Source organism: Lepidochelys kempii, chromosome 1, assembly GCF_965140265.1.
Source record: "Lepidochelys kempii isolate rLepKem1 chromosome 1, rLepKem1.hap2, whole genome shotgun sequence".
Taxonomy (NCBI): Eukaryota; Metazoa; Chordata; order Testudines; family Cheloniidae; genus Lepidochelys; species Lepidochelys kempii.
This window is the reverse complement of record NC_133256.1, coordinates 286,879,164-286,951,252: the sequence shown is the minus strand read 5'-3', so window position 1 is coordinate 286,951,252 and position 72,089 is coordinate 286,879,164. Positions and strand designations below refer to the sequence as shown.

Below are 72,089 nucleotides of genomic sequence, written 5' to 3'. Positions count from 1 at the left end.
GTGGTGGATCACAACCTGAACATGAGTCAGCAATGCAGTGCTGTTTCAAAGAAAGCAAATGCAATTTTAAGTTGCATTAACAGAGGCATTGCATGCAAGTCACAGGTGGTGATAGTACTGCTCTACTTGGCACTGGCTGGCCTCAGCTGGAGTACGGTGTCCAGCTTTGGTCACCAATGTATTGAAAGGATGTAGAGAAACTGGAAATGATCCAGAGGTGAATGACAAAGATGATCAAAGGGACAAAATGCAAGCCATATAAGCAAAGGCTGAAAGAACTGATCATGTTTAGTTTGGAAAAGAGGAGATTAAGGAGGGATATGATAGTCGTATTCAAATATTTGAAAGGCTGCCATAAAAAGATGGATAAAGGTTGTTCTCTGTTGCCACAGAGGACAGGACAAGAGCAATGGGTTCAGACTACAGCATAGCAGATTTAGATTAAATCTCAGGAAAATCTTCCTAACTGTAAGAACAGTAGGACAATGGAACAGACTGCCTTCACTGGAGATTTTCAAAAGGCCATCTGTCTTGGATGGTTTAGACACAACAAATCCTGCATCTTGGCAGGGGGTTAGATTAGATGACCCTTGCAGTCCCTTGTAACCCTCTGATTGTATCTGGTACAGAAGCTGATTTAAGTAGTAATTTCACAGTTCACAATTTCACATTTGAGTTCCTTCAGAACTCTTGGGTGAATACCATATGGTCCTGGTGACTTATTACTGTTTAATTTATCTATTTGTTCCAAAGCTGCCTCTATTGATACCTCAATCTTCCCTCAGAGCTGTCAGCTAAAAAGAATGGCTCAGAGGTGGGAATTTCCTTCATATCCTCTACATTGAAGACTGATGCAAAGAATTCATTGATGAACTCTGCAAAGACCTTTTCTTCCTTGAGTGCTCCTTCAGCATCTCGATCATCCAGTAGAACCATGTAATGTTGTTTGTGCGATACTTCTTGTGAACAGTCACTTCACTTATGCTGCTGATACAACCTGGTCTCTCACTGACTTTGGGAAGTTTCCTGCTTCTGATGTACTTAAAAAAAGTTTGTTCTTAGTTTGTGTCTTTTGCTAGTTGCTCTTCAAATTCTTTTTTGGCCTGCCTAATTATATTTTTACACTTGACTTGCAAGAGTGTGACAGTGTGTACCAACCCGCACAGGACCAACGGGGTGGACCAATCACTGTGGTCACACAGCGGCCACACCCACTTCCCCTACTGTGCATGCTCCAGGTGGAAGAGCCAGATAAAAGGAGATAGCCCAGCTCAGTCGGGGTTGTCGGCGCAGGGAGCAGGACGTGTGCTGTGGATTCCTGCAGAAGTACGTGTGATGCTCCCGGAAGTAGAGCAGGTAGACCCAGACTACGCTGCAGACAACTTGCTGACTGCAGAGACTGACAGGAAAGCCAAGCCACCGCCAGCTGAGGAGATGCTCAGGACACTCTTGGTGGTAGGAAGTGACCCAGGGGAGGTAGGAGAAATGGATACCTGAGTCCCTGATGGGGAGTTCTCTGGCTTCACAAGGCCCTGGGTCAGACCTGGTGGAGAGGGAGGGACCAGGTTCTCCTACTATACCCCAAGTGCTACGGTTTGCCCCAGCCAGGAGGCTGCAGGGCTCTGGACTGTTTGTTTTGCCCACCCAGGGCAAAATGGATTATTCATTTATGTGACCCCTTCAGGTGACCAGAACCCACTTGGCCGTAATCACCCACTTAACAGGGAATCTGGACGACTGGGTGATGGGTTATATCAACCCCAAATGGGGCCAATGGAGGCGACCCAGCTCGGCACATGGGGCCTCTGTCACAAAGAGTTTATGCTCTTTTCTGTTTTCCTACGTAGGATACTACTTCCAATTTTTAAAGGATGCCTTTTTGCCTCTATCCACCTCTATTACTCTGCTGGTTATCCATGGTGGCATTTATTTGGTCCTCTTACTTTTTTTTAAAACATTGGGATATACATTTAGTTTGAGCCTCTATTATGGATTTTTAAAGTAGTTTCCATGCAGCTTGCAGACATTTCACTTTTGTGACTGTTCCTTTTAATTTCCATTTAACTTGCTTCCTCATTTTTGTGTAGTCCCCTTTTTAGAAGTTAAATGCTACTGTGGTGGGTTTCTTTGGTTCTTGCCTCTCTCCTTGTGGATTCCAGGACTAGCTGCTCCAAGAAGCAGTCATTAATGGTGTCTGGAAACTTAATCTCTGCCTCCCGTCCTGTGGTGACGTGTATCCAGTCAATATGGGGATAGTTGAAATCCCCCATTATTATTGGCTTTTCTGTTTTTGTAACCTCTCTAGTCTCCCTGGGCATTTCACAGTCACTGTCACCATGGTCGGGTGGTCAGTAGTAAATACAGGGACTGATCCCTCACTATTTCTATGGGGGCAGATGGCTTCCTCAAAGGCCACAGAGAAGGGAGGAGGTGAGGTGAGGGCTTTTTCCTCTCTGCACACAGTGGCCAGCTGCATGGGAAATAAAGCATTGTTTCAGTGGGTTTGCAGCATCTGTGTGCTCGGGAGCTCTGGGAAGCATTCTCTGCATGGGACAGTACAACATATCTCTTTGTTACACTCTGACCCTAATGGCATAACCTAGTTCTCAGTTAAACTAGAAAATTCCAGTGAATCTCCAGTGCAAACCTAGTTTTGTAATCATACATTTGTGTGGAAAGAAAACTAGCTAATTCTCTATCAGCTGTATGTTATCTTTTTTAATCTGCATCATAGTAAAAGTAAGAACACAATGAAGGAAGAGTGGCAAACATACTGTTTTCCCAAATGTTTTTGATTTGTTTCTTCTAAAACTTTAAAAGTGGTCATGAATGGTACCAGCATGATGTACAGGGAGGGAGGATGGAGAATATCACTGGAGAGTGAAATCCTCTTTTTCTCCCCCCAATCAATTATTTCAGTTCTGACCTAAAGAACCATGTAATGTTGTTTGTGCGATACTTCTTGTGAACAGTCACTTCACTTATGCTGCTGATACAACCTGGTCTCTTTACTGAAACCACCTGAAAAGGTGTCAGTTGTTGTGTTATGGACATAGACCCACTAGGGAATAAACTGTGAGGAACTCATTTCACATGGATTGTCAAAGAGCCAGCACCCTCATGATGACTTTTGGCAACTGCCAATCTGGATTGAATTAAATTGCAGGTTTCCTGAAGGTGAAAAGTTAAAATGGGTCAGATAAAATCTGGAATCTGGCTGGCTGTGCAAATGTGCTACACTGGAGAGTGGCTGGGCAATCTGCCAAAATCCTTACCCTCTCCCTCTTCCACATGAATTCAAGTGGGGGTAGGAGGGTTCAGAAAAAAAAAAAACCCCACCAGCTCCACTCTGCTCAGCTGAGCATCAGTAGCAGAGGTTCAAAGGAGAATCTGTCAAGTCCCAGTCTGCTTAGTGGTGGCAGAGGCTACCTCTTTGGCACCCTACTCCCATTGTTTACTTGATTTTGGCAGATCTAGTGCCTTAGCTATGGAAGGACCCTCACACTCCACCCAGATCCTTATGATCCTTTTGGGGAAAAGAAGGGGAATTTTCAGTGAACCATCTCAGTATTTGCAAAACTGCAACAGATTTTGAAAGATCCAGTTCAACGAAAATGGAATTACTTTATATGATGGATGAATATTTAAGAAAGAACTTTCAATATTTAACATTTTAGAGAATAAAATGGTTTGTTGAAATTATAAGTATCGTGAAACACTGCAGTGTGTGCATTATTTGGTTAATACACACAGACACATGCACTTTCAGGCTTTGACTTCTCTATGGTGTCTCAGGACAGCCAAGGTATGCCTATATTGGGGAAATGTACACTATAGACTGTAGAATCACTACACAACACATCCCATTATCAAATCCTTAGCCCTTCCATTCCTTCATTAGTTTTCTTTTTTTAATGTAATTTAACAAGCTCAAAATTCGTAAAATACTCCCCTGGGTACCCTGTGAGCGGCAGTCCCAGCAACACCTCAGCATCAGGTGGGTCTGGCCATTTGGGTAGCTTGGGGCCCTCTTTGGGACAGCAGAAGTCTCCTGTGGGCTCCTGGGTCCACAGTGGGGAGAACGCGTCCATCTCCTTTAGCAGCTGCTTCTCAACTGAGCTAAAGGGCCTGCCTTTTATACTTCCAGTTCCTTTCCTGCCCCTCTGCTTCGAGCGTGGAGAGTGTGAGCTTCCTGATTCCACCCACCTGGGGGCATCTGGCCGTCCCTCATTGTCAGTATCTGAGGCCAGCCATGCCTCTTTGCTACACACCCCATCAAAGCAGCATCACAAAGTCTCTCACTATTTTTAGTATGTTATTCGCTTTAGTCTCTTAAATGCAGAGGGAGAAAAGCATCGTTGTTTATAAAGTGATTCCAGTTAGGAATTGTGGGATGAATACATACCCCATCATGTATTCTCCCCCTCAAGTCTGCAACCCTCAGGGGTGTGGATGTCTCCTGCCCTGCATTTGCCTGAGCTGTGCCTGCAGGTCATCCCACTGTTGTTCCACTTCATCCACCAGGAGCCACAGATTATGATATTCCTCCATGGCATCCCTAAACTTTTCCCTTTGGAACTCCAGGCCTTCTCCAGCTGTTCACAGGCCTTGCTCTGCTGCTACTAGCTTCCCCTGGAGCCCCTTCAGTTGCCCCACAGGATCCCCAAGCATCCTTTCACTCAAGGTATGAGTTTCCACCATAGCTTGCTCTGCTTCAGTGTTAGTTCCTATGTCTGTCTGGGCCCTCTCTGTCCCAATCATCTTATCTGTTACTTTCTTACTACCCCTACAGGGTGTGTGGGTTGACCACTTGCCAGGTCCGTGGTCATTACCACCACGTCTACCCTGAAAGTCTCTGGCATACTTTGGTCCCCAGACACCTTCTTTTTTTCCTATTTCACTGGGGTGTGTGTCTTCACCTTTGCTGCCCTGCCCTTTAAGAGGGCAGTGCCTTATTATATGGCTGGCCTCATGGCCCCCAGAACAGACTCTTTCCCTTGCCTTTTCAGTAGGCTGTGCTTTGACCTTCTCTTGTCTAGCCACTTCTCCTGGATTAGCCTTCATCTTGCAGCTCATATATGGGCATTTCCTTCTTAGGTACCCCATCTGACCACTGGCAAAACACGCCACTCCCTCTCCTGTTCTCTCCACATGATGGACTATTTGGGCTTCCTTTCCCCAATCCTAGAAGGAGCACTCTTTTTTCAGGTGTCCTCGTTGCCCACAGGCATACCATTGCTTTGACTGGGCCTCCTGGCCCTGGTACCTATTTTCCAGTCTTGCTCCCTGAAGCCTCTACTAACTTGTTCTCGCAGGAGCTTAAATAAATAGAACTGCTCTTCTGCCAAATAGTTGTGCCAAATAGTCTTGCAGGTACACCTAGGTTTCCCCCTGTCTCTGCTGTTTCTCCAGCAGGGCCTGGATCCGTCCCTGCTTTTGTCAGTCCTCCTCTGCAGGGGTTGCGACTCTGGAGTCCAGCCTGGGAAGGTATAAGTGCCCTCTGCAAAAAAGCTTCCACATACTGCTGCTCCATTGTCTTTTATTTTTTTCTTTCCTGCTGTGGCCTTTTGCACTCCCCTTGTATCAGGGGTAACTGTCTTGTACAGGTTTCAGAGTAGCAGCCATGTTAATCTGTATTCGCAAAAAGAAAAGGAGTACTTGTGGCACCTTAGAAACTAACTAATTTATTTGAGCATAAGTTTTTGTGAGCTACAGCTCACTTCATCGGATGCATACTGTGGAAAATACAGTGGGGAGATTTATATACACAGAGAACATGAAAAAATGGGTGTTATCATACACACTGTAAGGAGAGTGATCACTTAAGATGAGCTATTACCAGCAGGAGAGCGACGGGGGGGAGGAGGGGGCAACCTTTTGTAGTGATAATCAAGGTGGGCCAATTCCAGCAGTTGAAAAGAACGTCTGAGGAACAGTGGGGGGTGGGGGGGGAATAAACATGGGAAAATAGTTTTAATTTGTGTAATGACCCATCCACTCCCAGTCTCTATTCAAGCCTAAGTTAATTGTATCCAGTTTGCAAATTAATTCCAATTCAGCAGTCTCTCGTTGGAGTCTGTTTTTGAAGTCTTTTTGTTGTAATATTGCAACTTTTAGGTCTGTAATCGAGTGACCAGAGAGATTGAAGTGTTCTCTGACTGGTTTATGAATGTTATAATTCTTGACATCTGATTTGTGTCCATTTATTCTTTTACGTAGAGACTGTCCAGTCTGGCCAATGTACATGGCAGAGGGGCATTGCTGGCACATGATGGCATATATCACATTGGTGGATGTGCAGGTGAACGAGCCTCTGATAGTGTGGCTGATATGATTAGGCCCTATGATGGTGTCCCCTGAATAGATATGTGGGCACAGTTGGCAAGGGGCTTTGTTGCAAGGATAGGTTCCTGGGTTAGTGGTTCTGTTGTGTGGTGTGTGGTTGCTTGTGAGTATTTGCTTCAGGTTGGGCGGGTGTCTGTAAGCAAGGACTGGCCTGTCTCCCAAGATCTGTGAGAGTGATGGGTCGTCCTTCAGGATAGGTTGTAAATCCTTGATGATGCGTTGGAGAGGTTTTAGTTGGGGGCTGAAGGTGATGGCTAGTCTACCAGTGTCTCTCAACCTCCCCTGTAGGGGGACGATGTGTCCACAATCGCCACCAAATGTCACGAGGTGCACTCACCACTGGTGGCACCTCCTACTGGCTACTTTGGTGATTAGCTCCAGCCTGACGTAGTGCCCTCCTCTGGTAGTGTCTCTCTTGTCATCCACTCGCCCTGTGGACCTCTCTCACTCCAGGAACCAAAGCTTCCTCTTCATGACTCAGCACTCTGGCTGGGTCACCATACGTGTTCCCCACTTCCAGGGTATCAAAGTCCCTCTTGACAACTGGGATCAGGCAGTTTTCCTGCTCTCTGTCCCACTGGTGCCATTCTGTCAGTGGCTGGTAGTGGGACCCAGGCTCACCATCTACTCTGGGTCCTGGCTCGGGGCCCTCTCATGAGCAGCCAAGGTTTGACCTACCCCATACCTCGGTGCTTTTCCCCTGAGCCTTGCCTGCCTCTTTGGCTCTCCCCCTTCTCTAGGTTTGTCAAGCCACACTCCTTCCTCCCAGAAATAACCATAGGCTACTTGCCTTTAGCCCTATACACGCCTCCCTTGTCCCAGGGAGTGACTGCAGACTCCTTCCCTGCAGCCCCTTCTGTTGCCAGCTTCCTGGCTTCCGCAGAGTAGAACAATTCTAACCAAATCATGTTCCAGTTAGCTCCTCAATCATAACCGTATCGGAGCCCATTCTCCCGCAAGTTCCTGTTGCAGGGGGGTAACTAATGGCAGTCCTACTAGCATTAACCTTCTATGGATTTGGGCTGTGGAGGTTTTTTTTTCCCCCAGGAGGCTTATGGAAGCTGCTCTCTTGCTCTACCCCCTGAAAATGCCCTCTGATCCACTATAGGCAGGGTGTAGGGAATCTGGGGGTTCTGGGACCAGGTAATAAGCAGCTATTTCCCTCCTAATACAACCCCCCTCCTAGTTCCATCCATTTGTCACCCTTTTATGAGTGGGTGTGGAAAACACAAAAGGCCTAAAGAAATGAACAATTAGTTGTCCATTGGTTACAATGACAAGTTTGTTTTTTTATTAAAGAAGCTTCGATAAACGTATGAGAATTCTTCTAAGAGTGCTATATTTTCATTACCTTATTATTTTTTGGTAAGATTTTTAAGCAGTACTATCCTCCCTCTGAAATACTAGTAACGTCTGGGATTTCACTTTTAGGAAATAAAAGAGTAATGGCTAGTTAAAGCAGTTAACATCTGAGCAAGTTCTAAATTAGTATGAGCAGTGCCAAGCATATCAGAACTATGCCAAAAATAGAACACTTTGGAGAACAAACCATTCACTGTGCTGATGTGTGTTCATTAATTGGTGTGGTAATAGGGGGAAATACTGCACAAATTAAATGTTTGTTTTTTTATTCATATATATAAATATTGAACTATGACTGGTTTTATTTAGTTATTTAATCCCTCTTTAAAAAGTCACTCTTATCCCCAACAAAGAGTTGGAGAAACAATTGCTGATTTCATTTTTCATTTTTGTACATGCACAGCCATGAGTGGGAATGAAAGATCTGGCATGAACGACCTGGTGGAATGAGCATTTTTTAAAATAATACTCAGTTACTGATCTTTGTATTAATAAAGTCCAAACTCCTTTTAAAGTTGGAAAACTTCAGTTTGCAGCTCACAAATTTCCCAGAGCTGGAGGTAAAGTCCTTATGTATAGTCCTGCCTACTCCTGCCAGGGTCTTACACAACTTAATAGCAGGTTTAAATTACCATGTGTAGAACTGGTTACAAATGGTATATTACAATGAAAATTCTGTCTCAAAAAAGCTTTCTCTAATTTTCTTAAGCTCCTTATTTAATATTGACTCAAACTTGTTATCTGACATTGCTTGTTCATTTTTTTAAAGCCAGGTTGCCCTCGGAGTCTCTTGGAGACAATGAGGGACAGCCAGACGAGGGCAGCTACAACTCTTGCTCATTGATTAGCCAGGATGGGCAGGGATGGTGTCCCTAGCCTTTGTTTGCCAGAAGCTGGGAATGAGCGAAAGGGAAAGGATCATCTGATCCTTCCCCCTGGGGCATCTGGCATTGGCCACTGTCAGAAGACAGGATACTGGGCTACTTGGACCTTTGTTCTGACCCAGTGTGGCCGTTCTTATGTTCTTATGTACCATTTAAAAAAACCTGTCTGGTGTAATATCATAATACTTATTATTCTTTCAATGAATGGGTAAAGGATCAACATGTGGTTCATCACGCTTTGAAGGAATGAAGTATGCTTCCTATAGCACTTGTCACGCTGCTGTCTCCAAGCTCTTTAGTGATCACTGAATCAACGTGAAACCAGTGACGTGCATCTACTGTGCCTCAGGAGTGGAATGCGCCTGCCGTGTGCCAGCTTGTCATATAAACGCTTCCAGTTGTTGCAACCTGTTTCTTTCCTGTTTGTCCCTTAAGGAAAGTATAAGGGGTGGAAATTTAGTGACTGGGAAGATTTGAGATCAGCAAAAATTGGTGTGATTGCCTGGGCTACTAGAAGCTTTACCTGAGATGTATATAAGGAACTCTCTCTTAATCAGAGTGCTGTCCATTAGCACAACATGGCGATACTATTTCACCATCTTGATCTTCAACGTTTAAACATACTGTGTGTTTAAATAACTTACAGATGAGGGCCCAGAATGGGCATGATTTCAGATGCTTCCTTGCCCTCTTCTTCCACTGATTCTGCCCTATGGACAAACCATTGTTAAGTGGTAGGTTGTAGTATCAGATGCAAGTCACTATTCTCTCTATTTGTATCTTGAAATCCTATTGGATTAAATTAAATAAATCCTTCAAGGAATGAAGCGGCGCATGCCCACACCATTTCAGACCTGGTGCCAGTGGTGCAGTTAAATCCATTGTCTCTATTACCTAGGTCACAGCCCCACCACTCACTAACTAGGAAGTCATACACTCTGTAGCTTCTGTAGGCCAAGCTTACTGTACACAACGTGAGCTCCTTGCATTCCTCCATTTCCCCACCCTGAGCTCCCTGTGTGGCACCCTCCCCATCCCTCTCTATTTCAAGGATTCCTGGCAACACCCCCAATCTCAACTTTCTAGGGGTTTTGCATGCCCCCCGATTTCCCCTCCACCCATACTAGGTTCTCCATTCTCCCCGCTCCATAGCAGGGGATCTGTGTGTGACCCCTTCTCCCCATACTAGGGCCCCCCAATCTTCCCACATGTCTGTGTGTGCCCCAATTGCCCTCTTCTCCCTTCCACACACCTGAGTCTTCCAATATCCCCCTCATACCAGGAGATCTGTGTGTGTCCTCATGCCAGGGCTCTATATTCCCCCCTTTCCCACCTTCATAGGTGCTGGAACTAGGGGTGCAGGGGCGTTAAGTAGTAATAACTGTCTTTAAGTAGTAATAACAACCCAAATATATGGTTTCCATCTTCAGCAACCTGACTATAAAAATTGTTGCAGCACCACTGCCCACCTTCTCTTCATGCTAGGGACTCTGTGTGTCCCTTTCCCACATAGCAGGTCCCCCAATTTCTCCCTACCAGGGGTACTTTGTGCCCCCTTCTCTCCACAGTAGAGCCTGAGCTTCAAGTTCCTCTGCAAAATAGATGGCAGGGGTTCCATGTGTTCCCCATTTCCTCCTTCTGGTTTTCTCCCAGATCAGGAGGGGGTCTGGCCATTAATTCCTAGGCCATTTTGGAATGGATTAGAGGTGGTGTTCAAAGGTATCATGTTATAGACAGACAAACACAGAACTGCCATCACACTGAGTGTAAGGCCTTGGCGAGCTCAGCCAGCAAGATGTTCATGAAGCATCAGAAGAAGATGAAAGAAATTGAAGAGTAGGGAAAACATAGGGGTCTGAGAAGGAATAACCTTCGCTGTGCACCTCTCCAGAAGAAGATGTTAACAGAACAACTGCGAGAGAGAGAAAAATGGGAAGAGGAAGACAGGGTAGGTACGAGTGACATCATAAAGTCAACATTCAGCCTTGCTGCATGAACCAGCTTCCTTGCACTTTCTTCCCTAAGCCAGTTTCCCTGCATGAGGTAGGTGGATTTCCCTTGTGCTCTAAGGCATGAATCAGGAAGCTTTCCATCCCCCTTTGCCCCCCCTCCCCTCCCCAGTGGACTCCAGATTGCATCATAGAGGCCTGGTCCTTCTCCCACTGAACCTAGTGCTAATTCTGTATGTGTGGAAAGCGTCCAGTAACAGGCCTCTGAGTACAGTTCACCTCACCCGCCACACACGTTCAGTGATGTATATGCTGAGAAATTTTTTCCCTCAGCATTTGGCCTAATATAGCTTATCACAAATCATTTATTTTTAAAAGACTCTTCAGAGACAGGATTTAAAAACTAATCTATCAAAAACTGTCACATTTCTCTTATATTTCAGGGTCAGATTATTATTTATACTGCAGTAGCTCCTAGGCTCCCCAGTTAGGGCCCCTCTGTGCTGGTACTGTGCAAACAAGAAAAACAAAGAGGATACCAGCCCCAGAAAACTCAGTCTGGGATAATGACAAAATGCTGCAGGTATATAAACAGACGAATGGAGCTGGCTTGGAGTACCAGGAAACAGATCCTGCTCCAACCAAAGTCAGTGGGGGCTAGGTTAGGATATAATATATCAATTGGCAAACTCATTACAAGCTTCTGATGCTCTTGCACTGAAGTGTATGATCTATGTATGTATGGCTGACAGGCACGATTCATGTGTGGGTTTTTTCCGTCTTCCTTGAAGACTATCAACAGCATTGATCTAACTTTAAAAAAATGCTAATACTGTTTCAACTCTATGTTGGCTAGAGAGAACTGTCCTAAGCAAAACTGAACAGATTGGCCAGCAGCTGTGTGGAGGACATCGCTAGCAATTCCACGAGGAGGATGTGTGGCTTGATAAACAACGCTAGAAACCCATTTGCCCACAATGGAAGGCAAAATGAATTGTCATCTAGAAATATGAACAATAAGCAATTCTCAGCTGTTGCTGTGCCTGGTACTATGACACGCCAGTGAAGACTCATCTGTTGAACTTTTGCCACAGGGAATATCTGCTGGAGTGTGATCACTGCTGGGGCTATTCTGGCACTGCTGCATAATATGAAGATACTTCTCATCCTCCTGAAATTTATCAGCAGAGATATGCTCAAGTGTTTAGAACTATTGGCCTCGAAAAAATTGGCAGTGCCCAGAGAATCATCTGGCTAAATGCTGGCTAATTTTTAAAGTTATTATTTAAACCAGGGGTTCTCAAACTTCATTGCACTGTGACCCTTTCTGACAACAAAAATTACTACATGACCCCAGGAAGAGGGACTGAACCCTGAGGCCGCCCGAGGCCCCCCACCCTGGGTGCGGGAGTTCAAAGCTGAAGCCCGAGCTCCACCACGACAGCCCGGGAGGAGGAGGGGGGCAAAACCGAAGTCCAAGGGCTTCAGCCTTGGGCAGGGGGCCTGTAGCCTGAGTCTCGCTACCCAGGGCTGAAGCCCCAGGCAGTGGGGGCTTGGGCTTTGGCCCCAGGCCCCAGTAAGTCTAATGCCAGTCCAGGCAGCCCCATTAAAATGGGGTTGCAGCCCACTTTGGGGTCCCAAGCCACAGTTTGAGAACCGCTGATTTAAACCCAAAAATCAATGAGCAGGAGGAGTAGGTGTCTGGGTTGAGCAGACTGAAGAGTTAACCTTACATGTGTGGGTGGCTTAAGTTGAGAGTTCTTTACTTTACAGACCAATCCCCATCGGGAAAATTATTAAGACAAGAACAACAAGAAGTAATTATGTTGTACAGGCAAATAGCCTTCTGAAAATGAAAAGAGGGGCTGGGGAAGGGAAGACTTTCAAACCCTTGTTTGTCACAGAAGAGCCCTTTGAAAGACCAGGCTTGATATTGACTGCTGCATTACCTGTCCCCCCTCCCAGTCTTCCAGAAAGTTTTTCTACTAAAAATTATATTGTAGGGAGAGGATCCCAGAACTATGTTCAAAAACACCACAGGAGAATATCAACACAGCCATTTAAGAAAAAAAACACTAGCCCTTATAAGAACCAACTTTAAAAAAAATTGATTTACTAACCTTCTCAGCTGTGATGAAAGAACACAGTCATACATAGCCAGTCACTGCATTCCAACCTAATTAGTGACAGCATGATGAGGAAAGGTTGGAAATGGGACACTGTATATGAGTAGAGTATATCAACCATTGGCAGTAGGGTGCAATTTTTCTTTCTGAAATAAAAAAATAAAAGGATATAGCTATTGGAGTTACAGAGGAAGTAACAAAAACCTGAGCACACAGTGCATGCTGTATGTACAATTAGGTATGACTTCATTGCTGAGTTAGACTGGGAGAACAGCACTTGGATGAGACTAGCCCAGTGTGAGCCACCACACTGCAAAGCTCTGCCTCCATACAGTGTCCTCAGTAGTGCTTCACTCACCCATATGTGTCACTAGGACTTCTGCGGTCTTATCCCATGGTTCTTAGTGCTGCAGTAATCTGAGCTGCTCTATGATTTTTCCCCAGTAACTTTTGGGAGAACTTGTCTGTCCTTCTTAGCACATGGGAGAAATTCTGAGAAGGCACTGGAGGACTATCAGTCCTTGGCTTCTATGCTCATTGCAAAGCAGGTAGGTTACCAATCCAAAGTGGAACCCAGGCTCTAGCCCTGGCTGAAGGCATGACAACTTGGGTGAGAGGTTTTTATGTGTGGATGGGAGAGGAGTGATTAAGAGCAACACCCAAGTAAGAGACCAGGTTAACTCTGCAGTGAAGAGATTTCCTTAGTCTGTTTGTAGGTATTCAATAGCACTTCCTTAATGTTTCCCCTTCTTCTTTGTGTTTTTTGTTTTCCTGTCATATAGCATTCAATATTTGTTTTAATACATTAATACTCAGTTACCCAAACAAGGGATGGCACCTGTGTGCTGGGCACTGCACATTAAGGTTGTTGGGAAAATGGCAATGTCCCCACAAACATTTTCATGGGGAAAAAAATTCCCTTTTCATATTTTCATGTTGGAAAATTCATTTTCCTACCAAAACTTAAAAAAAGTCGGTATTTCACCACTTTCTCACACTTTCTGACTGTGTCCCATATTTTGCTAACTGGAAAATAATCAAAGATTTATTCTTCTCTCTGCAAGTGCTACTATCAAAACTTAATAGTATTTCTCCCCCTTTCTCATTGTGTCCAAGTTGGGAAATAACAAGAAAGTGTGTGTGGGAAAACCCACAATTAAACAAAAAAAATCAAGTTTGGTTTTATTGTTTTACCAAAAGATTTTCACTTGAACATTTCACTCCCCCTCCTCCCCCACCCAAGGTTTTTGGTTTGGTTTGGTTTGGTTTTTTTAATCTAAAAAATGTCATCAAATGACATTTTCCCATGAAAATTTTGGTTCTAATCAAAACTAATTTCTGATGAGAATTTTTAACCAGCTCTACTGAACATATACATAATTAGAGAAGGTCCCTGCCTTGAACCATTTGTAATCTAAATAGATAAGACATGCAAAAGGTGAGAGAAAGGGAAGTAGGATTATTTCAGTTTTACAGATAAAGAACTGAGATGGAGAGAAATTAAGAACCCAGTCCAGCAATATACTGAAGCACATGCATAACTTTAAGCAGCTGAGTAATCCCTTTGATTTCAATGTACTTAAGTGTTTTGCTCAATTGGAGCCGAAGTGACTTGCCCATGGTAACACAGAAAAAGTATGGCAGAGCCAGCAGCTGACCACAGATCTCCTAAATCCTAGTGCAGCATCCGAGCCAGTAAAGAATTCTTTTTCTCTCTCTGTGATGCTAGATCTCTGGGTGACAGTCTTATATGTTTTTTGTTGTTCTTTATTTTGAATTATCCAAAGGCTCTTTACTACTGAACTGGAGTGTGATGACTAGTTTCGTAGTACCATTAAGCATCAGACTTGTGTGTGTGTGTCACATTTGGACTTTGTAATGTTTTTTGAGATAAACTTTTAAATGTTCTTCTTTTGGCTCCATTTATTGGGTTGCTTCACATGTCTTGTCTGTCTTTCTATTCCCCAACTATTTACAATTATGGCCCCGCTCCTATCATTCAGTACTTGTTTTCTGACCTTTAATCTCTCTTGACTTCCTGTTCCATGTAATATGAACCTGTTATCACCTATGTTCCACTTTTATCCTTAATTCTATTTACTGGTTAACTGGGACTTACCTTCATTTAAGCTTTATCCTAGTACAGTCTAGGAAATGCATCATGGCTAAAATATATCCTGTAGTCCTACTGGCAGACAGTATGAACAGTGAAAAAGATGATAATGGGGTTATACTGACCTTTGAAATATGAGGTGATTGTACTTTTAGATAAGTTTGAGTCTATTCTCATAAATTTCTGCTTAAAGTAATATTTCCGTCTACATCCTTGTGATCCATGCACAAGAGAAATTGGCTAAAAGGTGTGCAGGTGCATTAGGTGCTATTTTGGTATTGACACCCTGGTAATGCTATCTACTTTTGCATATAATGACAGCAAAATATTAGCTACTTTATATGTGTGATTACTGGGCCTGGATATGGAGACCTAATATTCATGCTATTTTGTTTTTTGGGAAGCAAACTTGAATACACAAAATTGGGTATTGAGGAACTGTCCCAGATTGAAGTGTCAGTAGAGGAGGTTTTGGAACAAATTGATAAATTAAACAGTAATAAGTCACCAGGACTAGATGGGATTCACCCAAAAGTTCTGAAGGAACTCAAATATGAAATTGCAGAACTACTAACCGTGATATGTAACCTATCACTTAAATCAGCTTCTGTACCAGATGACTGAAGCTAATGTGATGCCAATTTTTAAAAAAGGCTCCAGAAGTGATCCTGGCAATTACAGGCTGGTAAGCCTAACTTCAGTACTGGGCAAATTGATTGAAATTATAGTAAAGAACAGAATGATCAGACACTGAGATGAACACGATTTGTTGGGGAAGAGTCAACATGGCTTTTGTAAAGGGAAATCATCCCTCATCAATTTATTAGACTTCTCTGAGGGTGTCAACATCCACATAGACAAGAGTGATCCTGTGGATATAGTGTACTTGAACTTTCAGAAAGCCTTTGACAAGGTTCCTCACCAAATGCTCTTAAGCAAACTAAGCAGTCATGGAATAAGAGGGAAGGTCCTCTCATGGATCAGTAACTGTTTGCAGAATGGATGGAGGTAAATAGAGATGTCCCACAGGGATCTGTACTGGGACCAGTGCTGTTCAACATATTCATAAATGATCTAAAAAAGGGGATAAACAGTGAGGTATCAAAGTTTGTTGATGATACAAAATAATTAAGATAATTAAGTCCAAAGCTGACTGTGAAGAGTTCAAAAGGGATCTCACAAACCTGCGGGACTAGGCAACAAGATGGGAGATGAAATTCAGTGTCGATAAGTGCAAAGTAATGACCATTAAAAACATAATTCCAAGTATACATACAAAACAACGTCTAAATTAGTAGTTACCACTCAAGAAAGAAATCTTGGAGTCATTGTGGATAGTTCTAAGGAAAACATCTGCTCAAACATCCGCAGCAGCCATCTAAAAAGCGAATAGAATGTTAGGAACCATTAGGAAAGGGATAGATAAGAAGACCGAAAATATCATAATGCTGCTATATAAATTCATGGTATGGCCATATCTTGAATACTGTATGCAGTTCTAGTCACCCCATCTCAAACAATATATATTGGAATTGGAAAAGGTACAGAGAAATACAACAAAAATTATTACAGGGATGGAACAGCTTCTCTATGAGAAGAGATTAAAAAGACTGGGACTATTCATCTTGGAAAAGAGACGACTGAGGAGGGATACAATAGGAGGTCTATAAAATCATGAACGGTGTGGAGAAAGTGAGCGGGAGGTGTTATTTGCCCCTTCATATAAAACAAGAACCAGGGGTCACCCAATGAAATTAATAGGCCGCAGATTTAAAACAAACAAAAGGAAGTATTTCTTCACACAAGGCACAATCAGCCTGTGGAACTCATTGTCTGGGGATAGTGTGAAGACCAAAAGTATAACTGGCTTCAAAAGAGAATTAGATAAGTTTATGGAGTACAAGTCCACCAATGACTATTAACCAAAATTGTTAGGGATGCAACCTCATGCTCTGGGTGTCCCTAAGCCTCTGACTGCCAGCCGCTGGGACTGGATGACATTGGATGGATCACTCGATAATTGCCCTGTTCTGTTCATTCCCTCTGAAGCATCTGGCACCTGGCGACAGTTGGAAGACAGGATACTGGGCTAGATGGACCACTGGTGTGACCCAATATGGCCATGCTTTTGTTTGTATGTTATGTTCTAATTCTCAGCTCTGCCCTGGCCTACTGGGCAAGTGACCATGGGTAAGTCATATTGCCACCCCGTGCCTCAGTTTCCCCAACTGTAAAATGGGAGTGATGCAAGGTAAAGCACTTTGACTATCTGTGGATGAAAAGTTATAAAAGATCTATTATTATAATTCCTTTTTAAAAAGGAAAGCTGAGATTCTTGTGTAATCACATCATTCCGGGAACATGAGACTTAAAGAAAAGCATCAAGTATCACGAGACTCATGGTAAAAATCACTACAGCTAGATATAGATATAACATTGCTGAAATCTGATGTTTTTGCCTAGCCTGTTCATCAGAGTTCATAGAATACCAGGGTTAGAAGGGACCTCAGAAGGTCATCTAGTCCAACCCCCTGCTCAAAGCAGGACCAATCCCCAATTTTTGCCCTGATCCCAAATGGCCCCCTCAAGGATTGAACTCACAACCCTGGGTTTAGCAGGCCAATGCTCAAACCACTGAGCTATCCCTCCCCCCATCTATTGAGACTGATGGACGCCCTCTCCTACACACCCTTACTCACATAAGCAGTCATTAATCATGTAAGTAACCCTGCTGAAATAAAAGGGATTAGTTGTTTAAGAGTTTGTATGACTGGGCCTCATATTTGCTCTGGGAAAAAACATTTTGTTTTTGAAAATATTAAATATGGAGTAGTCTTGTTCATGCTCACAGGTTCAAAAATTGGTCTCCATAGTGACTCACATGTTCTAGTACTTCAAGTGGACTTCATCCAATGTTGAGTATTCTTTATTCTGTGAATGCTAGGTTCTAGAAAGTTTTAAACGTTATCTCACCAAATGGTTTAATGTCCTGCTGGGAGCATTGCATTTTGTTAGCTTGATCATTCTAATGAAGCTAAACAACAGAGAGAAAAGTATTGTTTGTTAAAATTTGTCTGAGGGCAGCTCTTTAGATCTGCATAAAGTGGCAAGGGGATATTTTTTCAATGGGATTTAATTTAAATCATATATGTACACAACTCCAAATCATTGTGGGGTGGTACCATTATCTTTTCTGATGGTGAAGGTGGTGATCCAGATTATATAAACCAGGAGGCTAGGAGAACAGTTAGAACTGACTAATCTTACATACCTGCAAATTGATGAAAACAAAATAATTCTCTGGGGAACGCTGGATTCCTACACAAGTAATAGTTAATATCCACCATGCAACTGTCATCCATGTTCTTTCTTTACCTACCTCTCCCCAAAGAGAAAATATAAACTGGATTTAGGGCATTCAAAATCTATTTGGATGAAATTGAGGTCCTGATCTAGAGCCTATTGAGGTCAATGTGAATTCTTCTGTTGACTTTAATGGGTGTTTAGAGAAGGCCTTTAATCTTTTAAAATAACTACTGCCCTGTATGTGCTGTTACCTGGGAAACACACTCTCTTATTCAAAATGAATACTTAGTGTTAGGATATAGATATTCAGGCCTGTCTGCAAAGGCCTGTACTTTAAGAATTTAGGTGTATTCTTATCACTTGACTAGTTAGAGGTATAAAAGAAAGAATCAAAATCACTGTCTGCCAGTTTAAGATACTTCTCTTACTGTGACAGTCTGAGGCCCTGTTCTTAGGCTAAGGCCTTTGGCTAAGCAGCAGAGGCAGCCATAAGCTGGGAAGCGAACGGTCACATCCACACATTCCAAAATAGTCACATTGAAAGAAGGTGCTATTGGGCTGTTAGGAATACAGTCCTGTCGTCATAATGCCTGTCACCTCCAGAGAAAGGGAAGTGCCTAGAAGATGTAAAAGGAAACTTAGTTTGATAGCATCCTGTCTGGCAAGAACTCACTTATCAATAGCTGGGATGTGAAATCCTCACTTCTTTACTCAGAGTAACAGCCGTGTTAGTCTGTATTCGCAAAAAGAAAAGGAGTACTTGTGGCACCTTAGAGACTAACCAATTTATTTGAGCATAAGCTTTCATGAGCTACAGCTCACTTCATCGGATGCATACTGTGGAAAATACAGAAGATCTTTTTATACACACAAATCATGAAAAAATGGGTGTTTATCACTACAAAAGGTTTTCTCTCCCCCCACCCCACTCTCCTGCTGCTAATAGCTTATGTAAAGTGATCACTCTCCTTACAATGTGTATGATAATCAAGGTGGGCCATTTCCAGCACAAATCCAGGGTTTAACGAGAACGTCTGAGGAACGGGGGGGGGGGGGGAGGAAGGGAGGAGGGGTGTTAGGAAAACAAGGGGAAATAGGTTACCTTGCATAATAACTTAGCCACTCCCAGTCTCTATTCAAGCCTAAGTTAACTGTATCCAATTTGCAAATGAATTCCAATTCAGCAGTCTCTCGCTGGAGTCTGGATTTGAAGTTTTTCTGTTGTAATATCACAACTTTCATGTCTGTAATCGCGTGACCAGAGAGACTGAAGTGTTCTCCGACTGATTTATGAATGTTATAATTCTTGACATCTGATTTGTGTCCATTTATTCTTTTACGTAGAGACTATCCAGTTTGACCAATGTACATGGCAGAGGGGCATTGCTGGCACATGATGGCATATATCACATTGGTGGATGTGCAGGTGAACGAGCCTCTGATAGTGTGGCTGATGTTATTAGGCCCTGTGATGGTGTCCCCTGAATAGATATGTGGGCACAGTTGGCAACGGGCTTTGTTGCAAGGATAGGTTCCTGGGTTAGTGGTTCTGTTGTGTAGTATGTGGTTGCTGGTGAGTATTCACTTCAGGTTGGGGGGCTGTCTGTAGGCAAGGACTGGCCTGTCTCCCAAGATTTGTGAGAGTGTTGGGTCATCCTTCAGGATAGGTTGTAGATCCTTGATAATGCGTTGGAGGGGTTTTAGTTGGGGGCTGAAGGTGACGGCTAGTGGCATTCTGTTATTTTCTTTGTTAGGCCTGTCCTGTAGTAGGTGATTTCTGGGAACTCTTCTGGCTCTATCAATCTGTTTCTTCACTTCCGCAGGTGGGTATTGTAGTCGTAAGAATGCTTGATAGAGATCTTGTAGGTGTTTGTCTCTGTCTGAGGGGTTGGAGCAAATGCAGTTGTATCGCAGAGCTTGGCTGTAGACAATGGATCGTGTGGTGTGGTCAGGGTGAAAGCTGGAGGCATGTAGGTAGGAATAGCGGTCAGTAGGTTTCCGGTATAGGGTGGTGTTTATGTGACCATCGTTTATTAGCACTGTAGTGTCCAGGAAGTGGATCTCTTGTGTGGACTGGACCAGGCTGAGGTTGATGGTGGGATGGAAATTGTTGAAATCATGGTGGAATTCCTCAAAGGGCTTCTTTTCCATGGGTCCAGATGATGAAGATGTCATCAATATAGTGCAAGTAGAGTAGGGGAGTTAGGGGACGAGAGCTGAGGAAGCGTTATTCTAAGTCAGCCATAAAAATGTTGGCATACTGTGGGGCCATGCGGGTACCCATAGCAGTGCCGCTGTTTTGAAGGTATACATTGTTCCCAAATGTAAAATAGTTATGGGTAAGGACAAAGTCACAAAGTTCAGCCACCAGGTTAGCCGTGACATTATCGGGGATAGTGTTCTTGACGGCTTGTAGTCCATCTTTGTGTGGAATGTTGGTGTAGAGGGCTTCTACATCCATAGTGGCCAGGATGGTGTTATCAGGAAGATCACCGATGGATTGTAGTTTCCTCAGGAAGTCAGTGGTGTCTCGAAGGTAGCTGGGAGTGCTGGTAGCGTAGGGCCTGAGGAGGGAGTCTACATAGCCAGACAATCCTGCTGTCAGGGTGCCAATGCCTGAGATGATGGGGCGCCCAGGATTTCCAGGTTTATGGATCTTGGGTAGTAGATAGAATATCCCAGGTCGGGATTCCAGGGGTGTGTCTGTGTAGATTTGATCTTGTGCTTTTTCAGGGAGTTTCTTGAGCAAATGCTGTAGTTTTTTTTTTTTGGTAACTCTCAGTGGGATCGGAGGGTAATGGCTTGTAGAAAGTGGTGTTGGAGAGCTGCCGAGCAGCCTCTTGTTCATATTCCGACCTATTCATGATGACGACAGCACCTCCTTTGTCAGCCTTTTTGATTATGATGTCAGAGTTGTTTCTGAGGCTGTGGATGGCATTGTGTTCTGCACGGCTGAGGTTATGGGGCAAGTGATGCTGCTTTTCCACAATTTCAGTCCGTGCACGTTGGCGGAAGCACTCTATGTAGAAGTCCAGTCTGCTGTTTCGACCTTCAGGAGGAGTCCACCTAGAATCCTTCTTTTTGTAGTGTTGGTAGGGAGGTCTCTGTGGATTAGTATGTTGTTCAGAGGTGTGTTGGAAATATTCCTTGAGTCAGAGATGTCAAAAATAGGATTCTAGGTCACCACAGAACTGTATCATGTTCGTGGGGGTGGAAGGGCAGAAGGAGAGGCCCTGAGATAGGACAGCTGCTTCTGCTGGGCTAAGAGTATAGTTGGATAGGTTAACAATATTGCTGGGTGGGTTGAGGGAACCATTGCTGTGGCCCCTTGTGGCATGTAGTAGTTTAGAAAGTTTAATGTCCTTTTTCTTTTGTAGAGAAGCAAAGTGTGTGTTGTAAATGGCTTGTCTAGTTTTAGTAAAGTCCAGCCACGAGGAAGTTTGTGTGGAAGGTTGGTTTTCTATGAGAGTATCCATTTTTGAGAGCTCATTCTTTATCTTTCCCTGTTTGCTGTAGAGGATGTTGATCAGGTTGTTCCGCAGTTTCTTTGAGAGCATGTGGCAGAAGCTGTCAGCATAGTCTGTGTGGTATGTAGATTGTAATGGATTTTTTACCTTCAGTCCTTTTGGTACGATGTCCAGCTGTTTGCATTTGGAAAGGAAGATGATGTCTGTCTGTATCTGTGCAAGCTTTTTCATGCAGTTGATAGATTTCCACTCCATACGGCTAAATGCAGTGCCTTGCATAATGACAGGTTTCAGAGTTAAAGCCGTGTTAGTCTGTATTCGCAAAAAGAAAAGGAGTACTTGTGGCACCTTAGAGACTATCATTATAGTTCCCACTTTGCTATTGTTTGTCTGTATAATCTCTGTCTGGTTCTGTGATTGTTTCTGTCTGCTGTATAATTAATTTTGCTGGGTGTAAACTAATTAAGGTGATGGGATATAATTGGTTACATAATCATTTACAATATGTTAGGATTGGTTAGTTAAATTTCAAGAAAATGATTGGTTAAGGTATAGCTAAGCAGAACTCAAGTTTTCCTATATAGTCTGCAGTCAATCAGCAAGTGAGGGGGTGGGTGTGGGGAGGGGAAATGGGAACAGGGAATGGGGGTGGGGAAATTGGAACCTTGTTTTGCTAAAGGGGGAAATGGGAACAGGGAATGGGGGTAAGGAAATTGGAACCCTGTATTGCTAAAGGGGGAAATGGGAACAGGGAATGGGGGTGGGGAAATTGGAACCTTGTATTGCTAAAGGGGGAAATGGGAACAGGGAATGGGGGTGGGGAAATTGGAACCTTGTATTGCTAAAGGGGGAAATGGGAACAGGGAATGGGGGTGGGGAAATTGGAATCATGTTTGGCTAAGGGCAGGAATGGGAACAGGGACACAGGTGTAAGGCTCTGTGGTGTCAGAGCTGGGAAGGAGGATACCAAGGAAGGAAACTGGCATCATGCTTGCTGGAAGTTCGCCCCAATAAACATGGAATTGTTCGCACCTTCGGACTTCGGGTGTTGTTGCTCTCTGGTCATGCGAGAAGGACCAGGGACGTAAGTGGGTGAAGGAATAAGCCCCCCAACACTAGTGGTGGAGGACATAGAATTCTGCATTCTTTAGTGCTATAAAGCAAAGAGGAATGATCCTTCTTGTTTTTATAAAATTGAGATCTGTCTGTGGACCTTCAAAGTTCCTGAGAGAGACAACTTTCACTCTTTTTCCCATCTGTTGTTCTTCTGGAAGAAACTTCATGTTTTTTTATATTACATGCATGCCTAACTTGGCTTTCTGGGGGGTGGGGGAGGGCAGGAGGAGGGGTTGCTATAGTAAAATAACTCACATTTTAAACTAAATATGTTTTAAGCCCAACTTTATTGGCCTCCTTTTTGGAAGTCTCAGCACAAGAATGAAGAGTGGAGTATGAAGAGCATGAAATTAAATTACTTAGTCCCCAGCAAGACCGGGTCCCTTGGTGACTGAGTTGAAGTACATTGGCAGGCAGTATAGGGGATGCTTTCATTGCTAATGCCTGTGCTTCCCCTTTGCTGTGGACAAAGGGCTGACCACGTGACTCCTTTCAGGAGCATTAGATTCAGTTTACAACAAACAAACAAACAAACGAACAAAACCCAGCTTGATGATTTTTGGCTCTAACCAATGATAGAATATGAAAGGTAAAGAAATAACTATTCATCCCATTTAATGATGATTTAATGATCCTGTCATGTATTTAGTGGTGGGAAGGGATACAATGTTTGGATTACAGTGCAATGGAACAGAGAAAGGAATGACCAGAATAGAGCTGGAGTACTTGTGGCACCTTAGAGACTAACCAATTTATTTGAGAAGTACTCTTTTTCTTTTTGCAAATACAGACTAACACGGCTGTTACTCTGAAACCTGTCAGAATAGAGCTGTTAGGGCTGCCACTTCAGCTGAATTACCTGTAAATTACCAGCCTTCAGTCTTTTCTCTGTAATCGAACCATGTCAGTGATAACAGCAGCAGACACATGGACATAGGCTCCTTTTCTGTACCCTGTATTTTTAATATAACTATTTGAACAACAGTGTACATGGTTTCTGAAGCCTGAAATTACAGTGATCAGCTATAAGACTATATTGCCTGTCAGTCTATCCTCCTGACCGTGCATCACCATTAAATGCACTGTATTTCTCTAGACATGTGAACATACAATGGGAGATCTCAAATTTGAGGCTTTAACTGCAGGAAAACATTTATCCCTACGGAAGTAATGAGATGAAAAAGCACCATTTCCCTAGGGAGAAAACTTAACTGCAACAACCATGTAACATATTTGTGAACTAAATTAATTGTTTTTTCACTTTAACTTACCTTTTGTTATCCAAGTTTATTTGAATGAATGCCTTTGACTCAGCTATATCTAACACAGTTGCAGTTACAATTATCTGGGGTCATCCTTAATTAACCATTCCCCTGCAAAAGAAATTAACGTTACAAGTGTCCAGAGCTACCTCTGGATTTCTATGTGCATTTGAATCTCCAAATTGAATAGACTTTTGTTACAGCCTTGAGGTTATAAATTAGGCATCTGGCTAGGTTCAGTTTTTTTAATAAAAATGCTCCAGCTGGCTGGCAGCATCTGCGTTTCCTGTAGTCAGTAAAATTGCTCAATTTGCTAAAAAATATATATATTTAACCTTGAGATTTAAGAAATGTAAAACTGTGTTTGGAGGGTGATACCGCGGAAAAGGAAACTAAGCTCTGTTAAGTAGAAATGAGTTTCTTTGGCAGCTGTGGAATCTAGGTTCCCAGGTTTGGCCTTCCATGCCAACTCCTCAGCTCCATAGCAGCACTGGTATCAATTTGAAAGATGGGGCCTATCAGTGTTGCTGAGGGATTCCATCGAGGATGTGCAGGGTGTTTGCCTGACTTTTTGACTGTAAGACAGGAGTGAGAATTGACAACTCTGATTAGCTGCCTGAGAGCTATGTGTTTTGATGCCAAATTATGCTAGTAACAAAAGAAGATGGAATGGGAAGAGGTTAGTTATTTAAAATGAACAGTCTTGGAATTGTAACACTCAGACCAGCCACAGGCTGAAGTAGTAGCTGAACTCAAAAGAATTCAGACCCAAAGTTTCAAAACTGCCCATTAATTTGGGGTGGCTCAACTTGGGGAGCTGCAGGTCTTGCCACTCTTGAATCAGTCTCAAGGTGTCTCAACCCCAAACTAGTGGCCTCATCATGTAGTCTTGGGACAGATTGTAAACCCACTGATGAACCTGGAGGAACGGTGTGTGACATCCCAGGGCCTACACCCACCTTTGGAAATAAAAGTGAGAAATGTTACTGTAATCAGATGAGTGGTCAGGCTGCAGATAAAATCTGAATAGACCCTATTGCCAGGTTTTTAAAGGTGCCTCCACTCAGTTGCCAGTGGCAGGATGGGCAAGTTGCTCTGAGCACATGCCCCGGAGACCCCTGGCATGTACGTAGGGTAGCTAGCCTGTCCTGCAGCTCACGCTGCTATAGCTACACTCTATTTTTAGTGTATTAGCTCAATGAGAGCTAGCGTGAGTATGTCTCCTCAAGTTGTGAATCACAGCCCCAGTTCCAAGCGTAGACATACCCACAGAACGGCTCAATTTACTGCAATCCTAAAACCCATGGGATTGGCCCCTAGAAGTCCTAGCAACACACACAAGTAGGTGTAGCACCAGTCTGGATGCAGTCTGGATGCAGTTGGCTTTGCTGTGTGGTTGCTCCCCACCTGGGTGAGGCTAAGCTGGGTGCTCACACCTGAGTATTGAGCTTCCAAGTTAACTCTGCAGTGAAGAACGTACCCTGAGATAGGAGAGATACTAGATCTAAAGGCAATATGTAAGAATGTGTGTCACTCAATGCCCTGGGTTTGTTGTAACCCTAGGTAATACAGTCTGAAAACGTGTGTGCCATTTTATCATGAATTAAAATAATGGTAAAGGTTTCGTTGAGACTAAACCGCCATGCCTCCAAGAAAATCAGAATGAAGAGGCAGTTTGGTTCCTCAGCTCACCTCTAGAACTAGAGATGTACAAAGACACCACCTGGTTAAACTTCTTAGTGAGCCTGGGCTGAATTTCAAGTAAACCAATTAATATTTTAAGGTGAAAGCCATGTGACACTTGGTGGGCTCATCCTGCATCCAGGCTCAACCTGGCAGCTGCAGCTCCGTGTTTTTGCACCGTTCCGCGGCAAACTTCTGCAACACACATTGCATTTGGGGGGGGTTGGAGGAGTGGTTGCCAGCTGGAGAGCTGGTAGGGGATTTAGACTGGATGCTTAGTCCTGTGGAACTAGAGAAGGAGGAGCTTCCCCATCCATCTCGCAGGGAATGGCCAAAGAGTACAGGGTCATAGGTGTCTAGTGAGCAGTGGTGCTGATGGAGTAAGCCCCCAAAGCATGAAGGGTCCTGTGGGGCTATATTTTTGCCACATGATACAGGGCCAGCCCTAGATTCCCAGTAATCTCTGACTCTGGACAAACTGGAAATGATAAAATACCTTGGGGAGGAGTGTGTGTGTGTGTATTTGTTTGTTTTAATTTTTCCTTCATGGCATGGCTCAAATGAGTTTGGTTCTTATTTTATCTGAACTGGTTCACCCCACCCCAGTAATCACTGAAAATATGTGACCTATTAACAATTATTTATCAGGGTCTAACTCTTTCTTGCAAATACACTTAGTACATCCATACTTGGCCAATATTGTATCCATCGTATACTAATACATAACTGTACGTATAAATCCCCTTCTTGATTTAAAATATATTACCCAGACCCACTGAAAGATTTAAGAGAGAAAAATACCCAGATTAATCATTCATCCAATATTAGAAATCAGACAGCTTCTAGGAGTAAAGCCAGAATGCCCATAAAAAAACAAAAAAAGAAAAGGAGTACTTGTGGCACCTTAGAGACTAACCAATTTATTTGAGCATGAGCTTTCGTGAGCTACAGCTCACTATAAAGTAAACATCTGATGAAGTGAGCTGTAGCTCACGAAAGCTCATGCTCAAATAAATTGGTTAGTCTCTAAGGTGCCACAAGTACTCCTTTTCTTTTTGCGAATACAGACTAACACGGCTGTTCCTCTGAAACCTGTCATAAAAAAACAGTGCTGTATATTAGAAAGAATAATAATGTGCCTGCGTTAAAAATGCTTTTATGATGCAGGCTAAATTAGTGATTTTTAAAACTGTCAGTGTAGATTCAATTCAGATGAATCACCTTAATTTTCAAGGACATCCTGGTTCTGGCACAGAAGAGCCAGCAAGTACCTAAAAATCCAGCCATGTAGGGTTTGGTGTGTGGTAGCATACCACACATTTACATAGCTTCCTGCAAAAGACGTGCAGGGCACTTTGTAAACTTCACTTTAAAAAAATGAAATGTAAAGCAATACCAAAAGTTTTAATGATTTCATATGCAGAAGACCCAGGTGCACTCGTGGGAGTGGTGAGCTAGTATATGCCTACAAGATGGAAGCATATCCTCTATAGTTGGTCAAAGCCAATAGTGTGGTCGGAGGTCTATTATTGAGAAGAGTTGTAAATGTTTACAGACTAAGTAAAAAAGCAGTGGCTAAGCCTTTGCTCAATAAGCCATCACTTGATGTGGTCAGAATTGATGTGTCCAATTATTGCCTTGTCTTCAGCTTTCCCTGTTTGGGGAAGGTTATTGAAGCATAGCAGGGTAGCTCAAGGGTCACCACTGGGTTCTTTTGGCTTTGTGGGATTGTGCTTCAGACCTGAGTGTGGTATTGAAATTGATTTGGTATCCTTGGTCCTGATGATCCTTCTCCTGATGATGGACTAATATCAAGAGTCTGCTAGTTGCTCAGGCATCTGGCTTTGAGATGGTGGATCAGAAGGTCTTGCTGACTTGCTTAGAGGATCTGGCAAGACTTGATGGTTTGTTTTTCAGTGGCTCTATTCCTTCCTTTTTCAGAGAACTCAGACGTGGATCACACCAGACTCCTTTCTGTCACCACTCACATTCAGAGTTCACTTGACTGCCGGGGTGGATTGTGCTGTGATTTGGCCTGCGGTTCCATCAGTATGCTGGTGACCTTCAGCTCTACATCTCTTTTCATCAAATACAGATGGTGTAATTTCCTTCCTTTCCGTGAACCTGGCCAGTATAGAAACCTGGATGAGAATCAGCTGGCAGATAATTGGGCAAGAGAATGACGAGGTATGAGAATGCTGGCAAGGAGAAACAATTCCAGGAACCGTTAATGGTTGTGACCGCTCCATCTATTGAGCATGTTCACCCTTGCCAAAGTTTTGCAATTCCAGAGGATTATTGGCCTCTTGTCTGCTCTTGAATTCCCAGGGACAGCAGTGACTCTTACCATTTATTTTCGTCTGTATTTATGTAGCAAGTTTCAACCTTCCCTTGAGGATGCTGACTTGGTGCTAGTCTTTCATACTTTCATCACCTTCAGGTTAGATTGCAACATGCTGGTTTTGGAGGTACCATTAATGAGCAATGGGAAGTTTAGTCTAATATAAAATAGATAATTTGAGAGTTTGATTGATTAGCAGAGTAGGCCAGCAATATTACACCTGTGAATAAATTGCCAAGGGAGATTATGGAATCTCTGTAATGGGAGGTTTTAAAGAGCAGGTTAGACAGTCACCTCTCAGGGATGGTCTAGATAATACTTAGTCCTGCCTTGAGTGCAGGGAACTGGACTAGAAGACCTCCCGAGGTCCCTTGCAGTCCTACTATTCTATGATTCTATCTCTAGGTGTGCATTTTTGAGGATTGTGGATACAAAATGTCCTGGAGTGGGACCCAAGGTTGGAGCTATTTTCTCTGTGTGGTCCACTGGCTCCAGAGTTTACCATCAGATGATATTTTTTAAATGCAGACAGATACTATGGTTATTGGTGCATAAAAATTAATCACTACAGCTGGGGTCTTCACAGGAGCTGAAGGGGGTTAGACACCCCAACTCCCACTGAAATTCAATGGGATTTGGGTGCCCCTAATTTCCATAGGTGCTTTGAAAATCCCAGCCTACAAATATATGTCACTTTCAGTACTTCCTTCTTCTTCTTTCATATGGTTTGGGTAGGTAGCAACAACTACAAATTTATATCTAGGTTTGATAGCTAGCACATTGCCCCACCAATGAGCTGGAGAATGTCCTTCAGGCTCCCAGCAAAAGAACGAAGGGGCCATTCAGATATGATGTGCTCTATCATTTGTGCCTTGTGACCACAGTTGCATACAGGTGTTTGCCTCATTTTCAATTTAAAGAGGGGTTTGTCCGCATCTCCCATGAGATGTCCTGATGCAATTCAATCTGCACCAGTCTTTCCGACATAAATCAAAACCCAGTGGTTCCTCAACAGGATCAACGATGAGCTGTTTGTTTCGAGCAGTCGAAGTGCTCCATGTGACTCTTCATTGAGCTTCAGCATCAAAGTTGGGTTTAAGGATCTTGATACAGTTCCATAGAGGGTTATGGGATTTTAATCTTGTCTTTGGCAGCTTCTGCAGGTCAAATGTGCAGTGGGATCCTCATATTTGCATTGACATGATTAAGAAAGTGAGATGTCTGAGCAGCTCTTCTAATCTGTGGAGGCTGGATGTGCTATAGGACCGGGGGCCAGTCAACTGGAGTAGATTTGAGCATCCCCGACACTATGCGCATAGCATTATTGAGTTGAATGTCAAGGAGTTTAGTGTGACTGCTATGAGACCACACTGGTGCACAATATTCAGCTGCAGAATATACCAAGGCAATCATTGCGGTTCATAAGGTCCGTGAACTGGAGCCCCGCGATGTTCCAGCCAATATTCTTATAAGCGCGACACAAGATCTGACCTTATCACAGGTGTTCTCAAGGTGTTGTCAAAGGTCAAACTCCGGTCCAGTGTAACACCAAGATACTTTGGATTAGCGTCATGGTTGATGCTCTCACCGCAGAACTGCACATCAAGTTTGGTATTAGCCATTTTATTGTTCAGATAGAAAGCAGTTACCAGGGTTGGGGTTTTTTTTTGTTTTTTTTTTATTAGGCCTAAGTTTCCAGTATTGGAAATAATCAGCCAGGTTAGGGTGCAGCTGATGGTATGGAGGTTTGTATCCTGAACAGCTAGAGCAATATCATCTGCATACATGAATTTCCTTGACTCCATTGCTGGTATATCTGCAGTGTATAGATTAAAATGTATTGGAGCCAGGACAGAGCCCTGAGGGATGCCCGAGTTAAGAGTTCTTGGTCTACTGATCTGGCCATTAAGGTGTATCTTAAAGCAGTGGTCCCCAGTTATTGCTGTCAAGAAGCGGATTGTATGCCAGCAGTGAATGACGCAAGAGATCTTGAGGAGGAGGCCCTGTCTCCAGACAGTGTCCTATGCCGAGGACTGATCAACCAGGGCAATTCCTGTCTTCCACTTACGTTGGAATCCTGCCTCAACGTGGCTGATAAGTGAAGCTACTTGGTCACAGCAGTTCCTCTTTGGGCGAAATCCTGCCTGCTCAACTGGGAGGATGTCTTCAATAATATCAGACAGACGGTGGAGCACACCCATTCTATGAGCTTGCTGGTGTCTGAGAGGAGATAGATGGGGCAGTAGCTGGCTGTGTCCTCTGGGGGGTTTCCAGGAGTCAATAGGGCAACCACTGTTGGCTGAGCTTCAGCAATAGGAAATTTACATTTATCGCCAGTTTCATCTAGCCTCATGCATCACTGGTAGACGAAATAAAATAAAAAGAAACTGTGAAAACTCTGCCACAGGCTTCATTTGAGCCCTAATATACTGCAAGAAATCCCTGCAGGATGTTTGTCTCCTTTGACCTAATGGGGCTAAAGGAGCTTACATGCCCATGAAGATAAAAACTCAAGTGATGCAAATGTTCACCTGAATCATAAATAAATTATTTATTTTAAAGTTGCAAGGAACATTATTCAAATAGGTTTCCCAGAAAGCACCAAAAATCTCCTTTAAGAAAAGTAGCTTAATTTAGCAGACAGGGCATGAGACTATGAGTTGGGATATTTGGGTTCTAGTCCCAGCTCTGTGACCCCGGTTAGCTATGTGAATTTGGACTGAAAATACCAAACAGTGTATTGCAATGAGCATCCTGCAGGGTCACTTATATTGAATGTCCACTTCTAGTGCCTGATCCTGCACAGTGTGCAAGGGAGCTGCTTGGGATCTTATAGGGCTAGGTTTATGGTGAAGATATTCACTGGGGTGGGGAGAGGACAAATGTGGGTGAAATTCAGAGAGGGCCAGCAAAAGGCCAATGCACCATTTAAATTGTATTTAAGCTTCTAAGTGAGACCTGAGCAGTGCGCAGGCCTGCTGGCTCTCTCCACAAAGGTGAACTTCCCCCTAAGAAGGTTCCACATAGAGCCTTACCTACCGCAATTCCCTATTTACTGGATTGTTGACTTCACGGCCTCCAGCTGGATAAAATACAGTAAAGTAGGAGAGGCTTTAAAACAAGTGATTCAAAAAAGGCAAATAGACACAGATAAAACAACTGTTGCTCTCTCTGAAATAGCCACTTACTAACTTATGTCTCAGTCAGGAAAATGGGAAGGCAGAGGGTTGGGGGGAGGGAGGCAATGGCTAAAGAGGCTCTCCTCTTGCTTTTAGATATCTATGCCAGTGAGCCTATAAACAACTCATGCCTACCACTCTTTGTCAGCATTTCTGCTCTTCTCCAAATAGCCAGATAAAGCTGCATCTTTGTTTGCTACTGTAAAAAAATGTACTATTTCGTGTCACCCGCTGTTGCACAATTCTGCACACAAGTGAGAAATCAATCAGCTGCACAGACAGAGCAGAGGCTGTGGAGCCAAGAGAACAAAAGGCTAAGCCAAAGCCTCTGTACGGTGGCTGCTGTTCTGTTTCCTGTGAAGTGGGTAATTTGAGGGTGGCAGTGGGGGAGGTACAGTGCTGCAAACCTAATTTACCCATTAGAAGCCTCGTCAAACGCCTGATTGGCTGTGAGTCTCTACCATATTAGGAGTGTGTGAAGCAAAAATTAGAAGCCTGGCACACACAGCAGGAACTCTCCTGTCAATCTGAAGAGCAGGATCTATATTTAGTGACAGGCCCATGGGAATAGCAGTTTAAATGTGGGAGGGGGCTGTTTGAATGCAGATTTTGGGTTGTTGTTTTTTTAATCTACTAGACACTTGATGAAAGCTTTAAGAAAGAATTCAGATCGCATATTGCACTTTCTTCAGAGGGTTTGGTGCATAAATTAATTTTCATTATTTTATTTGCTTTTGCATTAAAACAGGAAAGCCGTCTGGCTATTATGTACGTTGACCACGTAGTTTAGATGACTAATAATGATTATTACACACCAAAATAAAAACTCTGTTAAAAGTGTTTGTTTACCCTCCCCCCTTGTTTCAACAGTATGCAAACTAATCAGCAAAAGAACATTTCATTCAAATGCAATTATGGCAGTAATTACGCTGTGCAAAACAGTTTTTTTCCTAATAGATAAAGGACTGCTGTGGCTGCCCTCTCTGTTGAGTTTAAAGGGGCATTTGTTTAAAAGGAGAAAGAGATGCCTGTGGTGTTTTAGAGATTCTGGGGCCTGCTTACACACTCCACATATGGCTGCTTTAGTGTACTGTTACTAAATGAAGGGGCTTCAGTTGTAATTATTGTATGTACTAATGTTTTGTAACAGAAATTAATTTGTACAACGTACTGCTATGATGAAACAAGCAAAAATCTTAAATGAAAAAACCAGTACAAACTAACCACTCAGCTAAGGGCATAAGTTCATTTGATGAAATAAATATAAACTTCATTTTCCCATAGAGATGCACCTGTGTACTGTGTGGGTATTTACCCAGGAAAGCCCAGATGCAGTAGCTGGGCTGATTGCAACTCCAGGAGGTCAAGTCACTGCTGGAAGGTCACACACAGTGAGTCAGTGGCTCCACTGAAATTAGAAGGTAGGATTCCCCTGGCTCCCATTCATTTGCAATAGCCATAGATCACATAACCTCCTATGAAAAGCATGTGGGTCCGGATCACTGTACCCAGGGGAAAACTAGTGGGAGGGGACTCGAGAGGAGGGAAACTGCTAAATTCCCCTCATGGAATTTTCCCCAACTCATTCCATTTGGGGGAGGGAGAAGGAGGTTTGATTCTGTGGGGATACAAATAGGGATTGGCATTTCCCTCAGGACTTCTGGATCCTCTGGCAGCCTGGAGCCTTCCACATATAAGCTCTGTGTTTCTGTTCTGCATCTGGAACCCTCTGGCCCTTCTCGCTGGCTGCTAGCAGCACAACATTAAACATTAAAACATGCTGCCAAGGTTTCAGCTGTTGGCATCTGCCCCTGGCATCTCCCTTTGTTATAGCAGGGGCCTGTGGAAAAGCTAATACAGCTCAAGGCAGCATTAACATTTTCAGATTCCCTGTGGGGTTTGGTAGGATTCCCTTTCCTTACAAGTCTGATTTTTTTTCCCCCTCAAGTGACAATCTGTCTTTGTTCCTGTTTTCCTATCATGTAGGGCTACTTCTATGTTAAATACATTGATTTAATACTTTATGCACATATAAATTGCCTTTCTAAGCTACAGTGCATTATCACCGCTGAATGTTCTGTAGTAAGATTAATGTGTGTTGTTTATATTTGTGTGTCCATTAATTAATGCGTCTCTAGTACTTTCTTACCCTTTACATTGGTTTCAGTTTTGTTCATTATTGATACTGAGCCTGCCACCTGTAAGAGAAGCGGTGCCTTCTTGATGAAGTTGTGGTTAAAAAAAAAAACACCAAAAAAACCTTTGAGAGCTAGGGACCAGTCCTGTTCAGACTCTGACAAGAAAGACTGTATATCACAGATTTTGTTATGTACTAAAACCGGTGCCGGGTAAGGCAGTTGATTTCTGAGACCTTAGGTAAGCAGTGAAACAAATAAAATCACAATAACTGCAATGTGTAAATTCAAAGGAAAGCAAAATGGATTTCTGGTCCAGTTACTAGGGCTGATAATACTACTGCTGATAGCTGGGCTGAAGTTAGCCTTCTATTATAAACGCCAATTTTGCGCATTCTATAACTTCACCAGAACTAAGCCCATTCACCGGATACTTCACAGATGTGTTCTCACATCAGCACAGCATTTTCCCAAGAAGCTGGAGGCAAATCAAGCAAGGCCTTTGGGAGATACCAGAATTTTAAAGTGAGGTGATTTCACTCTGAACATGTTTTGGGGGCTTTTCATAGCTCTACATTTGCTTTAATTTGTTGGTCTTGAAGAGCACTGGTGCCTTTAACTAGCTTTCGGGGGAGGAGGGGAATGTAAGCAGAGTTATTTCAGTTTCATTAATAAAGCAGTTATCTGTTTCCATTGTCTGAGGTGCTGCTCAGGCAGCTTGGTCGACAGCAGTGGTTTGATCCAAAAGTTAGTCGTTTTCCTGTTGTGGGTAGCTAATTCTGAATAATGAGGCCTGGTGCATACTGTACATGCCTATGGATTGCTACAAAATTTTCGTTAGTTGCATTTATATCTTCCATGTTCATCCATCTGGAACAAATGTAATATTGTCTTGTACTTAAAACCGGAGAGTCCTGTATTGTCCTGTAACAAAATAGAAACTGAGGTGTCTGACACAAAGCAAACACTGACATGTACAGCTGTGATGACAGCTTTGTGTCCATAATGGATTTATCACAGAGGGGAAATATACAGTTAAGCTTTGGTTTGAACTGTTATAACTTAAAAATATTAAGCATTGTCTATATTTCAGCAGATCTCAAAGTGTGGGTCGGGACCCCTAAGTGGGTCTCAACAGGCTTTGCCCTCCACCCCTGACCCGGTGTGGTGGAGCCTGGTCTTCAGCTTTGACCCCCCTGCCCCATCCCAAGGCGGCAGGGCTGGGGTGGCCTCAGGGTTCAGTCCCCCTTCCTGGGGTCGTGGAGTAATTTTTGTCAGTTGCAGTGCAATGAAGTTTGAGAACCGCTGCTCTATTTAGAAGACCTCTACATAAATATATAAATAAATTGAAGGGTCGGATGTGGGTTGACAAGGGTGGTTTGTCATAGTAACAAGTTAAAGTGCTGAGCCATTGAGGCAGATAAATAATAATTAGCAGCAGATTTCGGGGGAGGAGGGATGTCACCCACACAGGCATACGTTTTGGGACAGGTGCACTCCCAGTCAAAATACAGTTGACCTTAGGAGGGTTCCAGAATGTTACTACTGCAGGATTTGGGGAAATTGAGAAGGGCTGAAGCTGTGTCTCTTTTTAGGGCCTCTGTGCCAGTATACAGTACTACGCTAAGTATTAATGCAGCCATGTTTAGTGAGGCAAAGTGCAGATTCATAGATCCAGCCCCTACTTTCCAAGTTTTCTGTATTACAGCTGAATTTTGAGAGATGCATCTTGACTGAACAGATGAACACTTTCTAAAAGTCAAGTGCATTAAGTTGATTTTTTTTTAAAATGTTCTGACATGCCAGCATGAACAAAGCTCCAAAAACTTACTGAAAGGAACCTCTTAATGTGGCACTTAGTGACTTACATGTTCAAAGCCATTGATCAATTTAGCTGCAGAGAAAGGTTAGGTTTTTTTCTCCTATATCACTAATCAATTACTCTAATGAAAAAGAAAAGAAACAGAAATTGATCTGTTTAGGAGTGTTCATTTGTGCCAGCTATATGGGTGATCCTTTGTTTGATTTCTTTCTGAACCTACTTGGTGATGAAAATGGAACAGGAGTGAAAACCTTCTTATACTAACTGTGGGGGATGGGAGGCGGGGGATAATCTAAAAGCTCCCTCTTATTCTGGTAAATGCATCCTGAAGGACTACTTGGAAAGGACATTTCAAACAGGGATGTGACACATTCCTCTGTTGTAGGAGAGTTGCATGTCATTGATACATTATTTTCCCTTACTCATTTTGATTATCAGTCATCCTTGCTTTACCCCGAAATGGCCAGGCTGTTTCAAAGAGACGTTCTTCACTTTGTTTAATACATTGAAGTGGTTGTATAATTGGGAGATTACAAAACATTAACATCTAAGGTAACTCAAAAAACACAGGAAGTGGAATAATTAATGCTAGTCAACTAGCAGTCACCTAGAATGGTGACCAACTTTTCTGACTTTTCTGTCAGTCACAATGAATGCCAGGTATCAGGCAGCATTTCATCAGGTATGGCATTCAGATTCCATCCGGGAGAAAGCAATGGAAGACTTTTTCCATGGTTAGTATTTGTCTTTTCATATGCTAAGCCATTCTAGGTACTCGGATTGAAGGGGCATAAGGGACAATACCAACCTGTATAAGTATGTAAAGGTGGAAGTGGATAGTTGAACAGATACAGTGTTCCTGGTTTTATTGCTTGGTTGGTCTTCAATACAAATGTTGATTTTATAATTCATTAAAAAAAATCTCCATGTAAAAAGAAAAACAGTATAAAGCCTGATTCTTCTCATAATGAAGTCAATGGGAATTTTAATGTTTTTTCACTGGCAGCAGGAGTGTACAAAGAATAAATCATATGCAATGTATATATAGAAAAGCCACAAGCAAGTCAGTAGAGGTAGGCCCACACACACAGTAACAGCCCTTTGAAATAAATATCGCTGGTGATCAGTTGCTGTGGTGGCAAGGGACACACAATTCCTGGGTGGATGGGTAGAAAAAACACAGTTCAGAATTCTGGTTAAGTTGGAGCCAAAGTCTACTCTCTTATTCGCCCTTCCAGACACAAATTATTCCACCTTCTGTTTTTCGGCGTGTTTGAGTAAAGGAACAATAGAATAACTTGTGTGAGTCAGAGGAGCAAGATTTGGTCAGAGTTATTAACCAGAATAATTACAGTGTTCAAATTATACAGTCAGCAGTCTTCATTTCAAAGGACTCAGATCATCTGTTTGGTTCCATAATTAACAATTTGACATTGATTTGATTACTGTGATTTGATTACTGACTCCTTTTAAATATTGAATTCTGGCTCCCTCCCACCCCACTTGTTGGTCTTTTTATCTCTGCCATGGGAACATCCTGGGCCATCGAAGCCAAAAGATGTGTTTCCATTTATTTCAGTGGGCTTTGGATCGGGTCATATGGGACTGCCACTTAGTAAAGGATCACTTCTTTTCTTCTTGAGGGATTTCATTTCTTCAGTATATATTCAAGGTGCACACTTAGGTGTGGGACTTCCTGACATTCATGAGGTTTGGCTTGGCTTGGTGATATGGCACGACCATTCTTTCTTCATCAGATGATCTCCGGTTCCTAACTTAGAAACTCCTCTTGTATGCCCTGTTATCAATCTAATCACAACGTTTTTCTTGCAATGTAGTAACCAAATGAAAGGAATTCTTGATGTGTAGTCAGCATCAGTTTGTTTGGCACATGGTGGTCTCCTTCTATGTCCAGTTGTTTAGCTTGTTGTTTTAAAATTAAATTCCAAAGTTTGTAAGTACTTTGAAACCGTAAAGAGCAGTATAAATGCTAAGTAAAATAAATATAATACACCATTTTAAACTATTAATAAAATGCCTGGAACACTCTTCCAAAAAGTTTAAGTAATCCTCCTTTCTGAAAGAAACCTCATTATGAAGACCCTGTGCTGCCCAGGAAACCAGCACACCTCAATTTACATAAAGTGGCGTAATTTGCAAGATGTACAAAATGCTACTTGAGGGAAGGTTTCCCATTGATTGCATCAGGGCCTGATCCAGCCCTATCTGAAGTCAATGGAAAGGTTCCCATTGGGTTTGATGGGCTTTGGCTCAAGCATTTAGTTCCTTTCTGCAGACATACCTAGATGACCATTCTCCACTGTCTTTAACTGAAAGAGTGGCCATGTGCCTGTTTATAGATGTAGGAATACAGCATCTGAGTGGTAAAATCCCACATTTTCCAGGGGCAAGGCCTAGCCATTGTCATATTTCCTTACAACTATACTTCATGGCATAGGTAGTGGGTGTGGAGGTTTTTTTGTTTTGGTTTTGTTTTCTTTTTATTTATTAAATATATACTCTATATCCTTGCTTGTTGACTGCAGTCTACTCATGTACTCAGCCCTGGTCTACACTAGGACTTTAGGTCGAATTTAGCAGCGTTAAATCGATGTAAACCTGCACCCGTCCACACAATGAAGCCCTTTATTTCAACTTAAAGGGCTCTTAAAATCGATTTCCTTACTCCACCCCTGACAAGTGGATTAGCGCTTAAATCGACGTTGCCGGCTCGAATTTGGGGTACTGTGGACACAATTCGATGGTATTGGCCTCCGGGAGCTATCCCAGAGTGTTCCATTATGACTGCTCTGGACAGCACTCTCAACTCAGATGCACTGGCCAGGTAGACAGGAAAAGAACTGCGAACTTTTGAATCTCATTTCCTGTTTGGCCAGCGTGGCAAGCTGCAGGTGACCATGCAGCGCTCATCAGCACAGGTGACCATGATGGAGTCCCAGAATCGCAAAAGAGCTCCAGCATGGACCGAACGGGAGGTACGGGATCTGATCGCTGTTTGGAGAGAGGAATCCGTGCTATCAGAACTCCGTTCCAGTTTTCGAAATGCCAAAACCTTTGTGAAAATCTCCCTGGGCATGAAGGACAGAGGCCATAACAGGGACCCGAAGCAGTGCCGCGTGAAACTGAAGGAGCTGAGGCAAGCCTACCAGAAAACCAGAGAGGCGAACAGCCGCTCTGGGTCAGAGCCCCAAACATGCCGCTTCTATGATGAGCTGCATGCCATTTTAGGGGGTTCAGCCACCACTACCCCAGCCGTGTTGTTTGACTCCTTCAATGGAGATGGAGGCAATACGGAAGCAGGTTTTGGGGATGAAGAAGATGATGATGATGAGGAGGTTGTAGATAGCTCACAGCAAGCAAGCGGAGAAACCGGTTTTCCCGACAGCCAGGAACTGTTTCTCACCCTAGACCTGTAGCCAGTACCCCCCGAACCCACCCAAGGCTGCCTCCTGGACCCAGCAGGTGGAGAAGGGACCTCTGGTGAGTGTACCTTTTAAAATACTATACATGGTTTAAAAGCAAGTATGTGAAAGGGTTACTTTGCCCTGGCATTTGCGGTTCTCCTAGATGTAGTCCTAAAGCCTTTGCAAAAGGTTTCTGGGGAGGGCAGCCTTATTGCATCTTCCATGGTAGGACACTTTACCACTCCAGGCCAGTAACACGTACTTGGAAATCATTGTAGAACAAAGCATTGCAGTGTATGTTTGCTGGCATTCAAACAACATCCGTTCTTTATCTCTCTGTGTTATCCTCAGGAGAGTGAGATCTAATTCATGGTCACCTGGTTGAAATAGAGTGCTTTTCTTCAGGGGACACTCAGAGGAGCCCATTCCTGCTGGGCTGTTTGCCTGTGGCTAAACAGAAATGTTCCCCGCTGTTAGCCACAGGGAGGGGGGAAGGTTGAGGGGGTAGTCACGCGGTGGGAGGAGGCAAAATGCGACCTTGTAATGAAAGCACATGTGCTATGTATGTAATGTTAACAGCAAGAGTGTAGCCACTGTTTTATAAAATGTGTCTTTTTAAATACCGCTGTCCCTTTTTTTTTCTCCACCAGCTGCATGTATTTCAATGATCACAGGATCTTCTCCTTCCCAGAGGCTAGTGAAGCTTAGAAAGAAAAAAAAACGCACTCGCGATGAAATGTTCTCCGAGCTCATGCTGTCCTCCCACACTGACAGAGCACAGACGAATGCGTGGAGGCAAATAATGTCAGAGTGCAGGAAAGCACAAAATGACCGGGAGGAGAGGTGGCGGGCTGAAGAGAGTAAGTGGTGGGCTGAAGAGAGTAAGTGGCGGGCTGAAGACAGGGCTGAAGCTCAAATGTGGCGGCAGCGTGATGAGAGGAGGCAGGATTCAATGCTGAGGCTGCTGCAGGACCAAACCAGTATGCTCCAGTGTATGGTTGAGCTGCAGCAAAAGCAGCTGGAGCACAGACTGCCACTACAGCCCCTGTGTAACCAACCGCCCTCCTCCCCAAGTTCCATAGCCTCCACACCCAGACGCCCAAGAACGCGGTGGGGGGGCCTCCGGCCAACCAGCCACTCCACCACAGAGGATTGCCCAAAAAAAGAAGGCTGTCATTCAATAAATTTTAAAGTTGTAAACTTTTAAAGTGCTGTGCTTAAAGTGCTGTGTGGCACTTTCCTTCCCTCCTCCACCACCCTCCTGGGCTACCTTGGTAGTCATCCCCCTATTTGTGTGATGAATGAATAAAGAATGCATGAATGTGAAGCAACAATGACTTTATTGCCTCTGCAAGCGGTGATTGAAGGGAGGAGGGGCGGGTGGTTAGCTTACAGGGAAGTAGAGTGAACCAAGGGGCGGGGGGTTTCATCAAGGAGAAACAAACAGAACTTTCACACCATAGCCTGGCCAGTCATGAAACTGGTTTTCAAAGCTTCTCTGATGCGTACCGCGCCCTCCTGTGCTCTTCTAACCGCCCTGGTGTCTGGCTGCGCGTAACCAGCAGCCAGGCGATTTGCCTCAACCTCCCACCCCGCCATAAACGTCTCCCCCTTACTCTCACAGATATTGTGGAGCACACAGCAAGCAGTAATAACAGTGGGAATATTGGTTTCGCTGAGGTCTAAGCGAGTCAGTAAACTGCACCAGCGCGCCTTTAAACGTCCAAATGCACATTCTACCACCATTCTGCACTTGCTCAGCCTGTAGTTGAATAGCTCCTGACTACTGTCCAGGCTGCCTGTGTACGGCTTCATGAGCCATGGCATTAAGGGGTAGGCTGGGTCCCCAAGGATACATATAGGCATTTCAACATCCCCAACAGTTATTTTCTGGTCTGGGAATAAAGTCCCTTCCTGCCGCTTTTGAAACAGACCAGAGTTCCTGAAGATGCGAGCATCATGCACCTTTCCCGGCCATCCCACGTTGATGTTGGTGAAACGTCCCTTGTGATCCACCAGAGCTTGCAGCACTATCGAAAAGTACCCCTTGCGGTTTATGTAGTCGGCGGCTTGGTGCTCCGGTGCCAAGATAGGGATATGGGTTCCGTCTATAGCCCCACCACAGTTAGGGAATCCCATTGCAGCAAAGCCATCCACTATGACCTGCACATTTCCCAGGGTCACTATCCTTGATATCAGCAGATCTTTGATTGCGTGGGCTACTTGCATCACAGCAGCCCCCACAGTAGATTTGCCCACTCCAAATTGATTCCCAACTGACCGGTAGCTGTCTGGCGTTGCAAGCTTCCACAGGGCTATCGCCACTTGCTTCTCAACTGTGAGGGCTGCTCTCATCTTGGTATTCATGCGCCTCAGGGCAAGGGAAAGCAAGTCACAAAGTTCCATGAAAGTGCCCTTACGCATGCGAAAGTTTCGCAGCCACTGGGAATTGTCCCAGACCTGCAACACTATGCGGTCCCACCAGTCTGTGCTTGTTTCCCGAGCCCAGAATCGGCGTTCCACAGCATGAACCTGCCCCATTAGCACCATGATGCATGCATTGGCAGGGCCCGTGCTTTCAGAGAAATCTGTGTCCATGTCCTGATCACTCACGCGACCACGCTGACGTTGCCTCCTCGCCCGGTATCGCTTTGCCAGGTTCTGGTGCTGCATATACTGCTGGATAATGCGTGTGGTGTTTAATGTGCTCCTAATTGCCAAAGTGAGCTGAGCGGCCTCCATGCTTGCCTTGGTATGGCGTCCGCACAGAAAAAAGGCGCGGAACGATTGTCTGCCGTTGCTCTGATGGAGGGAGGGGCGACTGACAACACGGCTTACAGGGTTGGCTTCAGGGAGCTAAAATCAACAAAGGGGGTGCCTGTACATCAAGGAGTATTTCAGGCAGGACTGCACGGAGGGTTCCAATAAGAAATGGTGCACCTAAATTATCGTTCTTATTGGAACAAGGAGGTTAGCCTGGCCTCTGATTGATACATGGCTAGATTTACCTGGCTGCACCTTCTCTGTGAGTGACTGCAGTGTGATCTAGAGGAATGAGTCCCCTAGACAGGGGAGGAGGCAAATGAGTCCAAAACAAATCTGGTCTATTTCTTGTTTTGATCCACTCCATCTATCTTTTACATCTTTGGCTGGCAGCAGACGGTGCAGAAGGACTGCATGCCATCCACATCTCATGGCTGCTCGGCAGAAGATGGTACAGTACGACTGCTAGCAGTCCGTATCGCCTGCCCGCTCACCATAAGACGGTTCAATAGGACTGACTGCAGGACTAAAGAGAATGACCTGGTCAAGTCACTCCAAATTTAGTCCCTGCACCCATGTCTGCCCAGGCGCTCCCAGCCGACGTGGCCAGGAGCACCTCGGACATGACGATGACGGCTACCAGTCGTACTGTACTGTCTGCTGCCACAAGGCAAGGGGTTGCTGCTACTGTGTAGCAATGCCGTACCGCGTCTGCCAGCACCCAGGAGACATAGGGTGACGGTTACCTGAGCGGGCTCCATGCTTGCAGTGGTATGGCGTCTGCACAGGTAACTCAGGAAAAAAGGCGCAAAATGATTGTCTGCCCTTGCTTTCACGGAGGGAGGGAGGGAACGGGGGCCTGACGATATGTACCCAGAACCACCTGCGACAATGTTTTAGCTCCATCAGGCATTGGGATCTCAACCCAGAATTCCAATGGGCAGCGGAGACTGCGGGAACTGTGGGATAGCTACCCACAGTGCAACGCTCCGGAAGTCGACTCTAGCCTCGGTACTGTGGAAGCGCTCCGCTGAGTTAATGCACTTAATGCACTTAGAGCATTTTCTGTGGGGACACACACACTCGAATATACAAAACCGATTTCTAAAAAACCAACTTCTATAAATTCGACCTTATTCCGTAGTGTAGACATACCCTCAGATATACAGTGAAACCCACTGTGTTCCGGTCACCCTTGTCTCACGTTTAAACTGAGGGTGGCTGGTCTGCCTCCCATTCAAATTTCCACACGCTGTAGGGTTTGGTGCATCTCACAATGCATACCACACTGCTTCGTAAAACTCAAACTGGAAATATCCAGCATGGTGCACAGAGGGATCTGGGGGCAGCTACTCTCAATGTAAAAGCTAAAGAGTCCTGAAAAGCTGGAGATTTGTGGACAGTGGAGGGATGTCAGAGACATGAGGGGCAGATCAGGAGATCTCCAGAGGGGAAGAGGGTTGTCTGTGCATTCTGGAAGGAGAGAGGAGCCATTCAATCTTACAGATGCTTCAAAACTACGCAAATGACATCTGTTGCTTTATGTGGGTGTTGGATGAATTCTAACCATAAGTCCTTAATTCTATTAATATAGGAAACAAAAGTTTGGGGTACAAAGCAGTGAGGGGTCAATGGTGATAATATGAAATTCAGGGAGGGTGCTAAGGAATCATCCATTTGTAAAGATGTGACCAATAAGTTCAGCTAGATTTTTTTCCCCTTAAAAATATTATTCTCCCAGGACATATTTCCCCCAAAATGTCCAGCTTCTCTATTATTAGCAGTTCCTGTTTAGTTTAGGTAGCTTTCTGTTCCATTACATATTGTTTGAAATGCACAGCATTCTTTCATTAAGAATGGTACGTTAGCAATTATCCAAACTGTTTCTAACAGCTTCCCCTACAACATCCAGAATGGGTAAGTTAAAAGGAATAGGAGCCAGCTACACTGTGCTGAAATGTTTAATTGAAACCAGGAATTACTCTGTGTGTGCGTGTGTGCGTGTGCACTGACAAACATGAAATCAAATGGACTATAGCAAATACATTAATTCTCTTTGCTGTACACATCCAAATTCCTCTCTGTGGTAGCTCTTTTGACCTTGGCAGAGTCAGGTCAGCAATGAATTTGGCCCATTTTGTTTACTGTAATCATTGCGTAGTTGCACATGTGTCTACGTATTAAATACTCAGCCAAATTGTGCTACAGTGGGACCAGCTGCAATTCCACTGAACTCCGTGGAGCTGTACCTGCTTACACAAGTTCTGAATCTGGCCCAGCCAGCAGTGGATGGTGCTAGGAGTCATTGTTTCATGTGTGGTATTTTTTCCCCAGAGTACCCTGACTGTCCATATACCTAAAAACAAGAATGACACTGCAATATATTGGAGAGAAAAGGTGGGTGGGGTGATGTCTTTTATTGGACCAACTTCTGTTCTTAAAAGAGACAAGTTTGTCTCTTTCACCAACAAAAGTTGGTCCAGTAAAAGATGTTACCTCACCCACCTTGTCCCCCTCATATCCTGGGACCAACATGGCAACAACAACACTGCAAACAACTGAAATATATTATAGTTTTGAGTAAGCAAAAAAAGTTCATTAAAGAAACTTGTAGGTGTGTCTGTCATCTTAATGGATCCTTGGGTGCTGTTTTCATTAGCACACTGAGAAAAGTAGTCATGAAATTTAAGACTGTCCATGAATGCAGTTGGAAGATGCATTTGAGTTCACATGAATGGATTTACCTAGCCCTTATCCAAAGTCAGAGTAGCGGTGAAAGCATTGTATTTATTGCCTTAGTTACAAATACAGTAATCTATAGAATTTTAGAGGCTGAAAGTGCCGTTTGTACCTATCTTATTCTTGTAGTATAAATCAAATCACCTGTTTGCGAACTATAATCTTTACTGATCAGGCTCCCACTTAACCTGCTAATTGCTAAAAAAAAACAAAAAACCCTGTGATTACCCTCTAACCTCTCCTTTCCTTCTCTTTTAGCACAGTTTTTGATATGAGCCTACTAATCCAGACACCTACCTGCATTAAAGCCCATTCAAATTGCTTCTGGTGTAACAGTACCTCTTTGTAACTCACACAAAGTAGAGCCATTGTGCTAATAGAATGTTGTCTAGACATGGAGTTTCTTAGATGGAAGGCAATGCCTGCCTGCAGGTGTAGTAGAAACTATTGCTTAAATGATTAATACTAATATTACTATATATTGGAAAACTCACTAGCTATACCACAAAGTGCAAGCCGTGATGCTTTGGAGTTCAGTCACGGCTTTGCATAGCCAGAGACCAGAAGGCAGACAGCAACTCAGTCACAATCTACTTTCTGGGTTCCCCTCTTTGCCTTGAGGTCTGTAGTGCAGCAGGTCTATACGGGCACAGTGTACTTCCTCTTGCATGCTGGTGTCGCTACATTCACTGGCAAACTGGAGTGGCAGGGAAGGAGAGAGGAGCCAAAGCTCCTAGGATACAGAGGGACCTAGACAAATTGGAGGATTGGGCCAAAAGAAATCTGATGAGGTTCAACAAGGATAAGTGCAGGGTCCTGCACTTAAGACAGAAGAATCCAATGCACCGCTACAGACTAGGGACCGAATGGCTAGGCAGCAGTTCTGCGGAAAAGGACCTAGGGGTGACAGTGGACGAGAAGCTGGATGTGAGTCAACAGTGTGCCCTTGTTGCCAAGAAGGCCAATGGCATTTTGGGATGTATACGTAGGGGCATAGCCAGCAGATCGAGGGACGTGATCGTTCCCCTCTATTCGACATTGGTGAGGCCTCATCTGGAGTACTGTGTCCAGTTTTGGGCCCCACACTACAAGAAGGATGTGGAAAAATTGGAGAAAGTCCAGTGAAGGGCAACAAAAATGATTAGGGGTCTGGAACACATGACTTATGAGGAGCGGCTGAGGGAACTGGGATTGTTTAGTCTGCAGAAGAGAAGAATGAGGGGGGATCTGATAGCTGCTTTCAACTACCTGAGAGGTGGTTCCAAAGAGGATGGTTCTAGACTATTCTCAGTGGTAGAAGATGACAGGACAAGGAGTAATGGTGTCAAGTTGCAGTGGGGGAGGTTTAGGTTGGATATTAGGAAAAACTTTTTCACTAGGAGGGTGGTGAAACACTGGAATGCGTTACCTAGGGAGGTGGTAGAATCTCCTTCCTTAGACGTTTTAAAGGTCAGACTTGACAAAGCCCTGGCTGGGATGATATAATTGGGGATTGGTCCTGCTTTGAGCAGGGGGTTGGACTAGATGACCTCCTGAGGTCCCTTCCAACCCTGATATTCTATGATTCTATGATTCAAAGCCTAGTCTACTCCCCACCCTGTCCATTTGTGCAACCCTGCAGAGATTACTCTCCTCCCTGTGCCTTATACCCCCTTACTCCCTGCATGTCTGCGCAAGCCAGATCACAATTTGTCCCCAAATAATGGACTTAATATTTGTATCTCTTTGTATCTATTGCTTCCTGCAGTTTCCTTTGGGTGTGAATGAACGGGGGACTTTGTTTTTGCCAATTTTTCATTCTTTTATTTTTTGGAAGTGGATGATGGTTCCAGGCTGAGGAGTCCAATTGATTTCAGTTATCTGAAGGCATGTACAGTTTCCAGGTGCCTTCAATGGGTGATTTATAAAGCAGTAAATGAAATTAAAGTAAAATATTTAATCTGGAGGGAACTGTCATGAGTGCCCATACCACATGCTCGCTTGCTTGCTCTCTCTCTGGCTGTCTCCTCTTCCTGGCTATAATTATAGCACTTCTTCCTAGGTTCCCTTAGCAACAAATGAAAATGTGCCTGGCAGCATTTCTGTCTTGGTCATGGGTATGTTGTGCTGTCCCAAGAGCCCTGAATTCCATTCAGAGCTTTATCCACTTACATATTAGGATAGATCAAAGAACCAGGGGAACTTGACGTTCTGTGGAGGAAGATCTAACTCGGTAAGCAAGACAAAATCCCAGTGTTCCTGGTGATGTTGCTCTGAAATACCAGACAAGGCTCATGAGGCTTTTGCTTGATTTTCAAACAGTCTCAGTAATACAGAAGATTACTCCTGTAATTGAAACTCTCTGTCAAAATGTAGAAGAAAAAAATCCCAAACCCAGGTTCCTAGATCTTGCAGGCTTTAAAATTTTACTGCTGTCCTCCTCAGAACACTTTGTATTTAATACTAGTCAGCTCCCCTGCCAGTTTCACTGATCTCTGACACCCCAGCAAATCACACGAAGGGAGGGCAGTGTTTTGCTGCCTGCTCTCCCTAAGGGATTCTAGCCTGAGAGCTCCATAGGAGCTGCTCCAGTAGAGAGAGGGGGATGAGCAGAATAGCATGTACTCTAGCCAGCCCTACCCAAACCAGAGGTGCTGGAATGAGGGGTGCTGGGGGTGCTGCAGCATCCCCTGGCTTGAAGTGGTTTTCATTATATCCAGGGTTTACAGTTTGGTTCAATGGCTCTCAGCACCCCCACTATACAAATTGTTCCAGCACCGTTGACCCAAACTCAGAGAAGCAGTGAACCCTCATATTCTGTACCCCAATGCACCTCACCTCTGGCTGGTTTCCTGGCAGAAGGGAGCCTGGACTTGGGGTGAATTTAGCCTCTGAAAGAATATCATTTTCTGTGAATTGCAACAAAGTGTATGTTTCACAGCAATTTTTATGTGATCTAAGGGATTCTTCTTAAACTCTAGCAGTTATCTACAGATTCTAAATCTTAATAACACCTAAGCCCATTTCCAGAAAATATATTCACAGGGGTCACACCGCGTGATGCCTTGACAAAACAGCATACTGATCACCATTGTTATTTACTTGGTATTGCTACGGTACCTATACCCAGCAAAATCCCTTCGCTACAAATGAACAAGGAAAATGAGTTCTCTGGATCCACTAACCAATGGGGATGGATAAAGGGGTTGGCAAAGCTGGGAAAATTCCGGCCATACCCTCTCTATCTTGGTTGCTTTCAGGCCGTTCCCCTGGGTCCTTATGCAATTCTTAATCACCTCTGGGTCCTCGGTTCATTTGTTCACTGACCCTTTATCTTTACAGCCAGGCCTATCAGCAGATCAAAGAGGTGGGGGAGGGGCAGGAGGAGAGTTGTTAGACTGAGGTGGGGGGAAGGAAAACAATAGCTATGAATTATGTAGTTTATAGGCAGTATAGCCCATAGGTTACACTGTGTTCTCTACACCAGGGCAGAAAGAGGGTAAAGGTTAAGGAAGCATCCAGACAAGTATGCAGACAGCCTGCTTGCCCTAGGATAAAAGCTTCCTGAACCAATAACATCATGCTTTTCCCTATGACATTTTTAATTCCAATACCAAATGATGCCAGATTCTGGCATAAAAACCCCAGCATAAACTGTAATTGACAGCTCTGCTTGGTCCAGGAGGGGGACCTCCAGAGCCATCTACAACTCCCTGAATTTGTGAGCTGGTCTGTGCCAGGCCCAGCAGGGTATTTCTGTAACTGGCTCTACTGACACATATTTCTTAAGGAAGCATGACAGCTGAGGACTGGTAGAGTGAGCAAAGCTTTGCCCTGCAATCTCTCTGTCCCCGGCAGTCTTCATGCCACCCTTGGATCCCTCCCTCCCTCCCACGCTGGGATGGTGGGGGAAATTCTCATCTGACTGATCAAAAGCAAAAAACTGACTCCTCTTCACTACAGCCAAATTGGACAGAATCTTTATTATCCCTGGCCAATAGTTCTGAGACGGGGGCTCTTGTATTTACTATGTCCCTGGTCACAGGGCACATGCTTGTTCAACAAGGAAGCAATATGAAAATAAAGACCCAAGTATCTCAGAAAATCTGGTTTCAGAGTAACAGCCATGTTAGTCTGTATTCGCAAAAAGAAAAGGAGTACTTGTGGCACCTTGGAGACTAACCAATTTATTTGAGCAAGTGAGCTGTAGCTCACGAAAGCTCATGCTCAGATAAATTGGTTAGTCTCTAAGGTGCCACAAGTACTCCTTTTCTTTTTTCAGAAAATCTGAATTCCATGACTAAAAAACACATTGTTATTCTCAGTTTCTTAAGTTTAGAGAGACACAGCCACTCATGTTGAAAGGAGCCTTCTCAAATCAAATCAAACCAAACCTACTCTGTTATTAAACAGTGTCTGGTACGATAATTAATTGTTCTTTTTTTGTTCTGAACCAACTCTTCGTGCCATTCAAGACTTCATTGTTATGTTTCCCTACCATCTAAAGGCTTCAGCTTTTTAGAGCTCCAGTCATCCAAACCACTAAGTGGTTTTCTACTATACATGTGTGGAAGCCTTTGGTCTAGGCTTTGCATGCATCTGGCCTAGCCATTAGAAATGCATGAGTTTGGGTCATGAAGAGTTGAAACGAAGGCATTGGACTTTAAGTAAATAAGATTTTCCACCTCTGCTAGGCCCATGAAGGCCAAAATTTGTGTAATAGTGTAGTACTTTTAAAAAAAACAAAAACAAAAAAAAAACCAAGCAAGCAGTCTATGGCTCTATAGTTATGCATCACCTGCCTGCCTTGTGCCTCTGGCTGGCAAAATAGGAAAGTATCTTGTTTTCTTACAAAAAGGAATAACATTTTTATGTAACTAAGGGTTCCAGTCTTCTATCAAGGGCAATCTGACATTAATAAAATTCTTGCTATTTTGACATTTATAAAGGAGCTGGTACTGTAATGCTGCTGAGTCCAAGATCTCAGCAGAGATCAGTGTTTAGTGGAGTCTGTCTGATTTCATTAAAACCAACTAAAATCCATATATGGTCAAAGGGGAAAGATTAGTATTCACTCAAGGGGGGCAGGATGCAAAGAAGTTTCAGCCAAATTTCCCATTTCCTTGTAGGTAGTGATGTTGGACCTTAGATGAGCTAAATTACAGTTGGGCTGTTCAGGTGTTACCCCACAAACCCTACACGCACAGCACTGTGAATCTGGAAAAAAATCAATCTGAAAAAATCAGGGTAGTGCCCGACACTGTGGAAAAATTATACATGGCAGTTTTTTCTCCATAGTAGGTAAAATGCACTGGAGATCCTTTATTTATTTCCCCCTGGTCTGCTGTGATGGATTGCTTGAAGACAGATTTCACGTGGTTGTGAAGTTTTTGGAAACATTTGTGTGGAGAACTGAGCTATGGACTACAGTGTTTGAATTAGATTTGGGTCAAAAGAGCTGCCCAAAATAAATTCTGACCACCTATTGACTATGAACAGGAGAAGCCAGCTGTTGGGAGTACTGAAATCATCTAAAAAATGTGTGTTGCCTGATGCAGCTTGGCTCTTTCCCCAATCCCCCACCCTCCCAACACAGAGTGACAGCTGTAGACAAATCTTTGGAGAGGCCGAGTGCTCCTTTCCCCATTTCCAAAAACAGAACTGGCCTTGGCTAACACCCTCAGAGGGCTGCATTGATTTACATGCCAAGTGCTGCATCCAGAAGACTTATTTGGTCCCAAAAGGCACATAAACAGCTACAAGATTAGATCTGATAAGCTGCAAAGTTAGGCAGCTTTTGGTACTTCAATCTTTGTAATAAATAGATTTAATACTTTCTTTGAAATCCACATTTTATTTGTCTTACAAACCTCTCAGTGCTGGATCTTTCTCGAAAGCTCTGGGAGGGTGGCATTCTTCAGCATGAAGAGGTTTTAATGGATTTAGAATTCCTTAATTTAGTCCTTTCCTGAAAATTTTATAGCATTATAGTACAGGGAGTGTGTTTGAAAGCTTAGCTCCCCTTCCACCCTGAACACACTCTGCCAAGAAGTATGATTGCCATGACATTCTCCACGTAACAAAATAAATAAATGTTTGTGTTCTAGCCTTTCGGTATGTTACAATGTCCACACACCCTGTAATATTGATATACCTTATCTCTGGGGTCCTCACCTACAATTAATAGATTAGAAATCAGAGCTCTTCCATGCTGCCCTCACCCCTTCTCATTCCTTGAACAGGTTGTATTACTTCAGTTCAGTACCAAGAAAGGAGTGGTTCAGGACTGCATTTCTATTTTTAAAACTATAAATATCTACTGAATACTATAAAAGAACCAAGGGCAAACTTAGATGTGCCTCAATAAAAGTCTGCTTGAAATTACAATAATACTGTAATATATATTAAAGGCCATGACCCTGCATGGCTGATATTCATGGGAAAAGGCCAACTCCATGGTATGATTAGCCTTTGAAATGTATTCAAAATGATTGGCTATAGTTGTAGGGATAATGCTGGACCTCCACTTTCTACCTTTGCACATTGGGTTTTTTTTTGTTTTGTTTTTTTAACCAGAGGGTTTATTTAATTAATACAAAGAAAAGATGGATTCAATTTGTTGTGGGGTTTGTCTCAGCTGAGCATCTTTATTTTTCTGTGCTCACTGCAGCTGCTTTAACTAACCCTTTCACATAGTTCATGAGCTGGCAAGATGAAAAAAGGCAGGGTCTTTTTTCCTTGCACTTACTAATACTCTCCGTTGTGGGGTATTATCATTTCCCAAGAATAGGTTTTTATTTTCTCAGAAAGGGTATTTCTAAACAAAAAAAAAAAGTTGTCAATGTTAAAACTAGATGACAAATATTACAATTAGATGGCCAGGATTTGTTGAGGCATTAGAACTCTGTAAAGAAATAGTTGGAATATTTTGCCATCATTGGCAAAACTGCCTATTTTTCCTAACCTTGGTCTCAGAAACAGCGGAACCATTTTGCACTGAAAACTTTTTTTTTTTTTTTTAAATGTAGCCTGACCCAGAGAATCTTCCTGGAAAATTTCAGCTTGAATGGTTAAAGTTCAGAGAAGTTTTATAAGCCACTGAGAATAGGGGCTTATACTGCAAAGTGTCAGGCAACCTTAACTATCAGTGTTGTTACCAGATTTCTTTACATTAATAACTTTTCTAAGTTAGGAATTTGTTCATTATGGTGGAAAAGTTGGAATTTCAAAATGTGAATGACTGAGGGTTGGTAGAGTTAGTGCAGTCAGTGAAGGGAGGATATCTGCCCTGCTTGAGCTTTGGCGTGTTGCGAGTCCTGGTCCCCCTCTCTCTCTGAAGTGAGGATAAAATTAGCAATTCTTATATAACACAGGTGAAATATAGAATCCTGCTGGTGGCAAGCATATATAATCTGAGGAGTAGGGCATTGCATACAGTGTATTATATATATATATGCATTAAATATACTGTATATGTTGTGCATACCTCTTCAAATTATACATGCTCACTAGCAGTGGGATATTCTTTTTAATATCTGGGAGATTTAGGAGCAGAATCATAAATTATGGGTTCACCTTCTCAGAAGTTTGTGTAGTGTTTTTGGATGTGTACTCATATATTAAAGGAGTGCAATGCCAGATTGTCAGAATTCACGCACACAAAATGAATGGCATTTATATACAACATTTACAATAAGCATGTCAAAGCCACTGGAGCATATGATCAATATAAACCAGCATTTCTGGACTGCACTTTCATGTCTCAAGCTATAGTTAACCTATTTCTTGTAAAATGACTATAATGTTTACCTCTCTCTCTGGGATTGTGTGGGACTTAATAATGCTATTTCATAAGCAGCTCCTCATCCAAAACAAAATCTTCATCATGTCAAAATCTCCACAGCAGTCATGGAATCTCTGTACGCAGGATGAGGCTGGATGTATTGTGACTTGTGGATTTCTTTGTACCAAACAGGTGGCTTTTGTATCCAGTCTGTACATGATGAAGTTAGACGGTATCTGAGTTCCCCTCATTACTTCTGACCAATTTCACATTCTGTATCTGGTGTTAGATAAGCCTCTCTGCTGTGGCTTCATCCAGTTTAGAATCCTGGAGGTGATTCATGTTTAATTTTTTTCTTGTTCTGCTTTGTTTCATTTTAATGATCTAATATTGAGCATGTTGGCATTTTCCCATATTTCAAAATGGGATATCAAATTGGTGTTCTGTGATATTGCCACCTATTTAGCGGTGTACAGTACTTGCTAATAAAATAATCTAATTCATTCAACACCGTAGAAATATTGAGTTTGTGAAAGGGGAAGGGTGCGCTTGTGCTGACTTGAATAAGTATTTTCCTTGGTGTGGCAATGTATTACAACATTTTGCTTTTCCATTTTTGGCATAAACATTATACAAAGATGGTTCTAATTTTTACGGCATACACTTTGCAGTTTCCCCACTAACCCTTCAAAATACTAAAATGCACTTCTGCTCAGCAATGCAAACAAAACACATTTTACTTTCTAGGCCAAGACACATTTGGAAACATTAGGAACCTTTTCTCCCCTGCTCTGTTCTCCTCACCTATCATAAATATAAAGGGAAGGGTAGCCACCTTTCTGTATACAGAACTATAAAGTCCCTCCTGGCCAGAGGCAAAACCCTTTCACCTGTAAAAGGTTTAGAAGCTCAGATAACCTCGCTGGCACCTGACCAAAATGACCAATGAGGAGACAAGATACTTTCAGAGCGGGGGGGGAGAAACAAAGGGTCTGTCTGTCTGTGTGATGCTTTTGCCGGGAACAGATCAGGAATGCTCTTTATAACTCCTTAAGTTAGTAAGTAATCTAGCTAGAAATGCGTTAGATTTCCTTTTGTGTAATGGCTGGTAAAATAGCTGTGCTGAATGGAATGTATATTCCTGTTTTTGTGTCTTTTTGTAATTTAAGGTTTTTCGTAGAGGGATTCTCTGTTTTGAATCTGATTACCCTGTAAGGTATTTACCATCCTGATTTTACAGAGGTGATTCTTTTACTTTTTCTTTAATTAAAATTCTTCTTTTAAGAACCTGATTGCTTTTTCATTGTTCTTAAGATCCAAGGGTTTGGGTCTGTGTTCACCTATGAAAATTGGTGAGGATTTTTATCAAGCCTTCCCTAGGAAAGGGGGTGTAGGGCTTGGGGGGATATTTTGGGGGGAAGATGTCTCCAAGTGGGCTCTTTCCCTGTTCTTTGTTTAACATGCTTGGTGATGGCAGCATAGGATTCAAGGACAAGGCAAAGTTTGTACCTTGAGGAAGTTTGTAACCTAAGCTAGTAAGAATAAGCTTAGGGGGTCTTTCATGCAGGTTCCCAGATCTGTACCCTAGAGTTCAGAATGGGAAAGGAACCTTGAAATGGTGGCAGGTGGGATCATTCTGAGATTTTTTTTTTAGATCATTTTGAACCAGAAGCACAGCAGGATTTTAAAAGGGTTTTGTAAAAAGGGGACAGCAGCAAGCATAACAAAGGGATCTTCCTTTTGTGAGCTGGAGTTCTCTCTACCTAAAGGCAGGGTAGTTAACCTCCTGCAGGGAAATTCACAAGTTTTCCACAGACCTGAAGAGGTTTGTTTTTGTTTTTTTTTTAAGCTAAGAGTAGCTAGAGGATTTTTCTGTAGGCGGAGAATAGCTATCACAGAACATAGGTATCAGGTTACAGCACAACTAAATTTTACAAGCCTGCTTTTTGTGTTTGTTTGTTTGTTTTTAACTCTCAGGTGTAAAGTTAGTTAAAAACAGAGAGGCTAAGATGACAGAACCCAAGGCAGAAAAAGTCAAAGAGGCTGCCCACAGGAGAGAAATGGAGGCAAAGGAAAATGAAATGGAGGCTGCCCACAGGAGAGCTATGGAGGTAAAGGAAAAAGAGAGGAAGCATGCACTGGAGATGGAGAAGGCAAGGGCTCAGCAGAATATATCAACCAACCCTAGCAATCCTTCTCCAGGTACCGCCTCACATTCCAGGAAGTTCTCCACTTACAAGGCAGGTGATGATACCGAGGCCTTCTTAGAAAACTTCGAAAGAGCCTGCCTTGGGTACAGCATCTCTACAGACCAATACATGGTAGCGCTGAGGCCGCAGCTCAGTGGACCCTTAGCAGAGGTGGCAGCTCAAATGCCGAGGGAACACATGAACAAGTATGAACTGTTTAAAACCAAGACGAGAGTCAGAATGGGGCTAACACCCGAGCATTCCCATAGGTGGTTCAGAGCCCTAAGGTGGAAACCAGACATGTCATTTACCCGACATGCCTACCACATTGTAAAACATTGGGATGCCTGGATATCAGGAACAAGTGTTAAATCTCCATAAGAGATGCCCTTCCTAATGCAAATGGAGCAGTTCTTAGAGGGTGTTCCTGAGGGAATAGAAAGATACATCCTAGATGGGAAGCCCACAACTATAATCGAGGTGGGGGAGATTGGAGCCAAATGGGTGGAGGTGGCAGAAAAGAAAAAAACTAGTAGCAGTTGGGGCGAATATCAGAAGGGGCAAACCGGAACAAAACAGGTGGAGGGAGGAGAGAGGAACAGTCTTGGTTGCAGTTGGAGCGGAGACCAGAAGGGACAACCTCCGACCTCACCCTACTACCGGGGACAGTCCAAGGCCCCAACTACACACCAAGGAATACTCCAGACACCTTATCGTCTTGCCACACCGTTCTCCAGCAACCCACCTCGCCCCAGTGAGCCGTCAGCTGGACAATGTTTTAAATGTAACGAGCTGGGGCATGTGAAGGCCAACTACCCCAAGAAATCCAACAGATTACAGTTCATTGCACTGGAATCACACCAGAGGTCCTCAGGCCCAGATGCCTCCCAGATACCCTCGGAGTGGAGGGAAACTGTGAGTGTGGGCAGAAAGAAGGTCACCGCATGGAGGGACACCAGAGCGCAAGTGTCGGCTATCCATACTTCCTTAGTGGACCCCAATTTAATTGAGCCAGAAATCCAAGTAAAATTCAACCCTTCAGGTCCAACTCTTTCAATTTGCCTACAGCCAAGTTGCCGGTCCAGTACAAGGGCTGGTCAGGAATGTGGACTTTTGCAGTCTATGATGATTATCCCATCCCCATGCTGTTGTGGGAAGACTTGGCCAATCATGTGAAGCTAGCCAAGAGGGTGTGAATGGTCACCCGCAGTCAGGCTAAGCATGCTGTTATGCCTAGCTCTGTTCCAGAAACTTCTACCAGGACCCGGTCAGAGGTAATGGAGCTGGACCCCATGCCAACATCTGCAACGGCAGTAGTGGATCCAGTCCCAGAGACCCAAACAGAGCCAGTCCCAGAACTGGAACCGGCGGAACAACCAGCACCAGAACCATTGCCAGCACTGAATCCAGTACTTACAACCCCAACCCCAACACCAGAGGGCCCCACCGAACCTGCACTGGCAGCAGCCCCTAACCCTACACAAGAGGCTCAGCCGGAGCCTGAACGCCAACATAGTGCACCAGCGGAAAGCGGTTCACAGTCAATGGAAGTAAGTAAGCTAGCTAGAAATGCGTTAGATTGCTTACTAACTTAAAGAGTTATGAAGAGCATTCCTGATCTGTTCCTGGCAAAAGTATCACACAGACAGACAGACCCTTTGTTCCTCCCCCACACCTCTAGCTTTGAAAGTATCTTGTCTCCTCATTGGTCATTTTGGTCAGTGCCAGCAAGATTATCTTAGCTTCTTAACCCTTTACAGGTGAAAGGGTTTTGCCTTATGGCCAGGAGGGATTTTATAGTTCTGTATACAGAAAGGTGGTTACTCTTCCCTTTATATTTATGACATCACGCCTCTCTTCTCTTTCTGTTCAGCTAGTCTCATTAAACCCACACACAGAAAAAAATTCAGAATTAACATGATGTTTGCCACTACTATGTTGATGTCTCTGCTTCTATATTATACCCCTTTCCTCTACCCTGTGTCTGTCTTGCTTACAAGCTTTTTGGGGTAGGGATTGTCTGATACTGTGTATAGTGGCTATTACAATGGGGCCCCAGTCTTGGCTGGTCTGTACTGTCTTTTCATATAAGGCTTACTGAGTGTTGTACTTTATTCTCCCTAACCTACAGGTGTCTAGGTTAGCCACTTTATAAATATAACCTGACAGAAGTAGTGATTTGAAATAATGTTTGTATTTAATTATTTCTAGGCACTGTGGTTTAAATGTATAAAGAATACAAAATGGCTGATCTCTGTTAAGGACATGTACTGTTTCTGATTTAGAGTTTCTACTGGCTTGCAAGTGTGCTCCTCTAAAGCATCAATCCACATGTATTTGGCCTTTTTTTGGTGAAAGGCGCAACAGGTAGGGGATCTCTGTAAAAAAAATCGTCAGGACAGAGCTGCAGTCACCCAAATTTAAATCTAAATTAATGAACGTATCTGGGACACTAAGTGTAACGAGGTATTCAGGATATTTGAGTCTCAGGAGGGGAATCCTCTTGAGTCACTTTCACTCTGTTTCAGGCATGCCTATGAGAGTACAGGGAGAAGCGGTCAGTGAGGGAGGAGGAAGTGTTATAGGGTTTATTTAAGAGAGTTTCTTCTGTTGATCCAGACTTTAAGCTCTCAGACTGGAGTTGGGGCTGGGGCTGGAACTGCCCTCACTTCTCAGTGGTGGAGGACAAGGCTAACTCTTGGAGTTCCCTGGTAGTCTATTTTTCCAGCATCCAAGGGAGCAAGGCAAACTGGGAACTTTAGTCCACTGTGCCAGCCATTTAGATCTGGTTGGAAAATTGCAATTACTTTCCATTAAAAAATGTGATAGAAAAACAATTTTCCTTTTGTTCAGAAATGTTCATGTAATCATTCAAGTTTTTGTCAATGAATCTTTTCTATTTGCCTCAAAATGAATATGAAAACCATATTTCTAGTTCTAGCTTCTGACAAGCACTGTTGGGGAATGTAGCCTTTTATTTTATTTAAAGTGAATGTAGTGATGTATTACCCCACCATGGGTTCAGCTCCAGTTGCTACAGGTTCAAGCTCAACAGTGTGAAATTGCCTCCGGTGCTTTTCTCAAATTTGGAGACTCTAAGAACACATAAAGTCCAAAGATAATGACCACAGACACAATCACAAGTAAAGTCTTATCTGTACTGCAGGTTTTATTAAAGCAATAAGTTTCAATTACCCATGCATATAGAAATCCTATAAAAACCTATGCAATAATTATATCTGTAGTCATAGTCACGTTCTCAATGATATTCTAGGGTCCGACCACTCAATAGATGATCATCGCTAGAGGGATGGTTCCTGCTCGGGTTTCCTGTGGGGTCATCTCTTGGATCTTCCCACTTTTACCCAATCATGGAACCCTCTTTTATATTGTAATTCTGACCACACCTAACACCTTATGCATATGCATAAGGGTGTCAACCCTCTTTTCCTTATCTGTACTTCCACACCCCAGGAATATTGGGGTGCCTCATTTTTCTTAGGTTGTTTGTAATTCCTTTTATTCTCATTAGCATTTATGCATAATATGTATCCTGCGGTCAAAACAGACATTCAAAGATGTTACTATCACGTGTCTTGTAGTCTTGGACAATACTGTGATGTTGCACTCCATATGTTTTATGGAAAAATGCTTATGAGTGTGAATATGATGTAACTGGAATATACTTTACGCAAAAGGTCCCTTGTAAGGTATCATTACAAAGCTTATAATCTACTGAGTGTGTTCTTCCTATTTGTATGAATGTATCATTCTTGTGTCTGAAACTAGAAATATGAACAAAAAGAAAAGGAGTACTTGTGGCACCTGAGCGACTAACAAATTTATTTGAACATAAACTTTCGTGAGCTACAACTCACTTCATCGGATGCATGCAGTGGAAAATATGAAGTATAACTTTGAGGTCCTATTGTAATTATGCAAAGGGCCATTAATGGTGACTTAGAATCTTGATGGCTCCCATTGACTAGGACAATTGGTTGGTTGTAAATGGTTTATTTACCTGCAAGCTTTCCTGAATAAGTGCGGACCAGCCCTGGAAGAATGGAGGGGGTCTCACAGGACATGTGAACATGTCACCTGATACTGGATTCCATCTTAAACCTGGTGCTTTTCTATTTAGAAGTAGGGGTGGGAACCCAGAGAGACAAAAGATTCCTGCCTTGTGCCAAAGTTATAAAAGGAGGTGGAACAGAACAAAGGGTGTCCCAGTCATGAAAAAACCCGTGCTTTTCACCTAAGATGCCGGCTGGGACTAACAAGGACTGCACTGGGGAAAGGATTGAGCCTAAAGTAGGAAGGAGTGTAGTCTGTGAAAGAAGATTATTGGAACATCTCTGAGGGTGAGATTTACCTGTAATCAGTTTCTTATTGTATTAGGCTTAGGCTTGCATGTTTTGTTTTATTTTGCTTGGTAATTTACTTTGTTCTGTCTGTTATTACTTGGAACCACTTTTAAATCCTACTTTATATACTTAATAAAATCACTTTTGTTTATTGATAAACCCAGAGTAAGTGATTAATACCTGGGGGAGTAAACAGCTGTGCATATCTCTTTAGCAGTGTTATAGAGGGTGGACAGTTTATGAGTTTACCCTGTATAGGCTTTTCTACAGAGTAAAACAGATTTACTTGGGGTTTGGATCCCATTGGAGGCTGGGTGTCTGGGTGCTGGAGAAAATAGCCTGCTGAGTTGTTGTCACTTAAAGCCTGCAGCTTTGGGGGCATGGTCTAGACCCTGAGTCTGGGTTGCAGCAGGCTAGCGTGTCTGGCTCAACAATACAGGGTTCTGGAGTCCTAAACTGGCAGGGAAAACGGGCTCAGAGGTAATCTCAGCACATCAGGTGACAGTCCCAAGGGGGTCTCTGTGACCAAACCCCATCACAAATACATTGTGGTCATTGCAATCACCTACTGGCACATCTTTACAGCAACCTTGTGACCTTAGGCGCATAGGGTTACTCCTAGGTTACTCACTTGTGCTAAATATTCTTAAGCCTATGGTCTAGTATGGCTAAGTTAAATCTTACAGATCTCAGCCTGTAGGCCTTGAGTTTCAGCCATGCTTTACTTATATACCCACTCCACACTCTTCACTCCTAAATACTTATCAGTGCTATACTTCTATATCCTACAACTTAAAGCTCTTTAGCATACATTGTCTATATATGAAATAGCATATACATTGACCATAACATCACATAATACAATAACAAATGGATGATAAAGTGAACTAATTGGATACAGGAAATAGATGATGTAAATAAAACAGAACTCAGACATATTTGGAAAAAGTGGTCTATCTGGGTGGGATGTCCTGAAAGGAGCACAACAGTAAATGCTTTTTCATCATGGTTAATTTGTAATTGTGTAATTGTTTTGGGCCATGCACCTCCAATGATCCATATCTGGAAAGTTCCATGAGTTTTCCTCTCTGTTGGAGGAAATAAAAATAAAAATACCCACCCAAGAGAAACTGTTCACATAACACATTCCGAGGACTTGCTTTTATGTTGTTGGTTAGCCCGCAACATTAAGAATCCAGATATTTTCCCCTGTATTCAGTTTTCTGAACTGAAGCCAGTTAGAGATTTTTAATGGAGAATTAGTCTTGCCACATGCTCATGTTTTCTAATGCAAAAGCTTTCTTCTTTTCCTACAAAGTCAAGATTTACCAACCGTCACCATAAAGTGGTATCTAGCTATTCTAAATAGAGGAAAATATTGTATTTTCACAGATACTGCTGTGTGGTAACTCATGTTGAATATTAAACTTATAATGGGAACCACTTGCCTATTATTTGACTTTATATTGGTTGATTTAATCAATTCATACAAAGGTATAGGGAAAGAAATGTAAGGATGGACAGTCTTCTCAAAGACTAACCCCAATTTTTTTTCTAGTCCACCTGTAGGGCAGCTATTTAACAAGGAATTTAGGGAGGGAAAATGGTGATTTGTTGTTGATTAAATACAAAAAACTGGGTATATCTTTTCATTAAATTTGTCAATATATCTTGGTGTGAGAATGAGGATCTTTCATAAGAGACACTATATGCAAGAGAATGAAGACATTCAATAGCAATCCCCATTGAGTGTATCAAGATAGCTATCTAAATCATTCTTTGTATTAACTTAGAATCAGCATGAATGCAATAGAGAGACTTTCTTTGGAGCTCAGCATACAGTGAATGATAGCCTGTCTGTGATCCATGGCAATTGAGTAATGGAGATAACATATAGCACCAACATCCAAAGAACCACTAGTCTAGCCCGACAAATAATGTAGCTTCACATTGATTACACGCTATTTAATCAGAGTGATGCTCCTACAAGCTACAGACATTCAGGCAAGCACTATTAGAAAGTGACCCTATTAGCACAATACTCATGGAATATATCTTCCAAGATTTCAGATCAATACTATCCCAGACAGAAACAATATTTAATTCAGTCTGAAATCAACTTTTGAAGTTGAATATAAATTTAAAAGTGTGTGAACGTCATGTAATATTATTACATTAAGGTGATCACCAGTGTTGACTATGTTTGATTACTGCAATGCAACAACCTTTTTCACCATAGTAAAATATGGGGAAAGCCATTCAAAAGGAAATAGTGGCTCTTGCTACTATAGCCTCTTGTGAGGCTTTGCAGTGGGTGTAAAATTAACCCGGGGCACCTCTGTCATTGAGCCTGATGATTGCTTAAGCAGTAACAACTGAGGTGCATGGCAATTTCTGGGGATTAATGACAATTTAGGAGGAGTTGATGATCCAGATCAGCCTATTAACTCCACTCAGTCATTAGTCCCTAAAACATAGCACTGAAGTCATTATTGCTTGTTATAAGATGAAATGAAGGGGAAGGGAAAGGAAGGCGAAACAGGCATACAGATATGTTTAATGAGATAATTTTAGTTTCAGTGGAATTTAGGGCTCAACTCAGCAAAGAACTTAAACACATCCTTATAGTAAGCACGAATAAGTTCATCTGTATTCAGCTAAGCATTTTGAGCCTGATCCATAGCCAATTGCAGTCAATGGAAAAACTCAAATTCACCTGAATGGGCTTTAAAGCAAGCCCCTTTAAACAGATAAGTAGTTCCAGTAACTGCAATGGGACTTACTCATGTGCTTAAGAGTTTTGCTGAAGCAGGGTCTTAGTGATTGAATGTTCTGTGCATTACACTAATTTATCAGATTACCTGACTCTCTCAATGCCTCTCAGAATTCAGCTGAATTTATGGTGGTCCTTCACTAGCTTTTACAATACTGTAGGTAGCCTAGATCTTCATTTCCTTTCCATGTAAAAGTATCCCTCATTTTAGTTCCATTACGTCAGTACAGCACACGTTCTTGAAATTGTTTTGCATTTCTTGCTCAGGGATAAGAGCCGAGTTTGCCATTCTTGTTCAAAACTACAAATGAGAAAACGATGGGGACTATCTCACAAGGTTACATATATTTTACCAAAACCCTCACTTTTAAAAAACCTTGGTATTCGTGTATGAATTAAAACGAACAGGCATTAGCAGGAGTCATACTTCCACAGAGATTAATGGCTTTGAAACAATTTTCCCAGACAAATTGTGCACAAATTTCCCATTAAGATCAGTCATTAATATTTCTTTTCCATGTGTTTGGACTTGGATGACTAAAACATATCTAGCTGTAGCTCACGAAAGCTTATGCTCAAATAAATTGGTTAGTCTCTAAGGTGCCACAAGTGCTCCTTTTCTTTTTGCAAATACAGACTAAAACAGCTGCTACTCTGAAATATGCCTATGATGGTATCACTACCCTAACAATCCCAGTCACTATAAATATCTACATTTTTCTTTGTTCCCCTTATACAGCATCACATGGGAGTGATTGTGTAAGAGGAACTTGTTCATAGCCCTAATGTCTTGTGTTGGAAAAACTCCCTACTAGACTCCAGTGATATGTAACAGTCAGTAGGATTACTGTTGTACAACATTATTTTCGTGTTTTGGGGAAACTGAAATTTATATTCCTTTTTTGTATGGAAAAATTCAGGCCAGCCCTTGAAAAATAAGATGCTACAGGCCTGCTAAGCACCCTGCATTACAGACCACTTCTGAAAATGTAGGCCTCCATTTCCTCATATCCCTTGCACACACTGATACTTGCTCTAGAGGATGGGATAACCATAGCCTTTCTGACTTCAGAAACAACAGCATTCATTGAAGAGCAGGAGTAGGAGTAGTTTCTGGATCACTAATTTTGTCTGAATTCTAACAATTTCTCTGCTTACTCACAGAGGCCAGCCACCTGTATTTTCTGACATTACGTAATCTGTTCCCTAATACAGCAGCAAAAAGGGAGTCCCCTTACTTAAAATCCATACAATGTGCCATTAGTCTAGCCTAGCCAAAGACTAGAGAGGAAAGGCCTATTTTGGGGTTAATACAGTGCAATCATTGTACTTATCGTGATATTCAGAACAGCCATGGGAAATGGTCCAGTCTTTTAAGTTGGGGGTGCGGTGTGGGTGGAAAGGCAGACTAGAACTGTTGAAATGCAAATAGGCAGCACACTACAGGTGACATTTTCAAAAGTACCTAAGTCCCATTTCCAGAGGTGACTTGGGCAACATTTAAAAACGGTATTTAGGTGCCTAAAGATGCAGGTAGGTGCTTAATGGGATTTTCAAAAGCACCTAGGTACTTAAATCAGACACCTAAATCAGACATCTAAAGAATATTGTTTCAAAACCAGAACCCAAATCCTTAGTTTATGTCTGACCCTCTCTCTGTATAATGGGATGAACTCTGGGTCTGAACACCCTCAAACTTTGCGTGGTTCAAAATCTAAACCCATTTCTAGTTTACATAGACTGTTACCATAGAAGAATGGGTTCATGTTCCCACAGATGCAGAGATATTTATTTCCAGAGCTAGGGATCATGAAAAAAATTCTTGTCTTATCAGACATAGTGAGTGGACGGGGTGGAGGGTAGAAGGGAATGGAGCAAAGCACCCCACACCAAAAAGACTCCAATTATATAGAGAGAGGTTGGGGATCCCATACCTCAGCAGTACGATAAGCAAGTTTAGCTGTAGCTCACGAAAGCTCATGCTCAAATAAATTGGTTAGTCTCTAAGGTGCCACAAGTACTCCTTTTCTTTTTTCTTAGTATATTAGTGATTGTTTGGTGAGCACATTGCCTGCTGTTGTAGCTGGCTCCCAGCATTAGGCTTTCACAGTTCTGAAGTTTTAAAATTCCACCTGGTCTTCAGGGAAGGAATGTTCTGCAGTTTTTTGTTTGTTTTCATTCTGTTTCCTTTTTAAAAAAGAAACTCAGTGTTATCCAGAGAAATTTACTTTAAAAGGTGGAATTTTCAGGCTCCAGGAGTATATACATGTGTGTGAGACTTCTCTCCTACTCTCAAACAACAAACTGATGACTGACATCTGAGGGAGGAGCAGAGACAGCAGCAGTTAAACCTGAAGCACATTCTAGGAGAGGGCAAAGGGCATTAGCAGATCATAAACTCATAAACACACCAACTGCAACTAAGTAACTGGGTCTTGCACAGAGATCGCTTTCTCAAGGACGTTCAGTGCCAGAATGCTCACAAATTTAATGTATGAAAGAAATGGCTGAGGTGAGCTAAACAAAAACAATCTTTTTTCCAGCTTGTTTTCCCCAGATGCCTTAGTTAGCTTTCCTTCTGCCAAATTCTCTTCATCTCTGTACTAATTCTTTGTAAAGCTTCCTGACTGTGGTGAGAACATTAACTCCTAACTGAGACCAACCATAGGCCATTTGTCTTTTTATCAGAAGCCCCAGCAAGGTGGACAATCATTCCCAGGTACTCACAGGTGGAAAGCAGAACAGAGTAGTGTGGAATGAATTCCCTCCATGATGGCTTTACTACATGCCCTGCTCATTCTGCTATAAATCTCTTGTCTTCCACCTGACCCTGTCATTAACTGTACTGTATAGGGTAATAGTTAACTGATGGGGGGGGGGGAGAATCTTAAACTAAACAGAAACTACACCACCTTCCCCCCACACAATAGTCCTAAATAAATCATCTTGGTGAAGTAATCAGTCTAAGCACATTGTAACAGTATATCTCTATAATACTTTATATATACTGAAACAATCCCCAAAGGGTTGTCTGGAGGGTTTCCTCTTATCTGTGAAAAGGGTTTCTCTATTTCTCATCTGATATAGGAATACAGTCCAAATGGAAAGAAAGACATGGTTCTAACAAAAATTACTAAACATGTCCATAACATGTAAAGGAATAATTTTTTTAAAATAGCTGACCTGCTATAATGAATATGAAATTTAATGCCACCTGATTTTTCCACATGTACAAAAAGCTTTCAAGACAGATTGGAAAATCATAACAAATCTTATTTTGTTTGCTATAGCAAAACGGTTCATCTTGTCGTCTTTCTCATTACATACTGAGTCATATGCCCCAGAGGAAGTAAAAGGAAGCATTCCATCATTAATATACGTTATAAATTCCACCGCAGGACATGTTCCACTTCCAGAGATGGAGCTATAAAAAAACAGTTTCTCTGAAAAAAAGTGCCTGCCCTGCGATCCACTGTCACTTGGTTTTAGAGCCTCAGCATTTTGAAAAATGATACAATTTGGGATAGTGCTGAAACATAAAGGGCAGCATGCATAGTTATAAAATAGGTCTTTCAAAGGGTATAAATTAGCTGGTCCACCAGTCTGTATCTACCTCCCCACAAAATGTGAACTTCGTATTGGTAGCTGACTTGATATTGGGAGTTAAGTCCAAGGGCTTAATTTCAGGAAGCCTGTGGCAGAAGCAAGGATAGAATCCAGAACAGAATCCAGGTCTGCTGGAGCTTTAGCAACAAAGATGTCCTTTCCCTGGTGGAGAAGAGGGGAAGTAATGACTAAGTGTTGGAGTGAGCAAGGTTCATCTTTTAGCTTTGGCACCAAATTTATATGAAGACAGCTACCTTCCACACAGCGGCGGCAACGTAAAGCTCAAGCTGCAGCTTGCACCAGAAGGGATCCTCCCCTCTGTCTGAGGTGCCAGCATCCTGGAAGGGGAATCTGCCACAGAGAAGGACATACCAAAGTTGGTTTGTAAAGAAGAAAAGGAGTACTTGTGGCACCTTAGAGACTAACCAATTTATTTGAGCATAAGCTTCTGTGAGTTACAGCTCACTTCATCGGATTCATACTGTGGAAACTGCAGAAGATATTATATACACAGAGACCATGAAACAATACCTCCTCCCACCCCACTCTCCTGCTGGTAATAGCTTATCTAAAGTGATCACTCTCCTTACAATGTGTATGATAATCAAGTTGGGCCATTTCCAGCGCAAATCCAGGTTTTCTCACCCTCCGCCCCCCCCACCCCCAAACTCACTCTCCTGCTGGTAATAGCCCATCCAAAGTGACCACTCTCTTTACAATGTGTATGATAATCAAGGTGGGCCATTTCCAGCACAAATCCAGCTTTTCTCACACACCCCCTTTTTTTCCCAAAAACCACACACACAAACTCACTCTCCTGCTGGTAATAGCTTATCCAAAGTGCCCACTCTCCTTACAATGTGTATGAAAATCAAGGTGGGCCATTTCCAGCACAAATCCAGGTTTTCTCACACACACACCCCCTCACCCCCCCAAAACACACACACACACACACACAAACTCACTCTCCTGCTGGTAATAGCTTATCCAAAGTGACCACTCTCCCTACAATGTGCATGATAATCAAGGTGGGCCATTTCCAGCACAAATCCAGGTTTTCTCCCCCCCGCCCCCCCCACACAAACTCACTCTCCTGTTGGCAATAGCTCATCCAAACTGACTACTCTCCTTACAATGTGTATGATAATCAAGGTGAGCCATTTCCAGCATAAATCCAAGTTTAACCAGAACGTCGGGGGGGGGGGGGTAGGAAAAAACAAGGGGAAATAGGCTACCTTGCATAATGACTCAGCCACTCCCAGTCTCTATTTAAGCCTAAATTAATAGTATCCAATTTGCAAATGAATTCTAATTCAGCAGTTTCTCGCTGGAGTCTGGATTTGAAGTTTTTTTGTTTTAAGATAGCAACCTTCATGTCTGTAATTGCGTGACCAGAGAGATTGAAGTGTTCTCCGACTGGTTTATGAATGTTATAATTCTTGACATCTGATTTGTGTCCATTTATCCTTTTGCGTAGAGACTGTCCAGTTTGACCAATGTACATGGCAGAGGGGCATTGCTGGCACATGATGGCATATATCACATTGGTGGATGTGCAGGTATACGAGCCTCTGATAGTGTGGCTGATGTTATTAGGCCCTGTGATGGTGTCCCCTGAATAGATATGTGGGCACAGTTGGCAACAGGCTTTGTTGCAAGGATAGGTTCCTGGGTTAGTGGTTCTGTTGTGTGGTATGTGGTTGTTGGTGAGTATTTGCTTCAGGTTGCGGGGCTGTCTGTAGGCAAGGACTGGCCTGTCTCCCAAGATTTGTGAGAGTGTCACCAGACTAACACGTCTGTTACTCTGAAATTTGTAAAGAAGGTGTGCTATTGTATTTTTTTACTGCACAAATGTATGTGGCAAACATTAAATAGGAGTATGGTAGAGCAGTTCCAAGACTACCAAAGTCAGCCAAGAGCCTAACACTGACTTCAATAGGGTTTAGATGAGGTCCATAGCAAGGGGGAAAGAAAAGTAATCTATGACACAGAGCAAATGGCATATGAGTTTCTAATTACAAGTCAAAGTCAAAAGACAACTTCCTATGGTAATCTTGTACAACGTTATCATCATTATTAATTTGTATTACCGTAGCTAGAGACTTCGACTCAGATCAGGGCTCTATTTTATTTGGGACTGTACAAATGTCGATTGAGAAATTATCCCTTTTTCAAAGAGTTTACAATCTAAATAGACAAGACAGACAAAGGATGGAAGGGGAAACAGAAGAGCATAGGTTAAGTGATTTGCCCAGGGACACATGGTAGGTCAGTAGCAAAGCAGGTCTCCCAACTCCCAGTCTGATGCCTCCTACCATTAGGCCATGCTACCCTAGTAACACTGCCCAATTATGAAATCTTCACTAGATTTCTTATCTTTATTTAAAAACACAAGACAGTTTCTGGTATTTAGCAAAAATCATCTGAACATTCTAATTAACTGCTGGGATTGTTTTTAAATTGATTTTTCCTAAATGAGAGAGATCTATGGATTTTTGCACTATAGGCTCAGACTTTGTTCTGCCCTTTTTTGATTTTCCATGCACATGTGTCTTCCTTGGGGTCATTGCTGCATTTTTATATATCATAGTACAAAATAGAATTTGGTTTAATACAGCACTTCACTTATTCAAGGTATCCCAAAGTGTTTTGCAATAATGAATTACTAATTAGCAGTGCAATAGCTTTGCAGGCAAATTTGGCACCATCAAATGCTCAGCAATTGATCACATACAACTGAGGACATTAGAACCTGTTGTTTTGTGAGGGAATGTGGGCCAAACACTAGGTTTATCCCCATGCTCTTTATTTTTAATAGCCTGGGATATTTTATATCTGAACAGCCACCAATGTTGGGTTGTAAGGTTTAGTAATGATTTGAAAGGCAAAATTTCAAATGATGTAGCAGTCCATTAATATTGCACTGTTTATGGTATAAAACCTCAGGCACCCTGTGTCTCCCCTCATGCAAGGTTTAGATTATATCTCCCTGCATTTCAATGCAAGATATAAAATGATCCCCGAGAAAGCATGATTATGCATGAGACTTACCTTTACATAGTACATTTCAGCCATAAACATCCCAAAACACTTTATAAAATGCTCGGTGCACTGAATGAGGCAGGAGTTCTGTGGAATAAGTGGTATATGATCACGTAATTACTGTATCATAATGCATATGCACAAAGGAGCCTAAAGACGTTTGCACAGATAATCGGTCCCTGGTGTCTGGCACAGAGAACGATATGGAGATGGGATCCAGTGCTAGGGGTTGTATCTGTAGGTCAGATTTTATATTTGAGTTTACATTTTCATTGATATAATTGAACATATTGTGACATCCTATTCCATATTCCTTATGAACATATGCTTATGATATGAATATGACATAACTGAGACATACTTTGTGATTTACTGAATGTGATTATCCAATTTGTATTCCTGTATCATTTCTGTATCTGAAGTTAGGAATATTAACTATGTATCTGTATTAGGAATGTGTTACTTTGGGTGTTAACTCCAACCAGCCCTTCAGGTACAACAATGAAAAAGCCAGACAGGGCTCATGGGCCGTTAGCAGAAACAATGGATTGTGAAAGAGTTTAGTCTTCTCGTGGACGCTGGAGACAGCCTACGAGCAATGGCTGCCACATTCATGCAGAGACATGGATCCTAGTCACCTGGTGCTGGGTACTCCTCTTCCCCTTTCGGAATGCCAGTGGTTTTCCACTAGAAGTCAAAGGGTTCCTACCTTACACGAAAGCTATATAAGGCAGGGGAGTGATATCATCATGGTTCTCCTCTGCCTCCCCACCCAAAGAGACACCGAAAAAGACCTGGAAGCAAAAACTGAACTGAGGGGAGAAGGGCTGAACCCAAGCTGGAAGGGCATCTAACTTGTGAGTAATAATACCTGAGGTCTCAAGAGGGAGACCAGTGCAGCAGCCTTTCAAGACTTTCTGTTATCTGCCTGCAACAATATCTAGGCTGAGAAATACTGTTTGTAACCAATGTCTCTAGTGAAACTACCTTAGTTTGTGTGTTAGGTTTCATTTACTTAGTAATCAGCTTTGTTGTTTGCTACCCCTTTTACCACTTAAAATCTGCTTTTTGTAGTTAATAACATTTGTTTTGTTTATAATATAACCCAGTTTCTGTAATTTATAACTGTGGGGAGGGGGAGGGAGAAGTTGTGCATACCTTCCTCCACATTAAGGGAGGAGGCAGATTTCATAATATACCTTTGGGTCTGCACTCCAAGGGAGGTGGACACCTGAGTGCTGAAGCAAGTCCCTGAAGCTGAGTTTTCCCAAAGTTCATCTGCAGCGGGGTGTTGCCCTGCCAGTGTGTGTGTTAGAGGATGCTACCATATCCTGGCTCAACAAGACAAGTTAAAGGGGGCAGAACAGGTAGACTCAGTGGTATCTCAGCACATCAAGTGGCTTCCTAAGGCCACCCATCACACGTATTTAATTGGAAAACATGTTTCTATTTTCTGAATAAGTTTCCTTGAAAAGATTATTTGTTTTAAATTGGCATTGAAGGCAGGATTTGTTGTAAATCACAGTGGAGATGTGTATCATTCATGATTCATCATGCACAATTGAATTCTAAATGATTCCTTCCTTTATCATTTCATTTGCATGTTTCTATGGAAGCAAGAATCAATACACTCAGAAATAAAAGCATAGTACATTACTTTTATTGCATTTCTTTGGAAGATGTCAAATATAACAACAGCTTTAGTTCCCAGCAGCATATAAAACTGCCCCAAATAAAACACTAATCTATGAAACTGGAAAAACAAATACATATTAGACCCATGACATGCATCCAGATTCAGGAATGCGCATTAGTGCTAGATTTGCTTTGACTAAATCTTATGAAGGGCTCAATCCTGTAAGGGGCTGAGTACTCTGGCCTCCTCCAGCAAAGCACATAAGCACATGCTTAACTTTAAGTTTGATAGTAGTCGCATTAATTTCCCACTTTGGGACATTAAGTAAATGGGGGTACTCATGTGCTTAAAATTAAACATGTGCTTAAGTGTTTTGCTCAGAACCCTGCAGGTTTGAGCTCAGAATAAATGAAGATTTAGAACATTTGGGGTTGAAGTCATTGAGTGCTACTGCCAGATCTTTAGTGCGCATTAGTGCTAGATTTGCTTTGACTAAATCTTATGAAGGGCTCAATCCTGCAAGGGGCTGAGTACTCTGGCCTCCTCCAGCAAAGCACATAAGCACATGCTTAACTTTAAGTTTGATAGTAGTCGCATTAATTTCCCACTTTGGGACATTAAGTAAATGGGGGTACTCACGTGCTTAAAATTAAACACATGCTTAAGTGTTTTGCTCAGAACCCTGCAGGTTTGAGCTCAGAATAAATGAAGATTTAAAACATTTGGGGTTGAAGTCATTGAGTGCTACTGCCAGATCTTTACTACCTGTACCTCCCACCCATTTGGAGTGCATCTTTATCTTCCTACGGGTATGTCTGCACGGTAATGAAAGGTGTGATTGCAGCTCAGGTAGGCATGCCTGCATTCATTTTCATCTAGCTAGCACAATTAAAACTAGCGGTGAATACATGGCTGCACAGACTTCAGCGTGGGCTAACAATGTACCCTAGTGCTGTACAGCCTATACTGATGCCTTTGCTGCCATGTCTTCACTGCTACTTCAAGCCATGCTAATCAGATTAAAGCTAGTGTGGGTACGCAAGCTGCAACCACGCTTTCCATTGCGGTGTAGACATACCCTGAGAGGCATCACCAGTCAGGACCAATTTTTCAAAGATATTAAGGTCGATCTTTTTGAAAATCCCACTAGGCACCTATCTTCACTTTTAGGCACCTAAATAGCTTTACAGATCTGGCCCTCAGAGCATAACTAAGGAGCGAAGATCTCCGCACCAGAGCAGAGGGGTGTGTGTGTGTGATGGTTCTCTGGGCACCCAGGACTGCGAGTCACCTTGTTACTCTGCAATGGGATGGTGACACCACAATAGCCTGGAAAGGGTTAATGAGGCTGAGAAGGAGCCAATCAACCAGATAGAAGGCCTAAGCAACCCCAGTTGATGTAGCCCAGCTGAGAAGGAACAGTAGGGACTGGTATAAAGCCAGGAAGTTGGCAGCATAAAATGTCTGCATGTTAGCTAGAAACATGTTCTTAGAATGTGTTCTGGAGGCAGTGCATAAATCAAGCCTGCCCTAGATAAAGGAATGTGGATTCCCCTGTCTGACTGGCTGGCAAAGGACAATGAAAGGACATTTACGTATGAAGTAATCAATGCTATCAAGCTAACAAGCAGGAGAGGAAACAGCTTACTATAGTCTGCACCTCCAGGAAGTTTTCCTGGCTCTTCAGGCAGAGACAGGAGACTCTGAGTAATATAAGTGGTGCAAAACATCATGAATTATCCATTACTTAAGAGACAAAGAGGCCAGATCTCTTGGAATGTGTGAAAGGTGGGTCCTTCAGCCATTTGGGTTGAAGTATCTGGGTGAGAAATTTCCTGGGAGCAGGACTGCAATCTGTTAATCTTTAGATCCTAGAAAACTGTATATTTTTGTTTTCTTTGTAACCATACCTGTCTATTTCTCTTGCTTAGTATCACTTAAATCTCTGCTCTTTATTAATAAACATATTCTCTTTTTATTTCAAAACCACCTCTCTGCTATGTATTAACATGGAGTGTGAATCTTCAGCTAACCTGAGGCGGCTGTGTGCACAGTCTCTTTGGAGGCTGCAAATTTAATCATTTCTGAGAGTGATACCATAAGAGAGCCTGGGCACTGCAGAGAGACATCTCTGTGGACCTCAGAAACTGGGGTTCACTGATTGTTACCTGCAAGGCAAGGCTTACCCTGGCAGCATCTCAAGGAGTTTGCTGGCGAGGAAGACCAAGTGATTATGGCAGGGAGTTGACACACAGCCTAACCTCCAGTAAATGTCACGCTCTCTGGGGCAGAAAGAAAAGGAGTACTTGTGGCACCTTAGAGACTAACCAGTTTATTTGAGCATGAGCTTTCGTGAGCTACAGCTCACTTCATCGGATGTAACCAATTTATTTGAGCATGAGCTTTCGTGAGCTACAGCTCACTTCATCGGATGCATACTTATGCTCAAATAAATTGGTTAGTCTCTAAGGTGCCACAAGTACTCCTTTTCTTTTTGCGAATACAGACTAACATGGCTGTTTCTCTGGGGCAGAGAGATCACATTGGCTTACAGTTCTCGGCTGCCCTGAACAGAATGTCACAGCTTTCTCCTGGGATAGCCAGCCCCTGTTACTTACTACTCACAGAAATTTCAGATCCTCTGTACCGTGGGGCACAGTGTGCCCCAATTTACCAGTTTTATCTGTAACCCACACAGCA

The 72,089-nt window shown here is 42.9% G+C and overlaps 1 protein-coding gene across 2 annotated transcripts; it reads left to right on the top strand.

Annotated features, from left to right (window-relative positions):
- The first annotated feature begins 27,568 nt into the window (after nt 1-27,568).
- LOC140906786 (uncharacterized) lies at nt 27,569-55,576 on the top strand. 2 transcript variants are annotated; one of them, XM_073331422.1, is made up of 3 exons: nt 27,569-27,800; nt 32,418-32,554; nt 53,757-55,570. In XM_073331422.1, the coding sequence occupies exons 1-3, from the start codon at nt 27,793-27,795 to the stop codon at nt 54,347-54,349; spliced, it is 738 nt and encodes a 245-aa protein (XP_073187523.1). In that variant the 5' UTR covers nt 27,569-27,792; the 3' UTR covers nt 54,350-55,570. The 2 variants fall into 2 exon arrangements, 1 of the variants encoding a protein (XP_073187523.1); XR_012157249.1 differs by lacking the exons at nt 27,569-27,800; nt 32,418-32,554 and adding an exon at nt 52,949-53,021 and having other exon boundaries at nt 53,757-55,576.
- The last annotated feature ends 16,513 nt before the right edge of the window (nt 55,577-72,089 follow it).

Coding starts and splice junctions, on each gene's coding strand:
- LOC140906786 (XM_073331422.1), top strand. Junction 32,555..53,756: donor GGCTCCACTGAAATTAGAAG/GTAGGATTCCCC, acceptor TTTAACTCTCAG/GTGTAAAGTTAGTTAAAAAC.